The sequence below is a fragment of the Pteronotus mesoamericanus genome, unplaced genomic scaffold (genome assembly GCF_021234165.1).
Source record: "Pteronotus mesoamericanus isolate MK-2021 breed Mesoamerican mustached bat unplaced genomic scaffold, CSHL_Meso_final scaffold_167, whole genome shotgun sequence".
In the NCBI taxonomy this organism is placed as follows: domain Eukaryota; kingdom Metazoa; phylum Chordata; class Mammalia; order Chiroptera; family Mormoopidae; genus Pteronotus; species Pteronotus mesoamericanus.
The window spans coordinates 48,318,691-48,390,779 of NW_026555308.1; positions in this window are offsets into that span (position 1 = coordinate 48,318,691).

Below are 72,089 nucleotides of genomic sequence, written 5' to 3' on the forward strand. Positions count from 1 at the left end.
GTCCAGGTCTCCTATACAGGGCCTATCAGGCAGGGTAAAATCCTGATGGGATGTATAATTTTTAAAAGCTATTGAAGGTTGATCAAACTGATGTATTGAATTCTTGTTTCACTAATGTATTACCCCTCTTCACCATCAGGGATATTGGTTTATAACCTGATGTGACTGCTTCCTTCCAGTTTTTTATATTTCAAAGGATTTAATAATGAATACTTGAAAAGAGAAGTTGTCTGTTTGGGCAAAAGCAAAAGGATGTGATGCTTACTTGGTCTGGGTGGTTGGGGGGTCCTCATCCTAAGACTGATTATCTCCATTCTCCAACTCAGCCAGACATATAAGGTTTGTGCCGAGTTTTGTCATTTCCTCAATATATTTTACATGTTAGAGCGGCTGCTCTGGCAGTGTACCGCAACCAGTCTGCACCTATTCGTTGTAGCCAGCCATAAACCTCAATTTGCTAACTTCATGTTGGCCCTGATGGGAGTTTGTAACTACAGACTAGAAAGCACGTCAAATCACACTTTTGTAAAGAATAGGTTGATGGCCCTGACCAGTGTGGCTCAGTGGGTTGGGGGTTATTCCACAAACCGAAAGGTTGCTGGTTTGATTCCTGGTCAGGGCACATGCTTCAGTTGTGGGCTCGGTCCCCAGTTGGGGGCATGGGAGAGGCACCAGATCAATGTTTCTCTTGTGCTCATTAATGTTTCCCTTTCTTTCTCCTTCCCTTCCCCTCTTGCTAAAAATAAATAAATAAAATCTTTAAAAGAAAAAGGAAAAGATCGATGTCTTACCAAAATACAACTATTAGAATAAAGAACACTAAAGGTTAGTATACTTTATAGACATAGACACAAATATTTAAAAGTTTAATAAAATCCTACAATGTACACAAAGGACAATATATCATAGTTTATTGGCATCTAGACCCAAAATTTAAGATTTAAAAATCAAGTAATATAATTGACCATGCTTACAAACTAAAGAAAGAATAATCATATGATCATATAAATTAGAAATGTAGAAAAAAGTATTGGTAAAATCTAACATTCATTCTTGCTAAAGTCTCAGTGAACTAGAAAGTGAAGAAAATTTCCTCACACTAATAAAGGGCTTCTGAAAACTTTCTTCTAAGATTAGCAACAGTGAGAGAATGTCAGTTCTCACCAATTCTTTTCACCATCCTGGCAGAGTTTCAAGCCATTGTAATATGTGAAAGAAAAGAAATAAATGCAACTAGGTAAGAAAGGAAAAAATTGGAAAGGGACATGGAGAAGCTTTTAGGTGTTTAGGTGTAATGAATATTTTCACTACCTCGATTGTGGTGATCACTTTACATATCAAAACCTATCAAGATATACAATTTAAATATACTTTGTTTCTTGTATGTTAATTATATATCAATAAAACTGCTAAAAAACATTGAAATAATCAACTTACATCCACTAGCCTAACAAAAATTTAGAAAGCTAAATCAAACTTATTTTCTCATATAAAGTGTGTAATTTAATGGTTCCTTGTAAATTCACAGAGTTGTGCAATCTACAAACTTCTGTTTTGAACTGGGGACATGATAACTCTCTAGCACCGCTCTTTCCTGGAGTAAAAACTAATTAGTTATTCATGAAATAAAATGCACATACTCTCTTTCACGCAACAACTCTTATGCTGGATATATACCCCAAATAAATTCTCACATGAAACATAAGAGATAAGAGCAAAGATACTAATTGCAGTGTTGTTTGTTGTGACAGCAAGTCAGAATGTTGGTGACTCTAACTGTGCCCAGAACAATGTGGCTCATGCACACATTTGAATACCAAGTGGCAGCTAGAAGCTGGAGACTTGATGAGTATATTAACATAGTATGGGGTGAAATAAAGAAACACCAAAGCAATCAACCAGATAAATTTAGAAATAGAATATAAAATGAAACAAACTAAAAAAAATACTGCAAAATAGTATACAGGACCAATTATGTCAGTAAAAATTATATTCAACTAAAAGAATATATATTTTAATATGGTACATACCAACAGAAGGGTATACATCAAACACATTAATTTGTATGTTGCCTTATTGGGGTGGTTAGGGATCAGAGAGTGGTAAATGGAAAGAAAAGTGTGAGAGTAAATAAAATTTAAAAAACAAATTGATATAGGTCTTGAACAAATTAATGATTATGATACTCCATGCACTGTATAATTTACTCAATCATTTACATGTACATTATATATAATAATTAAAGCAAAATAAAATACTAACTGCTCCCCACATGTTCAGCACCTACTGGTATTACAGACCTGGTCAAAGTTATTGTAAATCAACCGATCATGTTTGGCCTTGTTTCACTGGTCCCATTTGATGGCATTTCTTAAAATTGTTTTGACATCCTAGATTTAGAAAGGCAGGTGGGTTCACAACTTGGCGCACTAAGTAGAGGAGTGTGAGTGGTTCCTAAGGGGTCTTAGAACAGCTCAACTGGCCCTCTGCTAGGGAAACACTCTGAGACTGGACAGTCTTGTATTAGTCCCACTAATGAGATTAACAGTCCTTTCTGGAATTTCTCAAGAAGTTTCTGTATCCAGTCCTATACACATTCTTTTAAGAAGGACCCAGATGCAAGAGAGCAAATCTTGGCATAAATAATGAATGCTTCAAACAGGACTTGTGCCTAGAGGAGATACAAATTAAGGAAGCTGGAGGCTACAGAACAAAAGGTCTTTCTGCAGTTTCCCCCTGTTGACTATCAGGACAGTGGGAAAATTAGAAAGAGCCAAGTAAGACTTCTAACTCAGTGGATTCGTGCCAAGTTCGTGAAAAGTCTGAAGAAACAGAGGGAAGAGAGCTCTTTGTCTTTTTTTCCATTGGCTAGACAAAAACTCTAGTTGAGTGTTGATTTTTCGCTGCTGTACTGCTGATATCTCAGTTAAATCTCAAGGGACAAAACTGAGCTGCACAGGAACCGTGATGGTCAGAAGAATTGGGAATTCAGAATTTCTGGCGGAGTGTTCTTCCTTTCAGCTCTTTCTGTACCTCCAAATGTCCTTGATAAAGAGGATAAAGGACCAAGCTTCTTTACAAAGGCTCTCCCTCTAGAAATTTTGTAAAAATGTAAAATCTTGCATATTGTCAGTGATGTCTACAAAAACAAAGAACATAGAATAGATGCCAAAGACATTAGAAATAAGAGTAGGATGATAGTGGAGGAGAATGATTGTAGAATTAAGGAAAAAAATCTGTCTTTGCCGAGTTTCTCTGAAAACTTAGCTAAAATATAATGTGGGGTGTGGGAAACTTATTAAAAGGGACATAAGCCAGTGTTGGGCATGTCTCATTCTGGTTTTTTAAATGATGAGCAAATATGCTATGAGAAATGCATGCACTAAATCTCTCTCCTTGTAAGCAACAGTACCAGGAAGATTTCAAAATGTGTGAAAGTTTTGAAAGCTGATTTGTTTACAGTTATCATTCAGCGAGGTCAGAGAGTACAGTGTGCTTAGGTATGAATAAGATGGTAACAAAAAATTACTCTTAGAAAATTAAGCAAATTCCTTCATAAATATTCTCTTAAAACATATCAGTGGTGTGCCATATAAAGTGGGATATTTGATAAGGATATGTGAGAAACCTAAAAACCTTAAACTTTATTATTTCCAGGTTGCTTATAGCTCATACTTTTGTTTTTGTAACATGAGCTGGCTACAATATACTGGATATATCTATTTTACTTACCAAGCCATTATTTTAGTAATAATAATTAAAGACATTAATTTGGTCAAATGTAAAAAAACCCCACTTATTTAAGAAATACTCTTATGCAAAAAAGACAGCGATGCTTGATCTGTTGTTCTGGTCATTATTTTTGAAAGTTTACATTACAGGTATTAAGAAAACAAATTGAATTGTATATCTTTAAGTTTTAGTCTACATCTTCAGTTGACAGATGAATATTTTAACTTTTTAATAGGACTGGGACACAACAGATACCTATTATAGAGAAGCAACTTGAAGATCTTAAACGTAATTATGACAAGAAAAATGTTTTTTATAATATTTCTTTAGAATTATTCAAACTTCTTTTGCCACTTTGCCCCAGAAATCGGTTGATAAATTCATCCAAAAAACACATTAATTTTTTTGGCTAGGTGACTGTGCCACTATTAAGAATCTCAACATAGTTTAGGTTAGATCTGCAACTAGTTCACTACTTTTTCTTTCTATTTTTATTTAATAGGTTTTCCATGTTTGGCGTATCCATGAAGTTTCTCTGTAGACGATAACCGTGATTACCCCTGACCACCTCTGTGTAGTGATTCTGGTAAGAGCATCTCTTGGGTCTGCTATAATAATAGAGCCAGTTCACTGTGAGCAATGTTTTGAAGATCTTGTTATTATTTATGTCATCATGGCAAATAATACTTTTTAAAAAACATATAGAACTGTCACTTGCTATGTAAGAGTTTTTACTCTTATAAAATATATATAATGCTCTGATACTATACTCTGTGCCTATATCTGTGTGTGTATATATGTGTGTGTGTATATATGTAGTCATACATATACACACATGTATGTAACTTCTCACTTAACATCTTCAATGGGTTCTGGGACTTTTAGGGAAATGTATCCTGAAACCAATTTTACCATAGGCTAATTTATATGAATAAGAGTTAAGTTCCTGTAGCCACTCATCAACGCTATAATGACATGATGTTGAATAATGAAACAACATTATTTGAAGACCAGCTGTATAGGTAGATATTTAGTCTTTATTCCTTTTCTCTTAAGGAAATTGGGCATATTCTAGTTATTTTATTTTCTGCTATGTTCTCACATTTTAAACAAGTCCTGCACTAGATAATATGTTGTATCGATGCATACAGAATTAGTTATTTAACTAATCATGACTATCTGCTAGCATTCTTCAAGAAGAGTTACAGTAATGGGAAAATTAAGTTTGATGTAATAAAACGAGGGGTACTAGCTTAGTTTTCCTGGCCTAACATTGCTGAGATATACATGCTAAGTCAGAAGAGGAGGAGGAGAAGAAGGAGGTGCAGAGGGAGGGAGAAGAAGAGGTGAATGAATAAGCAATGAAGGAGAGCTTTTCTATAAGGGATACCAAAGATCCCTAAGGTCCCTGGCTTTGTTTCAGATTTACCCACTTTCCTCTTTGAGGGAAAGCGTGATGTCATATTTGCCCAAATATATTCACATGCATACTTTGCCTAACCCATGGTATATAACTTTAGACAAATTTCTTAACTTCTACAAGCCTTTTCTTAGTTGCAAAATAAGGATATTAATAGGTCCTACCATCTAAACGCTGCTGTGAGAATTAAGAGAGAAAATTACTTAGCATAGTAATCATGAAGACTGTGTCAAAAAATGACTATAGATTGATAGATTTACTTGGGAGCCTTAACACAGATAGATCAGTAACTCATGCAAATCAGAACACATGTGCAAGATTAAAAAAGGGAGAAGAGAATTTCTAAAAGGCAGGAAGAACATGATGACAGAGTATCAGAGAGATCTAAAAAACACTTACTGAGCAATTATGCATATCATGAGCACCATAGTACAGCCAGGCCTACCCATTTAGAGTTAGAAGAAAATAATTGCAGCTCTCAAGAAAGTAGGCAGTCACCAGGGCAGTGATTTTGGCCCAGAATGAATGAAATGAACAAGTGGAAAATAGAATTGTATATTTTTGTTTTAAAATTACAAATATGATACTCTTAATAAAGCGAGACTGAATTCTAATCACTATACAACTAAGAATCCATTTCCTTTTCATGAAGTAGGATTAGTGTGAGCATTCCTATTTTACAAATGAAAAAACTGAGGTATAGAGAAATTCAGTGACTTGCCCTGAGTCATACTGCTGGGGACTGAAGGAGCTAGGGTTCCAAATCCAGCCATTGAGCATTAGAGCCCAGGGTCTTGGTGCCACTGCCTGTTGCTACTTCTTCTCTTGATCTATAAATACTACAACTGGACTCCAAAAACAATAGCAATTACATGGCGTTAATTCAAAATTTATTTTTGCCTCTCATGACTGAGTTTAGAGCTAGGAGACAGAGCTGATTACATGTTGAAGGCCAAATGTCCCTGATGAATGGAAAGTTTGTTTCAAGACTGTAAACAGTGCAGGACCAGCAAAATGTATTGTCAGGCCATTGAAGAATATCACTTTCTTACATAGGAAATTTTATAATGCAAATTTAAAAATAACTGTACGTACTATTTATATTCTATGTGCAAATACTGTTTTAAAAAATAAATGCTAATATTTTCTATCATAAATATTTTTACATGATCGCAGTTTATGAATAGCTTATCTCCTCTCATGAGCTGTGGACAGTTGCAACAAAGTCATAAATACCAAACCAGAATTAAATAAATTAAAATTTATAAAAAGGGCCAATTGCATAGCATCAGCATGAAATTGATTTCTATTATCATTCAAATAAAACTAATCATGTTTTCTGTATATTCATGATTCTGTAAACAAGCATATTAGAAGTCAATTTTTAAAACCCCAAATGCTTGCATTTCTATGAGTTCCATGGTTAACTAAACATATAAAAATATTGTCTGTTTTTTCTTACCCAGACTGTTGGAAATGTCTAAAAGAATGATTTCTAAAAACTGTCTAATAAGATTGTAGAAATAGAAATTTGATACCAAATGAATTAATGAATTTTTCATTCTTATTAATGTACCTAATTCCATTGTCTTAGTATAATAATGCTCTTTTGTAATCACTTTATTTAACATTGTTAATCTTTTTATTTTCATCATTCTGGTAGGTGTGGTATATTATCTCATATGGCCACTAAGTTGTTTTGAAAAATAAATATAACTTTACTAAAGCAAAGTTTGTGATAAATGAATGTACTAGTTATGATTCAAGCAGACTTTGTTCATGAAAGATTTATGTGCTCTTAAAAGGAACTAGACATTTTTCTAGACTCAGTATTAGAATGTTGAATGTTACCACCATTCTTGGAACTGAAATTATGAGGAAGAGAAGACAAAACATTAAATAAAGATGGGTGTTATAAATAACACAAGCCTTTTTTATGAGTGAATTATAGTCTATTAATAATGAGATATAATTTATTTTAGGCAAAACATTAAACAATTTTGACAATTTAAAGTTTGGCAAATATCACTTCTACTATACCCATTAATTGACCCAGGAAGAAAATCAGAATATTCCACTGAAACTTAAATCCTTGAATTTTTCTTTTGACCTCTTTAGGGCATTTAGACTAAGAATAACTCTGATGTATCATCTCTTGAAATTTTTATTTGAATTTCAGAGTTTACTGTAAAATATTGGCTGAGATATATATATATTTATTTTATTTTCTTTATAACTGTTCAATTCTATTAGCTTATTCCTCAGATCAAAAAAAAATATTAGCCAATATTTTGAGCCAATTACTATCAATTGCCTTTACCTACAATGTAAATATTTCAAATAAATATTTCTAATGATCAATATGCCAATGGCCCACCATTAAATTTATATATGAGTATATATTTGCTTACAGAGCGGGACATAAGTAGGTTTACAGTTGTTCATATGGAAAATAATGTTATAATTAATAAATAATAACACAAAGATAAACTGTTTTATGTACTCACAACTGTGTACTTTTTCACTACCCTGTATATGTGTGTATAATCTCTATTGAATTAACTACATGATAGTTTCTGAATCTTTAATGTTTCATTTATAAACATCACTTTCAATTTTATAATCTCTTTATTTTGCTAATTCATCTGATGTTACCACCACCTTAATTTAAAATTCTAATACACAACAAATGCAAAATAATATAAAAGGTCAATTATAAAACAAATTGAGGCTATATGACATATAGTTACAATTTAAAGTATGTTCCCCTCTTTGGTCCACTTTTGAATATTATAAGAATATACAGATAATTAATTTAAAAATATATTAATCTTTCCTTCATATTCTCACTAATATCAACTATATTTATTGTAAGATGTACTTAACTACATTAATACTTTCTATTTTCACTATTTAGGTACTCATTTTTTTTTCATTTAGTATACATTTTGATTATATATGGATTTCAAAAAGTAGTATATATATATAAAACAATATTTAAAATATGCATTTTAAATTTCATTAGTGCCATTTATCATGCAAATGTATCCTAAAATTAATTGATACATGTTAATGGACTGATTTTAAACAGGTCTTATGATTTATTTTAAAGTATTATTTTTCATATGCTTTCAAATAAGTTGCTGCTGAGTTTTAAAAGCAAAGCACTATCTTATTAAACAAAGTTTAGAAAATGTAGACATATAGCAAAACAAAGAAATTTTCATCATTTCCTCAAATGGTTACCATCACTATTAAGTATTGCTCTATTTACTTCAGTTATTCTTTACTTTTTAAAAGTTTACTAATAAAATATTTATTTACAATGAGGTTTTTATTCTTAAAGCACTGAACTTTTCTAGAACCTCCTGAGGTTGTAAACTCTTTCTGTTTTGGAGCTATAGCTTTGAAAAGTACCCTAAGGGTATGAGTTAATGAGATTTGAAACGACTCTTCCAAATTGTTTTATATGTAGTTCTAATCTACCTCAAAACACATTTTTATCTTACTTTTATATATGATTTGCATTTTTATTATGTAGCTTAATAACATCATCTAAAAAACTAATATTATTCCTTACTGTTTAAGCTGTTACAGTTGTTCTCACTTTTCTCTCTTTCTCCTCCCTCACCCAGCCCCTCCCACTCCGCCTCCTAAGTCAACCCCCCTATTGTTGTCTCTGTCCAGGGGTTGTGCATAACTGTTCTTTGGTTAATCCCTTCACCATCTTTCGTCCTGTCACCCCTCACCCCATCTTTCTGACAGCTGTCAGTTTGTTTCAGGTATCTAGGCTTCTGTTACTGTCTTCATTAGTTTATTGTGTTCATCAGATTCCACATATAAGGGAGGTCATGTGATATTTTTCTTTCAGTGCCTGGCTCAATTCACTTAGGATAATTTTCTCCAGGTCCATCCATACTGTTGCAAAATGTAAGCATTTCTTACTTAATGTAGTTGGTACATTTTTGTTATTTATGTTTTTGATATTTTTGTCTAATTTTTAATTTTTAAAATTTGGCTTGCAATTGATAAAGTCGTACTGTCATTGTTTTTGATGTGGACAATTACAGAAAAATGATTGAACATCTATTATATGCCTGACATAAATCTAAATGCTGAAAAAATTAATGAACTAGAAAAAAAATAGCATTCAATTCAGTTACATTAATTGTGGGTTTATGTGTTTGAGGGTAAAGAGGATAGACTAGGTGAGCTCTTTCACAAACATTTTCTGGTAAAAACAAAAACTAAAGCATGCATGTATGTGTTGTAAAGATCATTTCAAATACCAGGAAAAGGAGACCAGTTATTGTAGGGGAAGCATGAAGGGGACTCTGTAAAGAAATGGTGCAACAGAAGAAACAGAGAAGGGAAAAATACTGAAAGAAAATTATCAGGGCTTGAAACGAATGAAATATAATTTCTAATCTTGATAGGCAGATGGATTTGTTCAAAAGTTTAAGAGATTTTAAGCTATATTATGTTAAAACTAAATTATTATAGTACCATTGGAGCTCTGCACTATCAAACTGCTGGAACATTACTGTTCTGTTCTTCATGCCATCTTTTAATATTAACCCAGGAAAGAATGATTGTGAAGAGAGAGTGCAACCCAGGTAGGGTAGGATCTAGGTTAAATAATGTATGAAGAACACTTAAAAGGAGATGAATAGTCTTACACGGAACACAAGATTCTCTCAAAATCTGATATGTCTGTTTTTCCAAAGAAGAAGAACTTGTTATAATTATTATTGTCATTATAAAAGTTATTTTTCTGAAGACCACATGATTATATTTTTCTAGAAAATTTTGTATTCTTTTATGAAGAATGTGTGACTTTGAGTGAATAAAAGGAATCCCACATATTCTGAGTATGTCTAATGCAAGTAATCACAGAAAATCACACTGATTAATATTTATAGATCTTTCAATAACTTCTAGAAAATGATTTTTGAATGTTTAAAATTTCTGCAAAGAGACTCTATAAAGAGTAATAACTGCAAATAATGAGCTAAACATTCCTAAGCGATAATAATAAAAAAGAAGAAAGAAAAAGAACAACATCATTCCTGTTATTAAAGTAAAAAGTGATTTTTTTAAATGTAAAAATAGGTGATAGTCTGAACAAATGTTTGTTCTTCAGTAGTTTCAAGTTAAAGAGCTAAACCTAAACTGCATTTTTATCATTAGTTCAGAAATACTAAATCAAGATAAGGTAACAAAAGCCCTGGGAAAGTATTGATTTAGACCCTGAAAGTTAATTTAAAGATAAGATGGATAGAAAAATGAGCTTTTAAAAATAAAGTAAACCAGAAAAACTGTAGTTTGTCCTTTCTTTGTCCATTCTGAATTTAGAACTGTAGAAAGTTAAAATGTATGTATATATGTATGTATGTAAAATATCAAAATAAGTGGGATTTATTGATTTGAATTATATTCATAAAATATAAATGTAAACATACAGCATTTCATTCAATTCCATTAACCCATGCATGTAGGACACACAATATAGGCTCTTTGCTAAGTTAATTGTTTATTGGAAAGGAAAGTATTTTTACATTTAAAAAGTTTTTCCAAAGTTAGCCAAATTTTTATAAAAGGACTGTAAGAATATCCTTATATCACATCCAACTAAATTTTATCTTTATCAGCCTCTTTTAGTCAATACGTGAAAGATAAAAATCCCATAGAAAATTTTCCACTTATGGGTATCTTCAGAAATAAAGTTTATCAGATGATTGCAAAATTTACAATACAAATCAAAGTCTATGTAAATCAATATTGTATTTTTCTCTACTAACCATAATTATTTTCAACTGAGGAAAGAAGTGTCGGTTCAAGTACATATTTAATGTGTTTATAGTCATTCAGGGCCTACATAAATTATAGAACACATATGTGCCAAAGCTTTTAATAGAGATGCAGAGGAATTTGCTACCATTAGAAAACCAAGTTAATAATCGAAAAATGGATTAATTAATAAGATAAAATACGACAACATGACAGCATGCATATATGTGTATGTGTGTGTATATACATGCAGAATGTTGTGTATATATATTTAGCATATATATATTTAGTATAGTGTGTATGTGTATGTGTGTGTGTATGAGTTACGGCAGCAGCGAAGAGGGACACCTAACTCCGTCTGAGAAAGCAGATGCTTTAAAAAGCATCATAGAGGAAGTGTGGCTTTAGCTGAAGCTGGGAAGATAAATTGATGAAACAAAGAATGATGTTTTGGGAACAGAAGAAATGGCAAATGTGAACCCCGAGTAAAGCAGATATTTAGGGAAGAAGGGACCGTTTGAATAAAAGATGTAGATTTTGAAAAAGTAGTACATGGCTTCAAAATCAAAGACTCAGTGTTTGGGTGATCACTGAGGAAAGAGAGACACAATCTAGTTTGCATTAAAGAGACTTTGCTCTTCATAATTGTGTGGAGTATGTCCTTGAAGGGGATAGTACTAGAAATGGTGACTGCAATTAGGAGATATGTCTTTGACATAGTGTAGAAATGATAAAGACTATAATGAGGCAGAATCAATAGAGATTATAAAACTAGGTGCGTTTTTATATAATTAGAGGTTTAGCTTAAAATATTTAAGTGATGAAGTATAAGAGTATTGCAAATAGGATTCCCTGAGAAGCAGACTTTGAGATAGTTTAGTCTTCATGGTGTTTATCAAAGATAAGAATGATAAAATGCTTTAGAAAGCAAAAACAGGAAGTAGGGATTGACAGAGGGAGAAATTCAGCTCTGACATAATCCAGACTCAACAGACCACAACAAGGGTTGGAGCACTGAGGCTTGATCACTGGTCAGCTGTCAGGCGTTGGACTGAAATGAATGAGTTTTTATACTCACTCAGCAATTAATCATTGGATGGGGGTCCCTACTTCCAACAGCATGACTTCGGCTGAGGCAGCTCACTGAAACCAAGTTGATTCTTGAAAAGGCAAACAGCTGAAGCCTGTCGATTAACAGCCTTCCTAGTACCTGGGAAACAAGACCCTCTCTACAGAGATTTTGGAGACCATCTCAGTCCATCACACTGGGAAGAGGCTCCAAGTTGTATTTAACATTTACAGTTTGAGAAAGGATTCTGGAGTGATTCAACAGAAGAGGTTTGCAGAAAGAATGGCAGTGTTGGTGGGGAATTGTGTGGCTTACCTAGAGAATTGAGTTTCAGAACTATTGAATTTGACTGAATATTTTATGTAAATCTGTTTGTTAGAGTATAGTATAAATAATACTTTTGCCATGGGCCACATCTCTGCATATGCTAGATAGTTTAATTTTATTAAATAAAGCTCAGTTGTTGGTCAGTATAAATCAGTGTATTTAGTAGTACATGGCTCAAGGAAAATAACTAAAACTGAAATGTGTCTTGCTACTGGAAAAAACAAAGCTAACTACATGCCCTATTTAAGGAGGAGTCAATAATACCTACCTCATTAAAAAATAACAGGTTAGTTTGCATGAACAGTGAGAAATTATAAGAAGTCTTTTAAATAAATGTTAATCTAAAATAAAAATTACTGAAGTGCTCTATATTAAGAAATTAAATAAAATTACTCAACAAAGTTTTTTGTTGTTGTTGTTTTGTTTTCCCTAATAATATCTGTAGTTCACTGGGGGTTTTAATACTACAGCTATTTACAAAAACATCTTCAGGAGCTCCATGAAGAAATGCAGGAAGTAACCATTTTTTAGTGCTTTGTCATGACATTTCATGAGATGTGGCATGATACCTAGTAATAACTTCATTTCCCTCACAGGAAAAAAAAAAATGAGGCTACTGCACAGTAAGAATTTGCAGTAAATCTTACAAGAACTCAGTAGCTTGGCATTTATGGCCCATCGCTTCCTTTTGATTTAGCAGGTCTGCCCTTCAATATTTCTTTTCTCCAAATACTTGCCCAACACTGTTTTTAAAACAATTTATACTGGTGGCACATTTTACAGCCTTTGGTAGTTTGTGGCATATGTTACTGTGTCAGAATGGTCCCAATCTAGTATATTTAGAGAAACTTCTGGACATCTTTGGTAAAACTCAATTATTTTAAGAGTCTGTATCTCCAAGAGGGAAAGGCATGGTACTATCTAGTGTGATTCCATGTGGGGAGTTTTTTCTTTAAATGTTGCTATATATTTCACTTTTGGTTTGAAGGAAAACAATATTTGGAAGTGGCCTTGTTGATATTTTTATTCATAGAGCAGGCTCCAACTGTTAGCAGTGAGCAAGAAATACACCATTATTCGTTAAATGAGTCAGTTTTACCTCTGGATCTAAAGCAGACAAGGGGTGTTTGTTTATAGGCTTCCTTTGCTGAAAAAAAAATTATTTCAATCACTTTTCCATTGATAGCATGTATAAACTCAAGGGTTCTAGCTTCTTTTTAGAGTGTTGGTTTAACTCCCACCTGATAGAGCCCTCTTCTCCCATTCCATGACTGATCATTGGTTTCCAGTTTAAAATCCCCGATGTAGACACTTGTAATATATCACCTGATCCCAAAATTACTACTCTATTTTTCACGAATTGTTTTGTGTTCCATTTTCCAATTGAATTTATGTTTAATTCATTTATTTTTATAAACACTATTTTTTCAATTCTCCAAAAATTTTTAAGCACAGAATTTAAAAAATCACAATTTAGAAAAATTAGATAATTTATATAGACCTAGTATTGAAATATCAAAAACATTGATCATTCTTAAGGGTTTTTGTGAGCTTTGTAAATTATTTCATTTGTAGTGTGAGGATTTGTTAGAATACAGAATCTATCTGTGACTTCTGGTTATTTGTAACCAGACCCTTTGAACATCCAGAAAATATGTTTTGCTTTTCTTTAATTGACTGGAACATAAAAACATCACTCTTCTGGGCACATTTTACTTATTCTTTTCCAAATTTACAGCAGTAACTTTTTTAATTTTGCTGCAAATTTTGATACACACATTACCTTTTTCACTGTTTATTAATGGCCCATTTATTTATTTTTATCCAATAGCACAAAAATCAGTAGATTCGGTTTTCATTTTTATGAACAAATTGACCTTTGCTTCCTGAAGGGAACAGCTTGAGTAAAAAGCTGTCAGGTTGTAAAAGTGATCCATTCAAATTCTATAAACCATTTCTTAGAATACTATTGGAAACAAACACATACAGACACCATTTTCATGGATCACTGTTTTTGTAGCTACTGAAAATTTCCACCACTCCTGCCCACCATCACAACCATTGCTACTTTAACAGGCATTGCGTTGAATCTATAGATTGTTTTTGGTAGTATGGACATTTTAATGATGTTAATTCTTTCAGTCCATGAACACGCTATATACTTCCCTTTATTTGTATCTTCCTCAATTTCTTTCTTCCTTACTCTATAGTTTTCTGAGTACAGGTCTTTTACATCTTTGGTTAAATTTATTCCTAGGTACTTTATTTTCCTTGTTGCTATAGTAAATGGGAGTTTTTCTTAGTTTCTCTTTCCAATAATTCATTGTTGGTGTACAAGAACATCATCAATTTCTGAATATTGACTTTGTATCTCATTCCTTTGCCAAATTTGCTTATTACATACAAAATATATAAAGAACTCATATGACTCAACAACAGAAAGACAAACAACCCAATAAAAAAAAATAGGCAAAAGATTTGAACAGACACTTCTCCAAGGAGTACATACAGAGGGCCCATAGACATGAAAATAATGCTTAACGTCACTAGCCATCAGAGAGATGCAAATTAAAACCACATGAGATATTACTTCACACCTGTCATAATGAACATCATTAATAAATGAACAAACAAGTTCTGGCAAAGTTGTGGAGAAAAGGGAACCCTAGTGCACTGTTAATGGGAATGCAGACTGATGCAGCCACTGTGGAAAACAATATGGAATTCTCTCAGGAAATTAAAAATGAAAGTATCTTATGACCTAGCTAATCCCCTGCTGGGAAAATACCCTAGGAAAATGTCCTAAGAATCCTGAAACACCAATTCAAAAGAACCTACACACCTCTATGTTCATTGCAGCACTATTTACAATAGCCAAGTGCTGGAAACAGTCCAAGCACCAATCAGTAGATGAGTGAGTTAAAAAACTGTGGTATATTTATACAATTGTATATTATGCAGCAGAAAGAAAGAAGTCCTACATTTTGTGACAGCATGGATGGAACTGGAGAGCAGTTTGCTAAGTGAAACAAGCCAGTCAGTGAAACACAAATACCATATGACCTTACTTGTAACTGGAAACTAATGAACAAAACAAACTAACAAGAAAAATAGAACCAGAAACATGGAAATATCAAACAGACTGATAGGTGTAGAAGGAGAGGAAGAAGCGGGGAATGGTGGAAAGAAGGGGAAGGGGCTAGTCAACAAACACACATGAATGACTCCTGGGCATGAACAATGGTGAAAGGATTGACTGGGTGAGAGGGGTGTGCTAGGCGGAGGGGGGCAAAAGGGAAAAAATTGGGACAACTGTAACAGTAACCCATAAAAAAATAAAAATTAAAGAATTCTCTTCTTCAAACACCTGTAAAAAGAACTGCACATTTCATTATTAACCCAAGAAAAATGTCAAATATATGTGAATGAGATACTTAAAGATTCAATATTATTTTACATAGTGTAAAATTACAGAGGTCTACTCAATATGAATTTAAATATGCCTTTTATTGTCTTACAAATTAATCAGACTCTAGAAAATATATTTTTATTTTATATTTTTAAGTATATTATTTTAATAATATATTTAAAACACGTTAGTAATAATAATATATATAAAATATATTATTAAATATTATTTTAAATATATTTTAAATAAATATATATTTTATATTTTTATTGTGATGTTAAGTCTTCATGGCTATCTACCTCTCTAGCTTCATTGTTGTCACCCCACGTTTTATTTTACAACATTCTACACATATGCATCACTCCGCAGCAAGCTTTTTAGAATACATGATCTGTACTTGATATGCCTTTTCACCTGCCAAACACCTTTTTAACCATTCAAATTGTTTTTAAACTGAGAAAACTATCAGTGAATCTTCCACTCGGGGCCAGCTTTCCCTTTTGCCCTTATCCTTCCTCCGTGTTTGCATAGTCCCCTTTCCTCATCTCCCGTTGCACTTATCTCCTTGTATTATAAGTCTCTTTAAGGCATCTATGTCAGTTCTCCTACTCTACCTCATAAGAGCAAAGATTAGAAATCCCCAGAATTAAGCACAGTGTGGATAAATATTAAATAAATATCCATTAAGAAAAGGGGAGTTTTAGATATAATTTTAAAACATTCCCTCTAAAATTTTAGTACTGTGGGATTTATATGCAGAATTTGGGTTGCAAAACTTCTCTTTAGATTCTGTATTGTTTTAGCTCTTAAAGAAATTTCAACAACTTGTAAAGATTCATGGTCTTTCTATTATGGTTTTGATGGAATATCCTGACAATTATTTACATTCCCACCAAGCGATTACATACAGTAACTTAAAATCACCAGGATTTTATACCCCATATAATTATACCCAAGAATTCCTGAAAAAGATCTGTTGAAAATCAGATGTTCTGAAACTAATTTTTAAATTTTACTTTACAAACCCATAGAACAAACTCTTTGTTCTATGTATCTCTTTGTACACATGGCAATGACCTTCAGTATATTTAGATTTATAGCTGCTACAGTATTGTTCAGTGTACATAGAAAGTATGAAACAATTTAAAAAATATGTTCTGGATTGGAATCATTTAGCTTTTGTTCAAATTCAGAAGCAGATTAATAACCGTGTGGCCTTAAGAAAATCAGTTAATACTTTTAAAACCATTGCTTCATTAATAAATTTATGGTATACCTCTAAGTAGCCTTTGAAGGTTTAATAACCTGTGGATATAAAAATTTGTGTTACTTGATAGAAAAATAATGTCAGAATATTTTATAGATTTCACATTTGGATTTTTGTAACTTATGCTGTCATCTATATCTGATTTGTATAAATTCACTGATATATTATATGTAGGTATCTACTGAAGTGTAGTAGATCTATTGTACACACAAAATAATGACTTAACTCTTGTAAAGCTCATGAATATTTAGAATGTATGCAGTATACAACTTTGTTTTATATTACCAAGTATTGTATTACACATTCATTTGGGATTTAATTTTTTATTCAAAGTATTTTTAATACAATATAAGAAGTAAAATGCAATTACTCATTTTCATAAAGTATCCAGAGTGTTTTAATTCATTCAGTGTTATGTATACACTGTATATTTTTGACAGTTCTTTTTTGGAAATTTGTCATCCTGCTGATGCTCTGCTGTTAAACATATATTTCAAGGGTTGTTTTGTTTTCTTGGAGAATTTTTCCCTTTATAATTATGTATGATTATGTAATGCCCCCTTATAACTTTCCTTACTTTGACTTCTGCTCTGTTTTGATTTCATATGTTTACTCCCCTTTCTTTTGATTAGAATTAGCATGGACTATTTTTCTTTAACCATTTACTTTAGTCTTTATATTTAAAGTAGGTTTCTTGTAGACAATGTATAGTTAAGTCTGTTGTTTTATCCACTCTAACAATCCCTCTTTTAATTGGTGCATTTAGACCATTAACATTCAAAGTTATTATTTACATAGCTGGATTAGTATCTACTGTTACTGTTTTGTTGCCCTTCTTCTTTGTTACTAATTTGTCTTTCACTCTTTTTCTGCCTTTGTGGTTTTAATTGAACATTTTATATTTTCCTTTTTTTTTCTTTTTCCTTAGCATATCAGTTATACTTTTAAACCTTTTTTTTACTTTTTTTCTTCAGTGATTGCCTTAGGGTTGACAATATACATTTACAACTAATCCAATTCCACTTTCAAATAACACTTTTTTATGAGTGGTATGGGTACCTTACAATAATAAAATAATCTTAATTCTTTCCTTTTGTTCAGCATATCATTGCTCTCATACATTTCACTTATACATAAGCAAATGTGAGTACATAACAAATACAACTTTGCTGTTGTTTTTAACACGCCTGTATCTGTTTGGTGTATGAGGGCCAGTCTATCGATGGTGACTCTCTCAGGCAGGAATGCCTTGAGGCACTCAGCTGCCGCGTGTTACTCAGACCCAGCCCACAGAAATTCCCCCACGGGGGGCAACGTTGCAGCTGGACCAGCCCTTCTGGGGCCTATTATTAGGAAACTTTGAGGAACAAGATTTATTACTCAGTGTCCTGGAGGATTACACTGTGAGGTCGGGGTTGGTGGGGGAGGGACAGAGAGAAAGAACCTTAGGTCTGTCTTTATTAGGGTGTGAGCGAGGCTTACAGGGATTTTGGTGAATCATTCATTATTAGCCTATTTGCAGCCCAGCAGCAGGAATTAGGGCACTGAAAGTGGAGACCCTCCTGTGGTTCCTCCTGTGGTCAGTTATCTAGGTCATCTGTCCAGGGTTTGCTCAAAGGGGAATCTCATGGGTGTAGGAGGCTTAGTTCCTGATCTGTTTATTTTGTTAATAGCTGTGTCATAGAGCTAGCAATGTGTTTATTCAAAATGGATGTCTTTTGGAATGGATGCTGCAGTAATCAAAAGCTTAATGTCAGGTACTTACACAGCATTCTAGATCAGTTAAGAATAAGACAAATACTTTTATTTTTTAACCTTCATTTATCCCTCCTCCGATGTTCTTCCTTTTCTTATGTGGATCCAAGTTTCTGACATACAATATTTTTCTTTTCTCTAAACTTTTAAAGATTTCTTTCAAGGCAAGTCTACAAAAAAAAAAAAATCCCTCAATTGTATTTGAGAAGGTCTGTTTATATATCCTTCATTTTGCAAGGACAATTTTGCAGGTACCAGAACTGTAGATCAGCGTTTTATTTTTTGTCAACCCTTTAAATATCTCAGTCCACTCTTGTGTTGGTTGCATGGTTTCTGAATTGCAATTGGATGCCATCCTTAATTTTGCTCCTCTGTAGATGAAGTTTTTATCTTTTTTTTAAGGATCTTTTCATTTGTTTTTAATATTCTGTAGTTTAAATACAATATGCCTAGCTGTAGGTTTCATGACATCTATATTGATTGGTGTTTTCTGAACTTCCTGGATTTATGAGTTGGTATCAGACATTAATTTGGGGAAATTCTCAATCATTATTGTTTCAAGTAATTTATCTGTTCTTTTTTTCTTCTTCTGGTATTCCCATTACTTATATGTTACACCTTTTGTAGTTGTCCCAAGTTTTTGGATATTCTGCTCTGTTTATTTTTTTTAAATTTTTTTCTTAATCTTCAACCAAGGATATGCTTATTGATTATTTTTTTTTGAGAGAGAGAGAGAAAGAGAGAGAGACAGACATGTGAGAAACTTCAATTGGTTACCTGCCATATGTACTCTAACCGGGGATTGAACCTGTAATCTAGGTATGTGCCCTCACCTGGGAATCGAACTTGTAATGTTTTGATGTATGGGATGACGCTTCAACCAACTGAACCACCCAGCCAGAGCTGTTCTGTTTCTATTTTAGTCTTGTTTTTCAGTTTGCTTTCAAGTTTTGGAGGTTTATATTGAGATAGTCTCAAGCTTTATATACTATCTTCAGCCATGTACAGTCCACTAATTCCATCGAAGGCAGTCTTCATTTCTGTTACAATGGTTTTGAATTCTATAATGTCTTTTTGGTTATTTCTTAGTTTTCCCTCTCTCTGCTTACATTACTTATCTGTTCTTTCATGCTGTCTCCTTTATGCATAAGAACCCTTAGCATATTAGTCATTGTTCTTTTTAAATTCCTGGTTTGATAATTTTAACATCCCTCCCATATCTGAGTCTGGTTCTGACAATTGCTCATTTGTTTTTGCCTTTGGTAAGTCTTGTTTATTTATTTTATTGATAGGAATAATGTATTGGGTAAAAGGAATGGCTATAAATAGGCCTTTACTAATGTCTTAGTAAATTGTGGGCAGTGGGGCAGAGGACCAGGTCTTCCATGTAGTTGGTCCTTCCTTCACACATGCTTCTCAGTGCCTTCCCTCCTCCCTTGGGTGTGACAGGGTGGCTGGTGTGGGCTAGAGTGGGATATTTCCCTTCCTCCACCAGGAAGGCTGGAACCAGCTGGGTTTGATAGTTTCCTTTCCCCACGTGCATTAGACTCTGATGAAACCTCAGCAGGGAGTCTAGGCTCTGGTTAAGTTGCTCCTGAGGGCAGGCCTTATTAAGAACACATGTTCTGGCACGTATCAAGATGGCTCCCATTCCGGGAGCACAGGGAATTTTTCTCCAATACACTGTGAGAATGTGGTAGTGTTCAAGGAGATGAAACTCACAGAAGTGTGGGGACTCTCTATTGATTGTGTCCCCCTGCCCTGGAATTTTTATCTCACAGACTTGTCCACAGTCAGCCTCCAGCAACTTATCAATTACAGTTCAGAAGTCCCTACCCTGGCAGGACTCCTGTAGTGGTTTCTGTTCATGGCTTTCTTCTCCGGTAAGTTGTAATTTATTTGTCTGTCAGCCTCTCCAGTCTCAGGGGAATCAGTTTTCCCTGTGGCTTATTTCTCTTATGTATCTAAGAATAGTTGTTTTTTTAGTTTGGTCAGTTTATTGGTGAACAGAATGGCCACTTCCAAGTTTTTTGCATGTTGGACTAGAAACCCTATTTCTTTTTTTAATAGTTTAAGTACAGTGCCATTATCTAAAGGTACTCAGCAGTACTAAACCCTTAGATAGCTGAGCACGTGAAATGTCCCACATGTTTATTGTACAATATGAAATTTAGCATTAATGAAGTGTGAATTTGAAAAGGTATATTCAGGTTTGGATTAAACCGAACCCTGAAAAAACTGAGGCACTTTCCCCAGATCTCTGTGACTTAAGGTTGAAACTTTGGTGAATTAAATTCTCACCATTGCCTTGTGTTTTGAAGTTATGGTAGTGATTAATAGATGCTTAACATAATTTTTAAAATCTATATGATACATACAATGAGTCAAACGTGCATACCTTATAGGCAAAATGATTCCGCATTTATTTAGAAGGGGACCATGAGCAAGGGATTTAATCACTTTAATTTTGGTTTCTCCACTTTCAAAATGGAGTTACATAAGTTACAGTAGTTTGAAAGAGTTAAATTATTTATAATTTAGAAAGTGCCTAGTACTTAATACATGTTATTTTTCATTTCTTGTCTTACATTAATATAGTCCTTCTCCAAATTCCTGATATCAGAAATACTTCTATGCTTCTTAAAATTTAGATTCCTGGATCCTAAGAGTTACTAAATCAGACTCTTTAGTAAGTCTGCGGTAAGACCCAGCATACATGTGTTTCTTATAAAAGTCATTGAAGAAATACATTCTATTAGGTGTCAGCTGAGCACAATTTGGTCTTTCCAGTACAAAGAAGTAGAATATGCTAGCAATGAAAAAGCTTACTGCAAACTAGATTTGGTGAACAATCTGGGATTTATTCATTTTCTTTACATGTTGGTTACCATAAGGGGGTTCTCATAGTTTAAGTTTTATTAATTAAATTTTGTTTAAAGAAGACCTATGTAAAAGTTTAGGGTTATTTGATTTTTTTTCTGGAATTAAGTATGAGAAGTAGTTATACTTGTGTCTTCTGTGGAAAGTATTGCTCATCTACATCCTTCTCATACCATAAATTAAATCAGTGATTGATGTTATTTAAGCAATAGATAAAATACTTTTGTCATATAGGAACTGGATTGTTTTAAAAATAATTTGTGTATTTTTATTCTGATATTTCACCTGAAATGTTATCACTCATGCACACACATGTATTTAAACCCCAGCTCTGAAACTTGCAAATTATGTAACCGTGGACCAATTACTTAACCTTTTGGAGCATAACATTTAATAGGTCAGAAAAAGAAATCACCTGGCTGGGTAGCTCAGGTGGTTAGAGAGTCGTCCCCATATGCCAAAGTTGCAGGTTCAATCTAGTCAGGGCACATACAAGAATCAACCAATGAATGCCTAAATAAGTGGAGCAACATATCGATGTCTCTCTCTCTCTGTCTCTCTTTCTCCCCTTTCTGTCTCTCTCTAAAATCAATTTTAAAAAGAAAATTAAATCACAATAATTACATTAGAAATCTCCTTTGAGGATTAAACCATCTCCCATTCTTAAGTACCTGGTGCATCATAGATGTGGTTTCTGCTCCTAGATTTCAAGCTAATCCAAATGCCTGAGGATAGTTTTTACATAGAATTCTCCTGCAATCCAATGGAGAATGACTTAAAATTCATGACTTTAAACCTCGTGCACAGTTCTTTAATGCACAGGGTATCTTCTTTGGAATATTTAAGGACTCTAAACTCTGATTCAATTAGAATAACTTTCAACTTCTTCTCTATTATACACAAGCTATTGAACAGCTTTCTTCACAAATTTATTCATCCTATATCTATGAAAAATCCAAAGTAGGAGCTAAAAGTAATAAAATAAACTTCAAAACTAAATTACATAAAACTAAAGGAAAAAGTAAAATGGACAAAGCTGAAAATTCTCCTGTTGTTAAAAAAAAATTGTTACCTACCAAGGAATTTGATTTAAAGGAAGTAAATTCAGAGATGGTAAGCAGATTCGAAGATAGGAAAAGATGTCTTAAACAATTGAAATAGCAAAGACTATTCTTGTGTGTGTTATAAAGAAGAAAATTGGATCAATATTCTGATGAAAAATGTATAAATTATTGTAAACATTCAGTAATACATAAAATGTGAATATAGTATATATAAAGAATATTTTTAAAAGCATGTAAAAGTTAGGTAGAGCTGATGACTATTAAACATTAAATGTCATGAAAAGTTTAATATATTTTAGTTTTAACATATATGTGTATGTGTGTGTGCACATATATATCTTTTTCCAGACCTTTTCTTTAACATAACAAAATATAAAACGCAGAATTTGAATAAAAGTCCATCTTGGTATGTAATTAAAGTTCTTTAACTCATTATATTTCATGGTCAAAACTCTTCTATAGAATAGGAAAATCCGATACTGTTTATTAGATGCAGCATACTTTAATTTTCTTAAATAATTATTTATTTTTATCTGTGTAGGTGGCTCGACCTCTCCCGATTAGTGACAGTGGGGCCATGGGGATGCCTGGGCGCACATCACGCACGCTCATGCTGTCATTTCCTTAGAATAGACTGAGGAATTCATAGTTATCAGTGCAAAAGTTATTTGGATTTAAATTTAAATAAATATTGAAGATAACGTCAGTAAATTTAGTGACAGAAAGCTAGCCACAATACAAAGTAGTATATGTTTTATAATGACATATATATATATAGAATTTGTGCACAGTTGTCTTTCAAAAATGAAATGCATGGAAGAGGATCACCCAAATGTGCCTTGCCTTGTCTGGGTGGCGGAATTTCAGGGGGACTTCCCTTGCAGCATGTATTCGCTACCGTAAGCAGGTACTTTAAATTTGGAAAATCACATACAAAAGCACACTTGTAATTTGCAGGATCAGAAAAGAAATAAAAGGAAAGCAAAAAGAAACAAAAAAAAACAGTGAAATAAATTATGGAAAAAGTTTAAAATATCATTTCTACTCTATAATAAAAGATGCAAAAAAATTTCCAGTACTTTATAAGTTTGTATATTTTCACTAGTTTAACACATTTGTTTTAAAATATATATCAATAGGCCTATTTCCATTATTAATTTACATTTGTGCCACAATAGTGTGAGTCAATTTGGTTCTCTGACTTGAGTACTGTTAGGTTACCTACAGTCTGCTGTTTGGTTAGATGAAACAGTTTTTGTGTTTTTGGTTTTTTTCCCTCAAAACAGACCAAATATAACATTGTGGAAATATAACAGAATAAACTATGACTTTTGGCATAATATATAAGGATTCCTTTCTCAAAACAAATGCACAAAATGGATGTGAACAAATGTCAAATATAGGTGAATCTGAACAATATTGAACGAACAAAACTATAACATGAAGCATTCAGTCCTTTTTATAAAGTTAAAAACAATGTCAACTCATATACTTAAAAGATGCATTTTAAAATAAAGGCAAAATGAATACAGAATTTCTGACAAGGGTTTCTTTGTGTAGAGCAAAGCAGGGGAGTGCAATGGTGTGGAGGCACTGGGCACCCGATTTTGGCTATTGGTTATTTTCAGATTGTAGCTGTGGTTTTGTATTTTGAATTTTCATTATCAAATATCTTAAATAACCAACTAAAAGAGTGTGCCATCAATGGACAAATTAATAAGCATGTGATGAGTACCAAGTATTGTGAGTAATAAGAATCCAAAGGGAATAATTATATTTCATGATTTTAATTTATATTTTAATGATTATTATTGAGTTTGAGATCTTTTCAAATATTATTTTGTCTTTTTCATTGTCTTTTACGTTTTGTCTCTCCATTGTTCTATATCCGTATTTACTTTTTTTATTTTTAATAATAACAAATTGAATAGTTTTCATGAAGGGACATTTCCTATTGACACTCAAGTATAATCATTATCATTATCATTATTATTTTGGTCATTTTAGGAAACTTTATGTGATGGACACTTTTGTAATTTTAAAAACATTGACATGAACATGCTTTCTTCTTTACCAAGGAAACTTGTCTACTGTTTACCTTTAGAGGTGAGACCGCTTTAGTACTTCTTTAAAAGTTAAATATTTTTCTTTGTGACATCAAAAAATACTTAGATATTTGTTTCAATTTGCCTTTCACTTTGATTTATGCATAAGGACTAGACATTTTTGCCTCATTTAAAAGTTATTCCTGCATCCACAAAAGATTTGGAAAGTTCTAGAACATTGTATATGTCTATCTAATTAGGCATAAGATATCAGTGCAATTTACACTCATTTAGCTGCATGAGCAAATGTCAACAAAGAAGGTTGCATTCGGACTTTTTAAAACTATATCACAGTGTTTCTAATTTGTAACATAAGCAGTAATATATGTACCCATAGATTGAAATCTATGGAGAAAATAAGATAGGACATTTACTGAAATTAGAATATTTATCAAAAACAAATTGCATTTCTTTATGTGTTCACAGAGCTTAAATGTTAATGAAATTCTTCCGTTCAAATTATATCCACAAGGCAAATATTAGATAAGACAATGTTATCAAGGATAAAAAATGATTGAATTGCTGGTTTTACACTTAATAATCTGGAGCAGAGATGTAGGTCAATGGTGAAACAAGGGTATTTAGATATTCCTGTTGCTTAGATAAAGTGATAGTTCATTCAAAAAGAATTAATCAACTTGTGCACAGTAGGAAAATGATTTCTTTTTATTCCAAATGCCAACTGAACTGTAAAGGGTGACATTTTGAATAGGGAAAATAGGATAAAATGGGTTTAAAAAGACATACCGAATTGTACTCTTTCATTGCTCAGACCAAGCTCTCAGGGTCCTGACTTTTCTTATATTTGTAAGTGTCCTGGTTCAGCTTCATTCCAACTGTCTAAACAGTTTTTAGTAGAATTAAACATAAACATATTTTGGCACAGAGGTTATTGGTATAAAACTTCACTAAAGTGGAAACATGGAAACCTCCCTTACCACCAACCACCATCTTTTCTGCTGCCAAATCACTTTCTGCAAGTGTCTGATGGCTGTAATGCAAGATTGTAGTCTAGGGGAATGGAGACAAGTTTAAATAATGATGTTGGGTATTTTTACATGTGATATTTTAGAATTATGGTCTTCATTTTAAAATTCATATGAATGAAGATGAAAAAATTACTAAAATTTGAATCATCAAAGATATAGCACAGATGACAATAGAGAATTATCAAGGTATTGTAGATATTGTAGTTTATCCCATGTTAAACTCCTGAGACTTACAGTAGCTTTATTCATAGCCTGATATAAAGCATATTGGTTTTATTACAATTAAAATAAAATTTGCCTTGAATCATAATTTATTGTAATTTATTTTGAAAACAATGTTATTTAAAGCTATATCTGTTCTCTTAAAATACAAGCGTGGTCAAAAGTAGGTTTACAGTTCATATGGAAAATAGTACAAGAATAAACTTTCACATACTCACAACTGTAAACCTTCTTTTGCCCACTCCTGTATATGCTTTGGAACATAGTTATTAATGTTTGACTCCAAGTAACTTAAAACAGGATGCTGTTCTAGAGATAATAAATTATAATGATAGATTAAGAAAAGGCATATGGATTATTATGCTAAGTGAAATAAGCCAGGCAGTGAATGACAAATACCATGTGATCTCACCTATTAGTGGAACCTAATCAACAAAAAAAAAGAAGTGAGCAAAAAAGAAGCACACATGGAAATAAAGAACAAACTGATGGTGACCAGAGGGCAGAGGAGAGGGGAATAACATGGAGAAAAAAGGGGAAGGATCAAGTGAAGGATGTATAAAGGATCTATGGACAAAGACAGTGGGGGAAGATTGAAAGTGGAAGGTGCAGGGTGGCTAGGGCAGGGGAGAGTAATGGGTGGAAAATAGGGGCAACTGTAATTGAACATAATAAAAAAAGACACGGAATGACAGGAGAAAATATAGATAGCTACCAAGGTAATTTTCAGATTAAAATAGTAAAAATAAAAGTATTTGTTTATGTTGAAAACCCCTTTTGCCTTCTCAAGTGACATTGTGATCTATATTTGAATCTTTTAAATAGATGGCTTCTCGAAAGTTCCTCTGGTGCATTCAACCATATGACATCGCTATCACTCATTTTATTGACAACATTGTTATCGCAAAAATATTCATATAACTTAAGTAGAACCTCATGTAATTTGTAATTAAATTTTATATATATATTATTCAGGGTGCAACTAAAAAAATAAAAATTGACTATAAGTATTTTGAATTTAGGATAGGGTATTGATCGCACAAGTAATAGGGTTGCTGAGAAGTCAAACAGTGGACTGTGATCCACCCCCAGAAAATACTAGTGGGAAGCAGCAGAAAGCTCCTGCAGGAAAAAAGGAGAAAGCAATGTTACTGAAACTCAGGTCTGGAATCAACTGGTGGCAGCTAAAAATGCAATAGTCTGTCTGGCTAGAGATAGAGCCATAATGGAGATAGCATTGGAAGTAGAAAAAGAGTGTAGCTTCTCCTTACTTGTACCTTCCATTTTCCTGCCGGTGTTGCTATTGCCAGGAAAGCTTGAAACCACCTGGCCTGGGAGTGAAGGAAATATGCCTCAGCCATGTGCTGGAGTCTCAGACTCATGGAAGTTCTTATGCCTTCTAAACAGGCTTGAGTTTAACACTTTATGAAATATTTCCACTTTATAAAAGGTTTCTGCTGAACCTATGCAATATTATGCCCTGGTATGTTAGATAACATCCAATAATTCTGTTAAGCAGTTCAGTTCATACTGTTAAGATATTCCTCCATCAGGCATTAATCTTCCACTAGGGCTGAGGTGCTTTAAGATGCTGCTGAGCAGCTAAAGCTGTGGCCTTATCTTGAAGCCTGAGAGATCTTTAAAATAATTCTCTTCTGGAATTTTCAAATGGCATTTATTTATCAAAGCCATTTTAAGCATTATCAGACCTACTAGTGTCCTGCAATTTTGTATGCTGGCCTGGAATTAACACTTTAAAGCCTTCCTTTCCTTATTCTGGGCCCTTCTCATAACTAGAAACATGTTATACATTTCCTGGGAAATGGGTCAGAGCAAAATATGTAAATCTGAAGAGATTCAATAATCAGTGCCAAAACCTGTCCTTTATTTTAAAGGGGGCATTCTGACAATACCCAGAACACTGGTAAATTCACTGATGGGATAGGCACTTGAATTTTCACTGGATCTATCTGATATATTATGTGTCTGTCTGTCTTCCACTGTTTCTTGCTACTATGTATTCACCATGTCTCATCAGATTCTGTCATGTATACTATTGTATTCACTTCAAGTGTAAAGATCAAGGAACAATCCCATTACTGACTAATCCTTTACTGAAAGTCCTTACTGTATACTTGGATTATTTTAACTTTCTTTTTCTAGTCAAGAGTGATTTTAAAAAAGTTCTCAAGGAGAATATAGAAGTTGAAAAAGTTATAGCACTTTTAGTGGAAATAGTTATGGAGTTAATTTCTTAAAACAGGTCATTGAACTGTAAGATACCTTATCTTAAGGGAGGAAAATGTAACTGTCCCAATTAGGAGAAATGATTGGCTTAAAATGAGAGATCTTCTAGATGGATATTAGGAGGTCAAAAAACTGTTCATGAGACTGCCTTCTCAACACGGACATTGTAGAGTTATAGATTGTTATAGAGTTTAGACTTTGTCTCTTACCTAAAACCTGGATTTAAAGGGCTCATGTGATTAGGTCAACCTACCTAGATAATCTTTCTTTCGATTAGCCCAAAGTCACTGATTAGTACTCTCTTTTACTTAAGTAAAATCTATTTTGCCATATAATGAGCAACATCTTAACCATGGTTACAGATTTCACCCACACTTAAGGGGAGATTATTCTAGGGTGAGGGTCACTGCGGTCATTTTAGTATCATGGCTACCACAGCTTCATTCCCTTTTTGATACTTCTCTTAAGGTAATATTACAGGTATTTCTCTGGAATATCTATTGGAAAGGATCACTTTGTAATAAATTGTGGTCACCATTTCTCCTTGGTTGAACGCTAAATGCTGTGATAACCACCTGAATGTCAGAGTGACGCAGGTTTTGTGGCATATCAAGGTCAATTCTGCCAGTGATATGGATGGCACATTTTCAAATGTCAGTCATCACAAGGAAATTAGGAAGGGATTTCTCAGAACAAGATTGATTTATTTTCAAACTGCTCTATCCAGTCTCTCCTGATTGGCTGTTTCTGGTATTGTTTGGAAGAAGCCAGAAATGAAAAGAGGTTTTAAGAATTGCATAGAAGTAAGGTTATTCTTGAAAGAAGTGTAAGCCAGAGACAACAATATATACTTTTGACATTTTCCTGTCTCTTGTATATGACCACTTGACTACCTAAAATTAATGAAACCTCTCAAGTTACTAAAAACCAGGTTGATAGTTGCTTTCCTTTAAGATTACTTAGGATGTTAGAAATATACTCAAAATAAAAAGGAGAATTCTGACCCTGATATGAAAATATTTTCATGAATTTCCAAGTAATAGTTTCTTCTTATTAAAATAACTTCAGTGTCCTTAAACTAATCAGACTATCCTTTTCTCACCCTTAAGTCATGAGGGCCTTGAAAAAGATCTATAGCACCCAGTGCTATGTTTTACTGAGTGTAGAGTTAGACACTCAGTAAATATATCAGAGGACCTGGAAGAGTGCAGATAAAGGGAACTACGATTTTTGAGAAAAATTTGTAGTTGTCTTAGCTAGGTTCTCAATTATTGGTTGACCATCTTGCACATGAAGAAGTTAATAACAAGACAGCATGTTCTAGCCTCAACTGCCATAAAAGGAAGGAGGAGGACCTAGAAGGATTAAGAAGAAACTGTTTCCCCCATCATCATATAACTGGTTGCCCCCATGTTGTTCTAGAGTGGTGAGAAGTTGCAGTAGACTAACCTTTAAGTTGGGTAAAACAATCATAACATTAATGGTTCATATTATTGTAATTCACAACCCTGTCTTGAAAACAATAACTTGCTTATGACAGTGTGCACTTTTCCCACACATTTAAACATAAATAAACTCATAAGCCATATTGTTTGACTAAATACACATTATTTTTTTCCAAATAGATACTTAGAAGTGTTTTTCAAGGCATGCATCAATCATTTAAAATAAAATCTCACTATTCATTCACAAAGGCTATCAAATTTGCTCCCAAACTTTGCTTTGAATGGGTCCTTTTTACTCTTTTGGCTGGCAAAATCAAAAGTGGTGCAGGATTTTTCAATAGAGAAAAGACAGAGAGAATCAGATGCTTATTCATAAAATAACCAAGCAAAACAAGCTGGATAAGCAGTAATACACTGTGGAGCCAATTCCCAGTCAAGCAGGATTTAGACAAAGCAGCCAGGTATGGCAGAGCTCCAAATGAGGTGGTCCTTTTTTAAGCAAAGCCCAGAGCTTGTGAATTGAGTGAGTTATTTCTTCATATTTTAATTCAATAGAAAGAGAAAAAAACAGATTCCAGTTCCATCAGCAAATTAGAGCTGAACTGAATGGATTTACACAGGCAAAGTATAACAGAGCAAGCAAATGGAAACTTTGAGAGAGGGTGATAGAAAGCAAGAAGGCCAATTATTTTACATTTTAATTCCCCATTTAATTAAAATAAATTTCAAAGTATCCAAGGTAAACAAATAGACATTCTAAGATAAATTTGAAATTTGGCAGAAGCATAAAAGGCAGAAGTGAAAACTATAAAGCCAGCCAGGAACAACTTATTTTGTAAAATTATTTAAATTGCCTAAATTCTAGCTCCTGATACACTGCATAGCTAATATTGTATGTCTAAACTATGTCACAAGTATTTTAATTTTTCAAATTCTATTTTACTTCACAATTATTATAGAAAATTTGTGTTTAACAATTAAGTTTCTGGCCCTGGCCAGGTTGCTCAATTAGTTGGAGCATCATCTCATACACCAAAAAGGTTGCAGGTTTGATTGCTGGTCAGGGCACATACCTAGGTTGCAGGTTTGATTCCCTGGTCAGGATACACAGGCGAGGCAATCCGTTGATGTTTATCTCTCCTGTCTATGTTTCTCTCTCCTATCAATGTTTCTTTCTTCCCCTTTCCCTCTCCCTTTCTTCCTCCCTCTCTAGAATCAATAAAGATAACCTCAGGTGAAGATTAAAAACATTAGTTTCTTGCCAAATCAGGATTTGTGCATGCATGCATGTGTGTGTATGTTTGTATCTATGTGGTTTTTGTTTGTAAGTTTTTGAGAGTTTCTCTTTCTAGGTATAATTAAAATTTTAAATAGTTTTCTTTCCAAAGTTAACATTAGCGTATTTTTTAGAAGTTCATATCAATTTAGTGTAATTGCAACCCTGAGTTTTAAAATATCATAGATGTAAGGAGGTTGAATATATCCTTAGAACTGAGAGTTTTGACACAGCTCCCTTGGGAGGCATAGATAGACTCAGATCTCAGTTATCACCTAAAATATGCAGCACAAGAGAATGTTCACACTCACTGTGTGTGGCTCACATCCCAGAGCATTGGTCCTGATCAGTGGCCCGCAGGTTCATTTCTCTCTCACTCAGTACTTGCTTTCTTGCCAAAAGTTTGAGGCTTTGCCATAGCCTCTTGGCTCAGAAGAACATCATCACAAAAACCAGACCTAGTCATAAAGCCAGGAAAAAGTGAATTAACTTCGTCGTGTTTCATTATTGGCATACCGGGGAATAATAAATCATAAAACGAATGCCTGAATAATTGTTGGCATCACAATCAACAGGATGATTTAGAAAATAGTATCTTGGTGAAGTCAGTAGCAAAGCTGTTGAATTTGGAATTAATTTTACATGTTTGGTTTGTTTCTGACTCTCCTGTAAACGATGTGTCCTTGAAGGGATAACAAGAAAATATATAGTAATGTGCTTCGCATGCCACAAAGGGAGATAAGGCTAATTTACAGAAAATGACTAAAAAAACACTATTTTACAGAGAGTAGTCAGAGAATGCCTCACCAAGAAAATGAGTTTGGGCAGAGAGCTGATGAAACATGAAGCCAGGAGAAAATCATGTCTATATCTGGATGGAAACATTCCCAAAAAGACAAGAGCAAGTTCAAGGACCCTGACATGTAACACTTGGTAAAATCAAAGAACACTTAGCAGGTTGTTTGTGCTGAAGGTGTACACATGAGGAAAATGGTATAAGATTTGATTAAAGGTAGACAGTTAGTGCACAATAAATGTATATTAATATTTATATAACATTTAAATTACTGAATATTTCTTACTAGTACCATTATCTCAGTTTAATTTAAAAGATCCCAACACTGAGAAAATGTAAGCGCTAGGAAATCTAACTTTGACTGTCAGAATAAGTTTCCTTATATAAATTATATATATATTTCTTGAAGTCATTCATACAAAACTGAAAAATATTTAGAAGATTAGATAAGATTTTCCATCTATTTTCACATCAAAAAAAGTATGAATCTAACAATATCCTTTTATTCATCTTGTTACCTTTTATTATTTGTGAGGTAACACTTAGATCAAGATACTTTGGGCATTCCTTAACAAATTATCTTTTATGTGACTTAGAACAGATTATGAATTTCTGTAACTTCTTTAAATTACAAACATATTTTCACGATTTTATGTGATTATGGTAAAATTTGTTTCAGTGATAGATAACATTATTAAAAGACATAAATAGAGACTTCTTTAAGCCCTTATTTTTATTTTTCCTTTTCATTTTACAAATACTTATTTGGGTTTTTAATTTTAAAAATAGTTCCAAAGTTCCTGAATAATAACAAGAATAATAAAAAGAGCTCCCACTCACTCTTAACCCAGATAACCTAATGTAAACATTTTCTATATTTTCTTTACCGTTTTCTCCCTGTGTGTGTATGTGTTTTTATGTGTGTATAACATTGTGACCCATTTGAGAGTGAGGGCAGACATGATGTCATTTTACTCGAATATTTCAATACACGTTTCCTGTAACAATGACATATTAGACATAAACACAGTATTGTTATCAATTGTACACAACAATCTATTGTTTACAGAACAGGAGAGTTATTTTAAAGGCTGTCCATTAACTAGGGTTTCTCTGAGGGTTCCTCATTATTCAATTTATGTGATACATTTTTTAATAAGATATCACAAAAGTAATGCTATGTTTCTTTCAGCAAATATCAAAAGACACAATTTTGACTTGTTCCATTGTGGTGATGTTAATTTCAATCATTTGCTTAAGGTTATGTGTCTACGTTTTTCCAAATGTAGTTTACTATCGTTTCCCTTTGAATTAGAGGCAGATATTTTGAAAGTACAAAGATGTACTCTTTCTCATTAAACTTTCACTGACTTATTTTAGCATCTATTGATGACATTTATCTGAACCATATATTAGAAGTAAGGTTACAAAATGGTGATTCAAAAAGAATCTCAAATTCTCTGTTTATTACTTAGAATTCTGTACAAGAGTTTTTGCTTCCCCCTGTAAATTAATATTAATTTAGAATTAAGGATTCCTATTAAATTCAATAGGTTATTTATTTCAATGCTGAAATTATCACAGATTTGATCAGTGGACGCTCCTTTGAGCTGTCTCCTGTAGCGACGCACACACACAGACACACACACACACACAAATGCTGGATACAAAACAACTTTTACTTATTTTTCAATTACATATCATTCTTTGAGCATTTTCTTACATTTTAGTATATTACCTACATTTTCTTAGTTTTTTACACAAGATATTACAAACTTCTCCTTATATTCTGTCCTACTCCTAGGAAATAGCCTTCCTAAAAGTACCCTGTTTCCTTTTAGTGGAGAATACAAACTGAAAACCAAGATATTAGCCTTAGGTATATTCATAGTTACTAATGTTTCATTGTTTCTAAATCTTCTCATTGAGCAGACCTAGGTAAAAATATATACATAGACATACATATCTGTGATAGACATACATAAATGTGATACATACATACAAAAAACAAACTTTCCTAAATAGAACTTAATATTTGCATACACGTTTCTTTTGTATTTTAAGGATTTCATTAGGTGAATCTCTCTCTGAAATTTTATAAAAATGAAGAAGTATTATGCTCCTGTAACTTTAAAACATTCTTAATTTCCTTTTTTTATAGTGTAAGTTAATTACAACAGTAATACTTAAATATAACTCTTTTATTCTAAAATTCTTCTGAGTTTGGGTGAGTAGAAGTTGGTTCAAATAACCTAAATTATTGACTGCACATAAACACATCAAAGCCTTATTGAAATTTAGCTCCGTGCATCTGAACACATGTCTCAGAATCCATGGTCCTTGGAGATCATAGGGTTACCTTGAAAGAAATAAAAAGGCATTCTGGCTGTGAGGATTTTAGAAGGCTCTGTTGGCATTAAGAAAATTTATGAGTCTCCAGGCATTTTTAAAATTCTTTTGATATCATAATGTTTAATGATACATTGTGGGAGTTAAGGCTATGTATATCCCCAATCTTAGCTTCCTAGTGGACATAATGAAGAGAGCTTTGAAGGGAAGCAAGATTTCACTCTGATTGAATTTATAATTTAAGTACCAGCCTTAATCTCCTACCCAATATCATAAAATCCCATATTGCTTAAAATAATGTGGGATAAATAGTTTTGGAAAAATCAGCCTGCTGCTGTATCATACACTTTACCTTGGAAGGGTTTATTTAGCTCTGTATTTTAGACTAAAAATCTTAAGTTCAGAATTAATAAATCATACAGTTGCCCAAAATTATAATCTAATTAACATAAAAATGAGAGGCAAATTAAATACAAAGTGACAAACTGGTAACAGGTGCACAAGTAATCACTGGAGATCTATTAATGAATAAAAAACATCAGCTGAAATTGCTGTATCCTCAAGTTTTGGCTGAAAAGCAATGATATTATGCATCTATTTTTATTGTTGCTGTAACAAATTATCACAAATTTAGTGGCTTAAAGCATTATAAATTTGTGTTATAGTTTTGGAGGTCAGAATCTGAAATGGGTTTCACTGACTCAAAGCAAGATTTCAGCAGGATTACATCCCTTTTAGAGGCACAAGAAAATAATCCATTACCTTCCTTTCCAAGATTTTAGAAACTATCTGCATTCCTTAATTTATAGCCCCTCCCTCTACCTTCAAAGCTCTCTTGACTCTATCCCTTAGGCCCCTTTCTTCCATTTCCAAGAACCCATGTGATTACATTGAGTCTGCCTGGATAATCTAGAACGATCTTTCCATCTCGAAGTCAACTGATTAGTAACCTTAATTCCATCTGTAGCCTTAATCAATGAAACAAGAGTCTCAGCTTTAGGGATTTTTGTTTTCATTGATTCCTATAGATTTCTATTCCATGTTTAGCTTTGGGGATAACAAAGCAGTAGTGTTGATTTTCACTTCAATATGCTTATTGTTATGTTCCTAGGAGGATGTATTTCTCTGAATCTTAAGACCTCTAAATAAGGAAAAAGAAGTCAAAGTATTACACATTGGATATTAGATTTCATAATGAGAAATATAGTTTATCTTTCTATACCCTAGGTGTCACGTGGACCTGACCACTAGTTGTAGACAAAAGAGTGCTATATATTCAGCGCTGGTTCCGAGTATATAAAACACTATGTAGGAGAACTGTGTAAAGTGCTGTCTTCTAGCTGGCACAGCTATTGAATCTTCAATAGGTCATTTAGGCATTTTGTCACACCAGCTGTTTTGCATGTTGTTCGTATCAAAAAAAATCCGATGTGAGTCTTTTGCCTTACTCATTTTCTACAAAACAAGTCTTTCTATGAAATAAGTTCCTTAATATTAGGTGCATATTACTGAGGCTCAGTGATTGCTCAGGTATATATGTGACTATGTATATTAACCAATTTATGTTTTAACACTCCTTTATATTAATTTGTATAATGTTTGTGAGAAATAGCTAATTTTGTAATTTCATTATGGTACCTTATTCATATATCAGACTGAATCATGCAACTAAAGTGAGAGCACGTAAATGGAAGAATACATATTAGCCCTCATTTGTAATTCCAAGTCCAGTTCTCTTTGTGTGATATTAGAGTTGTTATCAGGAGATTAGATTAAATTGTAACAGTAATAACTTCAATTTATTAACACATTGTAGGCTAATGTCATTTTATATTTTAATTATGCATATGGGTAGTTATTCTCGAATTTTCAATATGTTTTAATATCAAATGAAACTCTAAGATATAATGCCACTAAAAATATTTTATTCTACTTGAGAAAGTGTTTTGAATTTCCTTCCATTTCAAAGAACTTATATTGTCATATTTTATTTTTTGTTAAATATGCTGAGAAGGTTTTTTCTTACCAATTAGCCTGGTTAAGCCAAAGGTGTGACATGTTACATAAAGAGAATATTTATATAAGATACAGTAACTAAAAATAAATAGAAATACCTTTTTACATAAAACACTAACATTTAAATATTCTGTAATATGACTGAAATTTTACAAATCTAATCAAGATGGGTTACAACGCACAATTATCTAGCTTGCATTTTCCATATAGAAAAATCAATATACAAAAGTGAAAAGTTAAACATTGTAAATAAAAGTAAGAGAAAAAACAGGTGTCTACAAATCAATTGATGTAGATAATTAAAATTTTTTTTCTTAAAATTTATGTCAGTTTTATACTCTGGATGAACACAAGGTAACATGTATTGAATTCTGGAACAGAAAAAAAAAGTAATGCAAAAACTGGTAGATCAGAATAAACTCTGTAGTTTAGTTAACACAATGATACTGATGTTCAATGTTTGGTTTTGAAAAATATACCATGTTTACACAAGATGTTAAATTTAGAGTAACCTATTAAACTCTTACTCTTAAGTTCAAATTCATTTCAAGTTAAAAAAATAATCTATCTCTTAATTTGTATATGATCAGTATAAGTGGGCCAAATTATTTATTTTTGTCTTAGTTCATCCAAATCATAACCATAACTTTCTATTTGCTTCCAGCTAGAAATAGTTAAATATTGTGTAAAAGAGAAAAATGCTAAATCTATTAAAACTGGGTGTCTTTTATCAGAAAAACATTAAGATGAGAGGTTAGTAAAATTTAGGTAAAATAGCCATGTGTGTTGTGATATATTTTATATGTACACTATTTATAGTGATCATATTGATTATAAAATTTTAAGTTCCATCTGATAAGGTCATCTAAGCACACGTTATAGAAAATGTCCACTAAATGCAGATATCCAAGATTATTTCCCACAGCTGTAAATTAAAAACATTCCTTATCTAGATGCACTTTTCATTTTATATGTGCTTTCCAATAGTGAGTATATTTGATTTGTCACCAGGGGTACTGCAAATTTAAAAAGAAAAGAGATAATTTGGATATATTTGGTTTACAGTAAGAACATAGTCAAATACACATAACTTACTGTTGAACACCAACAAGTTACAAATGTTAAGGATATAAAACCATTTTTATTATTACAATATAAAAACTACAGTGAGGTTATATTGATAAATTTCTAAGACAGGATCTTTCTTTTTTAAATGTTAATTTTTAATATTTACATAGAGCTAATATTGTATACATAGTCGAAAAAATTGCCATTAACTAGTGATAAGCAGCATTAAATATTTTTAGTTTTTATTTGTAAAACAACTGTCCAGGGTAAGCTATGTGAGCTTTAGTAATAGGATGGAGAGAGGCTTACTGGCCTATACAGATGTGCGACGCATGACTCTGAACTAACTGATATCAATAATAAGCCAAAACTATGAACTTAGTAACTATAAGCACAAGTTACCATTGCTTTGCTGAAGAAATACTGTGCCCTTGACCTTAGCTATACTTGAAAATTAGTGATGTTGGTCAAACAAGCACTCAGATAAAGGAACATACATGATGAGTACAAACACACTGTTGCTTCTGGAACATACTAGACAAAGTGCAGGCCTTACCAAGTGGGTGATAACCGTTTACTGATATCATCAGCTTGTTATAGAAAAAAGCAGTACACTAAGTACACCTTTTAGAGATGCTGCCTACCTATAGCCACAATTACTATTTTTTTTAATTTATTTTTTCAAATACACTTGTCTCTACCACTTTCCCTTGCCCCCTCTCACCTTCCCTCCCTCAGCTCTTCCCCTTTGGTTTTGTCCATGAGTCCTTGCTATATGTTCCTTGACTTTCCCCTTCCCTTCCTTTTCCCTGCCCCCCTCCCTCCTTCCCTCTTGTCTCTGTTGATTTCTTTTCCTTTCAGTGTTGCTGGTCTTATTTTCCTTGCATCTTTGTATTGTTGGTTGGGTTCCACTTATAGGTGAGATCATATGGTATTTGTCTTTCGCCCCCTGGCTTATTTCGCTTAGCATAATGCTCTCCAGTTCCATCCATGCTGTCACGAAGTTTAGTAGTTCTTTTTTTCTTTCTGCTGCGAAGTATTCCATTGTGTATATGTACCATTATTTTTTGATCCAATCATCTACTGATGGGCATTTAGGTTGCTTCCAACACTTGGCTATTGTAAATTGTGCTGCTATGAACATTGGGGTGCATAGGTTCTTTTCTATTGGCGTTTTGGGATTCGTAGGGTATAGTCCCAGCAGGGGACTCACTGGATCAAAAGGCAGTTCCATTTTCAGCTTTTTGAGGAAATTCCACACTGCTTTCCACAGTGGCTGCACCAGTCTGCATTCCCACCAACAGTGGACTAGGGTTCCCTTTTCTCCACAGCCTCGCCAGCACCTGTTGTTTGTGGATCTGTTTATGATGGCCATTCTGACCGGTGTGAGGTGGTAGTTCATTGTGGTTTTGACCTGCATTTCTCTGATGGCTAGTGATGCCGAGCATCCTTTCAAATGGCTCTGGGCCCTCTGTATCTCCTCCTTGGAAAAGCGTCTGCCCAGGTCCTCTGCCCATTTTTTGATTGGATCGTTTGTAAGACAGGATCTTAAAACGATGTCAGAATATAGTCTGAGCTCATGTGGTAAGCAAATGATTTTGTCTTTTATCTATAGGAAAATGATACTGGTAGAACATCATTGTACAAAAGTGTAGACATTCTTAAAGACACAGAGCAAAATCTTATACTTTCATAGAGTTCAAAAATCAATGCTCTAGCTATAGGATTTACATCCTTGACTGCTTTGTTAGTATCATTTAGAATAAGAATAAATTATAAATGAAAACCATCTAAATAAATATTTCACCATGCTCAGAGCAAGCCATATAGGAACTGTGATACTTAAGTGGAAATCAATAGAGAGGTAATTGGTGGAAAAACACATATACCTCCTGTGACTTCTTTAACATCACAACAAAAAGCTTCAAAGCTTAGCTGAAACTTTGTAAATGGAAAAAAGAAAACAACTCTTTAGAAGATGACAGCTTAAACTTGGTAATCGCATGTAACATGACAAAATAGGGACATATAAACATTTATATGTGCATTGAAACAAATAGTTGTGATATGTGAACCATTTCATACGTAAAGTACATATGATAAAGCACTTCACCGAGATGAGGGCCACAGAGCCCTTACTGAGGAGAGAGACACTAATTCAGGAACTGGTCCTTAAAACAGCTGTTTATTTATTTATTTTTGTTTTATTTATTTATTTTAGAGAGAGGTGAAGGAAGGGAGAAAGAGGGGGAGAGAAATATCATTGTATGGTTGCCTCTTGCACACCCTCCTCCACTGGGGACCTCGCCTGCAACCCAGACATGTGTTGCATCAAACCTGCGACCCTTTGGTTCTCAGGCCGACACTCAGTCCACTGAGTCACACCAGCCAGAGCAAAACAGCTGTGTATATGAAAAAGTTTTATGTGTAAAATAGAACCCCTGGCTTATCAGGAAGAATTTTGAAGCAGGGAAGATTTATTCTATTAATAATGATATTCCATAATACTACTTATTATTCTAATGTATATGGGAATCTGACAAGAAAAAAAATCCCATATATAACTCATATATATATGTATGAATTCATATATTGCTTTTATTATCCATTTTTGGTATTGTAATCCATTTCATGAGTAAAGATACTTTACACTTACTGATTAATACTCAAAGAGTATTAATCTGATTAAACTGATTATATTCAAAGAACTTTCAAATATAATTTCTCCTTTTATTTCCCACAAACTTATGGCAGTAGATAGGTTTTACTATTTTCCTCCTCTTTCTTGGCATTGTATAGAAGTCTCTGTTCTTACTTTGATTAGGATTAGCTTAACAAGTTCAGGATAATATAATTAGCTAACAATTCTAAAAAAACCCAAAAAAACAAAAACCAAAAACACCCTAAAAAATTACCTATAATTTGACCTCACTAGTGGTTTTTAAAAAGAAACACATATACCCAGCCTTTATAACACAAAGGGACACTATATCCCTACCAAAAGGATTCAATCACTACACTATATAAAAGTTGTAAAAAAAAATATAAAGTATGACATTATATTGTGGATATACTTTCTTTATAATTTGTTTATGCCTTAGAAAATAAGGAGGCTTTAAAAACATGAAGATGAATTATTTTGTTTTCTCTTTTTGAAACAATTTCCTTGAAGCATTGTAAAGAGACATTGAGAATTTCATAAAGATATTTCATTTATCTTAATGCTTTTTCTAATGTTTTAATTAAATGTAAAACAAATTACTGTAAAGACCTAGTTTTCCCATTTGTATATGAACATTTCTTCCTGAGTACTCTTTCAAAATTCCCCATATTTATTTTAAATATTTACTTACAGTGAAAAGTTTTAACTTTCTATTTTGATAGCTTCTGGAATAAAAGGGTAATCAGGCTTACAGATTTTAAACATCAAGTACTACTTCTTCTTATCTTTTATACACACACAGTAGAAGAGCTCTTATTGAAGCAAGAACATTTTCAAGGGGATTTCAGTCCATATATCAAACTCAAACCATTCCTTAACCTAAATTTTCCAGCTTCTTACATATTTAGCCCTTAGAAGGGCTCAATCTCGGAAGTAAAAATTTCCATGGAGTGCATGCAAAGTGGCCTTTTCTAGGACCCTTCTCACACTGCCCATGACTAACTATGTTCTCCCATGTTTAATGCAGTAAGTGTGCATAAAAAGTGCTTTATTTGATCATTGTGTCCCATAACTTTGATTTCCATCTAGCAGAAAAAATTGCAAAATGTAGCTGGACTATACAATTTATATAGATATTTTTTAAAATCTTCAAGAATTTATAAAAGCCTTACATAATCATAGTAAAAGTGGAAAAACTAGTAAGATTGAATATTTATTTTTCAATGTATTAATTTAGTCATGTCAGTAGAAAAATATGCTTTCTAAATATAAGTAATCAAAGGAAAAATAGGGTAAATTTAAATTTACTTCTACATGATGAACTAATTGTTTATATATTTTTCTTCTATATTCAGTATAAGGTTTTCCAGAAACAGTCAATATAATTTTTAAGTAGTATAACTCAAAACAACTGTAAAATCTGTATATATTATTTGAATATTATTTAAATTTCTATTGGGCAAATCCATTGATAAACTGCCATGTAGGAAATCACATTGTTGTTATAATGATTTTGTATGATTTAATTTCAGAATGTATTTAATGTAAAATCATGAAAATCTATCATTAAAATATGAAATGATAAGGATTATATTGGTTATTTTTCATCCCTGGCAATTTAGTCCCTGACACTGTGCCTGGCAAATTATAAGTGCTCTAACATATTATGGAATGAATATATTAATAGCTAGAACTATGAAGCTCCTAATATCTAAAATAATATATTTTAGTCATTACAATGAAGGATAGGAAAGAAATATATTTGCATCTCTGATAGGTTTTAACTGCTCATATAAACTCAGTTACTTTTTCATGTAGGAAATAGGTCTCAAAGGAAATAGTTGAAAAGGCAAGAAAATTAATGTTTATTTTATTAAATAATTTATATTTTCTTCAAATTGCTCAGAGTTCTAAATCATGGTCACCAAGAGTATTTGTAGGTAACAGAAAGGTTCTCAGTCTTCTCTGTCCCTCTGATTGAGAAGAACAAATATTGATTGAAATAAACACAAAGCAAACAAATCAAATTTTATTATTCAAAATTCAGACAGGGAAAAATAAGCTTTCATCTGAGTTTTTAATAAGTTAGTAGCATTTGTCTAAAGTGAATAAATAAACTTTAAAATAACATTAAGACATGGGAAATTTGTATTGAAAACAAAACAATAAAACTTAACAGTTATCATATTATTAACAATAACAGTAAAAAGACTAAATATGCTATCTCAAATATTGTGCTTCCTTCATTTTGGCTGTGATTTTCAACACCAGTTGAAAACATTGTATACTGGGTGCTTTCTTTTCATTAATAATATTTGAAAAAATATTGTTTAGTTATGATATAGTTTTGGTAATTTTTTTTCAAAGATTGAGATCCTTGAGATGTTAATTCAAGATGCCCTTGATAGTATAAATGTGGAAATCACTAAACTAGGCAGCAAAGCACATCTAATGGAGCATAGACCTCTTAGGTGCCTCCTTAAAGTTACCTGCTTTTATGTGCACTTTTCTCTTGACTATTAAATTGCATACTTACCTTGTTAAGAACCATGTCAGCAAATGTATTTACAAAATGAGTCACTCTATGGATTTTAAGGCTGAGTCTGATCAATGATTTATCTGTAAACAAGTCAAGGCTATCAGTAGTCTTACAACTTGGACATTTGTATTGGATCCTTCTATCACAGCCAGATGTACAGCCTACTAATGGGGGAAAGAGGGCATAAATTATGAGGTAATGTTAGTGTTTGTGAACTACTCAATTTAAAACTGTATGTTGAAATCATAAGACACTTATGGAGATCAGGTGCTGCTTCTGCAGATTTTGCTTAGTGGAACCACCACTGAATTTCATCACTCATTTTGCCTTCTGTAGTTATCACTGTGTTTGCTGTACAGTTTGTCTTTTTAATCTGCTTTTAAAATCCATCTACTTCCTTAAAGCTATTGAAGCTAAGGTGCTCTCTAAAGCCTGGATCTTCTTTTGATCTATGGCTCCATGTGCCAGGAACATTTGTTTACATGCCACACAGAACTTCTTTATGATATTAACAATGAGAACCTAATATCTACTGTAGCTGTCAAAAAGATGGAGTAGGGAATGGGGTGGGGGAGGGGGAGTTTGACAGGAACACAGTTTAGAAGGGAAACCATAGGAATAATCTTTATCTGTTTCCCCCTTGACTCCATGTACCTTCATCCATAAAAGCCAAGGCAACCATATCCTTTCCATTATTCTCAATTACTTAGCCTAATTTCCTTTCTCCCTGACACTTCCTCATATAAAATGTTTTACCTTAATCACAGCATAAACATCCTTCTTCTGCAAACTTTATATCTAGCTTCATTAATACTTCCTTTTGTCTTATTTAGGGAAAGACATATTTATATTTCTTTTTGAGACCAAACACTAAGTCCTTGGATTCGATACGATTAATTTACTAGATGACGAAAAGTTTCTTTGAAATTTTAACACAAATACAATTAGTCTAATAAATAGGCTACTGTCTTAGGTGGATCCATGAAGCAAAGCACACAAAAGAATGCTAAATTCTGTTACATTCCTTTTGAAAAATAAACCATCAGCAAGTTTTTATTTTTTAAAAAAATAACTTTTTTCAAAGAACAATAATATTTTCCTTTGAGACCAGATTTCCACAAAGGATTCCTTCTGTCTTGTCTCCCAGTATAAAGTTAGTGATTTTTTCATTTTTTTTCTCAAATACCTCTTTATTGAATTTGACATATTTGTGAGTATTTTTTAAATCTTTTGCAGTCTGTACATTATACATCTTTTTGGTGTATAATACGTATCTGATGAATGGATAAAATTTTTTATTGAATGTATATATGTTTAAATATAAATTTGAGTCATTTTAATAGACAACAGGTTTAGGTATTTGTAAATTATAATCTCATTTATTACATGCAGAATAAAAATAAATTACTCTAAATGATAATGGAAAAACACAAATTAGAATAAAAAATAAATTAGTTTCATTTTTTGTCTTATATTTTTTGCAAGATATCAAGAGAAATACAATATATTTAACAAAATACAGAGCTGCCATAATTATTTTCCTTAATTTTTCTCATATTTCTTATTTAGTATTTAATTCTCAAAATGACTTAAGAAATTAAAAACAATCAAATGCATTTTAATAAATATTTTCCATGACCCTTTGAAAGTGAAAAAGCATTAAATGGTTTGCTTAAAAATAATCTTGATCATATCATCTTTTTTCTTACATCTAATGCTGTCAAAGATGACTTAGCCTCAATTAACATTGCACTTTTGACTCAAATTATAAAACATTTCATTTCATCATCCTTAAATATGCCCCCTATATGGGAAGGAAAACAGGAAGCAATAATCATTAAACATGAAAAGTGGCATATTTCCCTGATAATAGCATAATGGCATAGGGAAATAGGTAGGAGCAAGCAAGCGGATGAATAGACAGCTTGCTTTTAACAGATCAACACTCTTCAACAGTTGCTAGCAAAACCAGGCACTCTGGCAGGACAATGTAATAGCCAATAGATGATTCCTAATCCCTTTTACAAACCAGAATAAAATTAATGAAATAAATTGAAATATGTGTGGAATTAAATAGGTAGATACTCAACTTTTGGACTAAGTCACATTTAGTAGTTAGGAAAACGGTATTTCCATGAGGCAAAAAGTTCATTAAATCACCTTCAGATGGGAAACTGAACCCTTGTACAAGATCTTGTCAATGAAATCAGCTCTTTGTTCTAGTGTAGGTAGAGTTTGTGGAGAAGGTCCCATCATGGGGAAGACTTCTTCGCTATTTGGCCTATTGGTGCTCACTTTTGTTTATGTTATATCTTGAGCTTACACAATGATAAAGAAAATATAAGTCAAACATTGAAGACAAACAAAATGTAACCCAATTACATTTTGATACTTGCTAGCTGAGATATCTAAAAGCTCTCAGCATTATGGTGAGGGTTATAATGCCTCTGTAAACAGGCCCCATTGTAAGTCAGATGGCATCTAGAATATTCAATAAATAATTGAATCAAGTCTTAAGTACTTGAGTCATTTCTTCTTGCTATCTACTATTCATTTTTAGAATATATTTCCCATAATATTAAGTTGAAAAGGACTGTCTATAACAAAGCAATTTATAAAACTTATTACCAGAGTGTTCTTCCCACTATGGATATTTTTTCCCCAATAACCTCTTTAATAGAAGATAAGGGTAAGAATGAAGAGCAATACACCTAAAAAGGAATAGGTCATCACAAAAAAAAAATGTGTGATGGATAGGGAAGAAAACTGAGTCACTTCAACTTATAGTCCTTTATATAAAACATGAGTAACCATTCTTTACAAACAAAAATAGCAACTTTAGTCAAAATTAATAAATCGTTGTGAGCTCCAGTATAACCTGCACATAGTGAATTAACAGTTCATTGAATTAATGATATCCATAGGATATTAATTAATGAAATGTCAGGTGTATATGTGCAAATAAGCAGTTGTCGACCCAAATTTTCAACATGTCCTATATGCCTAAAGTTAAAATTATATAAAATTTGTCATTTTTCCTTTTTAGTTATCCTGCCTCCTTATTGGACATTGGTACTGAATCCATTCAGATTCTTCTACACTAATTATAAGCATCTTCCCTTCAGATGAGCTAACTACAGCATTAACTTTGATTTTCACAACAAATAAGTTGGCTTATTTGAGTAATATGTTGAGTATACTTTTGTTTTGTTAAACATTTAATATGTAAAATGCATTTCCACAGCATAAGGCTGCATTTCTTATAATGGACTTGAATAGACTCTAAGACTCACCTTACTTAAGAAACCACGATGCACTCAAAGGATTTACCAGTAAGGAGCACTATAATATGTAAGGGCTCCAGTGGTGTAGCCAGTTGAGAAATTAAGTACTGTTGAATACTCTCTCATACTTCTTGTAAATTATAGAAAAACTAATGGGCAGAAGCCAGCCAGAGAGTCACTCAGTACCTTGCATTAGGCTTTAAGAGCTCATGTGGACCTGTAGGCCATTTTGGAACAGCAGCTCACACACAAGAATAATGTATTTGTAAAGTATTTGCCAGATGGCATGCATTGATAATATTATTTCTATTGACTTTAAGAGCTCTGAAGTAGGTTATCCATAATCTTTAGAAAATAACTTCATAGTTGATTTAGTGTATATATGTTTTTTTATTTTACTCTTTAAATATTTAAAAATATAATGTACATGTCCACAGATATTTTACCTGCCATCTAATGTAGAATTAACTGCTTTCTGCCTATTAGCTCCTTTAAAATTGCTATCCTGAATTAACTATTTATCGCTTTCTTGCTTTAAAAATATACAATATAAACTAATAAATTTATTATATATGATATATAAATACATGTTATATAGTTATGTTATGGTCTGTAATATATAATGCATATATATGTCATACATATATGTCATGCATATATAAAATATAATTTAATATATGAAAGTATGATAGGTACGGTATAGTATAGATTATATGGTGTATAAAATAATAGAAATATGCTTTTCTGTACACATATATTTTTGTATATATTTAATATATATTTATATAATATATGAAATATATGAAAGTATGTTTCTATATATCTACAAACATAAACATTCTATAGTTTCATTTGTTTTGAATTTATAAAGAGGCCATATTGGAAACAGTTTTCTGGAACTTGACATTTTGATACTAGCCACTTATATTTGACAAAATATTCATATATTTTTGGTATAAAGTTAATCTGTAGCTTTACCTGTTTTAGGCCATTACTTTCCATATTACCTCTTATTTTTCATCATCAATTTTGTCAAAGAGTAATTTATACTATACTTAACTAACTTTGATTTTATTGATCTGTATTTTTTTTACTGATATCTGATTTATTTTCTCATTTCCTCTTTTTTTTCTTCTGATTTATTCTGCTGTTACATTCTTAACTTCCTATGTTAGAAACTATATGTGTGTGTGTGTATGAGCACGTGCAGATATGTATATGTATGTATACATACATATATGTGTATATACATAAACACACCCATTTGTCTTTCATAATATAAACATTCAAAGTTATAGATTTCCTTCAAATCACCACTTTCTTTATGACAGGAATTTTAATACAATGATTTTATTATAATTCATTTCTAGATAGTTTGAAGTTTCATTTATATATTTTTAAATTTGTAAATTAAATAAGTTATTTTATTTTCCTAATATACATTTTCACATCAATTTTTTGTTATAAACTTCTGATTTACTTTTACTTTACATACTTGAAAAATGTGGTCTGTATTATGCCAATTCTTTGAAAAGCAGACTTGCTACATAAAAAGTTATGTAATAAATTTATATCAAATTTCTATGCTTGCTCTAAATTTTTACGTTAAGCTCATAAACTTCCTTGTTCAAATCATTATTATGGTTTTTCTCTTTTCCTTTTCTTCCTCTTCTCCCTCCCTTCCTCCTTCTCTCTCTGCTTCTCTAGTTGACCAATCAGTAACAGAGGTGTATGAAATAACCCACTATTATTTAGTATATTTGTTAATTATTCATTCTTGTTTTTATCAATTTTGCTTTTATATTTTATTAAGTTATATATATGGTGAATTTAACTTTATCATTATGTAACCTTTAATGTAGCCATACCAATTATTTGCTTCCAATATTTTTGTCTTCATCTTTTCTATGTTCTCAAATTGTATGCTATGTACACAGGGCATTTCTGGAAGTATTTTTTAAATGTACCCTGGGAATCTTTGTGCTTTAAAAATCTTTAATCTGTTTTATCTTGTTGAGCATGAATGCCTTCTCAGCACTTTTCCCAGATATTTCACTTCAATCTATTCTTGAGAGGATTAATAAAGTTAATGCTATTATATACATATAAAAATAGTAATATTATAATTACTATTTTAGTAATATAGTAATATTATATTTATTATTTTAGTAATATAGTAATATTACTAATTTAGTAATAGTATAATTACTATTAGTAATAGTAAAATAAATGCTATTATATACACACAAAAATAGTAATATACCTATAAAATATGTATGTAATAGCATTAACATATAAAATAATGTTATTTTATATATTAATTACTATTTAAACAACTATATTGATCACCTCTCAGATCTGTTGTCATCAACACCGCAGTCACCATTATCATCATCCACAACTTACATTGACTTCTATCGAGCTCACTAGAGTATGAGTGCGTAGTGCTGTTTATGCTATTAGAATATAAACCACATATATAGTATCATCCAACTCTGGATCTGGGATCTCTTACTCATATACTCTTTCCCATTCTGTACATTAAAAAAAGTTATATTCCCATAACCCTAATTCAGCTTTGGGAATTCAAATTAATACCAAACTTCATACTCTGCCTCAGTGAGATAAGTGGTTAGCATACTCTAAGTGCATTAAAAAAGTACATTGAAAAGTTAGTTAATTACTTATTTTACCTCTAGCCAATTTGGGTTGCTTCCTGTAAAGCATGAATTTATAAGTGAGGCAGCATGCCTAAAGCACCAGTGGAGGCTGTCCTGTTTTGAAATCCAAGCCATATCTAGCAGGAGGAAAGACTAAGCTGAGGCTAACTATGAATTTGGCAAAGCAGCAGCAGTCACTGATATTAACTAGAACGGGGTTTTTTTGGTCATTTTTGTCCTTGGAAAATTGTTCATGTTTTTGTCTGTTTTCACGCATGATTGGGGGAAGGTTTTGTTTTTGTCTTGATCCGTTGTGGTCACAGAATGGCCTGGTCTGATGATGATGTTTTACAGAATTGTTGATGTCCAGCACAAGGCCAGCAAGGCCTGGCTCTGAGTGCCAGGGCGGCAGAACGACCCAGCCCTGGGGATAGTCCCAGGCAGGCCTGTGACTGTCACAGTGCTTTTCTCTTTATGACCTATTCACTAAAAGGTCCTATATTCACCCCAGGACTACTGGTTGCTAACATAGAAAGTCTAATACGCGTTGATAAAAATTGGAAAAAAATGCTTAACGAATGCAACTTTTTTCTTTTATTTCATAGTATTTGTAGTCATATAGCAATGAGAGTAAACACTAATCAAATGTTTCAAAGCAAATAAGATGTCACAATTGTTTTATCTGTAACAAAAAATTACATTTGAAAAGACTAGATTATCATTTAACTGCAATGTTTATATATATTTCCAAAATATTAATCTCATTAATTCACATTTTGCCTGGAATATGTATATCACTGTCTTCCTATTAATCTTGAAATGAATTTAAAATCCCTTAATGTGGTTTAGAAGTCTCTGCATATATAAATATATATGACTAGAGAGGAAAAGTTACTGTGCCTCAGAACCATTATGGAAGCTATAGTCATAGTCCAAGTGACAGCTGATAATAGCTGAACTAATGGGACGGTGGCTAGCAAGGAAAGGAGACAGGTTAAAAAATACTTAAAATTGATAAACTAGGGATAAATTTAATGAAAGTTTAGTCCAAATATAGGTAAAAAGACTTTTTTTTCAGGTTTAATCAACTGGGCTTTAGTTCACTGTAGCTATGTAGGGAAAATTGGAAATATATCAGATTTAGAGGAAGGGCAAATAATAAATTAATTATTGCACAGAAGGGAATATGACTTGATTTTTAAATAATTAGTTTTATGGAGGGCCCTGGATACTTCTAGAGCTCATAAGGAAGTCCAAGGCTAGAGATGTAAATTTAACAATTGACTGTAAATGAAAATTAAACTCATTTTTGTGGATGCAGAATGCTGTATTTGTTACATTGTGTGTGTATTTGTTGTAATATTAGACTAAAAATTAAATCGATGTTCTCAAACCATTGTAGCATGATTTTGAATCCCTAAATCAAATGAAGAATATTGAATTTTACTCAACATGTTGAAATAAGGGCTCTGTGATTTGGGAAGTGCTGGGAAAAAGATTAAAGTTACCTTAGCATATTGTAGCCTTGTATATTTAACATACTGAATTAGATTCCATGAGTTTGATTTGAAAAGTTTTTCCCAGAGGCTAAAACAAATGAAAGACAATCTAAAAAAAAGAGTGCACATTCTGATAGCATCAACCCTTTTTGGACCTCCTTGGCCTTTATTTTAATTTTATTTTATTTTTGCTTGTTTCTAAAACAGTATTTACTCCATATTATTTTTTAATTAAAATATTTAATGTATTTTTTTCCATTACCATGTTCTCCCTTATACTTTGCCCCATCCCCCACAATCACCACACTTGTCCATGGCTTTATGATCTGTCTGCTTGGTCCCTGCAAACAAAGGCCCTCACTTTCTATTAAGTTTAGAATTCTCAATAAAAACTGAATATGCTTTCACTTGTGTGTTCTCACCAACTTCTAGATATGGGAAGCTTTGTCCCATTTACTGAAGTTGGTCTTATTTGGAGCGATCTCGTATGAGAATGTACAGAATATTTCTTGGTTGAAATACAGGAGGTTTTGTATATATATCTTGATCACTGCATGCCTTCTTGTTTTGATTTTGGCGACACATCTTGACTTACAAAAGATATATGCCCCTGGATATCAACTACCTGTGTGATTTCTGAGTTGTTTTATCCTTTAAATTGGAGACTTGGCTAGACTGAATCCAGAAGGTTCACTTTATAATTGAATTAGCACATACTTGAGTTTGCTTTGTCTGCCTATCAATGCCTCGATTTTCAACTCCACACTGGCCTACTTGAGTCTGACTTACTCATTTCCATGATCCAACAACTCATATATTTCTGATGTTACAACAACTATCTTTCCATTAAATATTGTTCTCTTTTTAAGTATTGGCACTTAATTCAGATCAATTATTATGGACATAGTAATTCAAGGTTGATTATTATGAAATAGGAACTCAAGAGAGCATTATGAGTTTTTAGAAGTACTGGTCTGAATAAGTCTGAGATTAGGATCCTTGTTTTTCACTTTTTCTTATATTATTTAGATAAGTTGATCAACCTTAGTTGGCCTTGGTTTTTAAAGTTGGGATAATAATAGAAATAACAGTAATAGTAACAATAGTACTGAGGAACATAGTCATAAAAAAATAATAAATTATAAAAACAAAATACTAAAAGCAACATGGCATTTATAATGCCCATACTGAAACTATACTATATTCTATGTAAAAAGTTCATTAATATAATTTTAATTAAACATAGTTTTCCAAATATCCTTATACTGATTCTAACACTAATTCATCATATTTCAAAAGACACATCACATTTGACCAAAATAAAACACTCTTAATATATGCTTTTTTTCTATTCTAACCCTGATTAACAACAGAAACTAATTTTTCACTGCTAATAATTGATCACTTAAAAATATGTATTTTATAGCCAAAATAACACATCAAACTATTACATTCTTCAGTAATCAAAAATCTTAACACTCTCACATTATATTTTCCTGGAAAAATGTAAGAAGCTGAGCATTTGATGCAAATTTCTTCAAACTAAACAAATGATGCTTGCACAAGGGCATCTGTTAGGCACTCAGTCCAACTATATAGTCCCTGTGGAATGTCTGATAGGCCTTAATCCTCTTGTTGAGCCCATAGATTTCTATTAAATCCTTTGGGTTATACTTGGACTCATTCTTCTCAAGGGCGGGCAGTGGACTTTGATTTTTGCCTGCTTAGCAAGATCGTAAGATTGTCAGAACCTCTGCTTTGCTTTTCAGTAGCTTTCTGCTTATTTGATTATGCACTTGACATACACTATTTTAAGAACTGGTTTATGCTTCAGTGGGAAAACCGGAGAACCTATCCTATTTCTCTGTGCCTATTCCCCCATCCCAATAATATTGGGCCCCCAATCCAGGGCTTTCACAGCCCTGAACTCCACTCTGTGACTCCAGCAACCTGCAACTGGCCAAAATGCCCATGGCCGCTTTGCTTCTTAGTCATGACACCTCACTTCAACTCTCAGCCTCTGGCACTGCACCCCATAATAGATGAATTCCTTGAAAACAGTGGCTTGCTTCTCTTAGGCTTCCTTTTCCCCAGATCTTATCCCTTGAGACCCTAGTTTCCATAAAGGCACACCGATGCTTTCATTCACAGTTGTTGGCATGTTACCCAGCCTTCCTGACTTGTTTTCAGTGGAGGGGTCAGTCATCAGAGACAACTCCACCTTACCAAGGGCAGCAGTATGGTTTTCTCATCCTAAATGTACTCTACATCTTCTTCCCCGCTCCCATTTTCTAAGCACACAATATGCAACAAGAGCTAAAAAATTATACAAGTATATAAGATATAACAACAATTAAAATATTTAGTAATTTGTGATTGTTTCTGGGGTGTTTGTGGCCTTAAAATACTAGATTTTCCCATTTCCAGTACTGATTTCCCAATGTTTTGAAATTGATAATGGTGATATCATGGCTGTGGTAAGCTAGCTAGTCCCAAACTTTCCTCCAGCATTCACTCTCTTTTAATTCATTTTATATACAAGTCTGCTTAAATAATATGATACAAACAGGAATGTGAAAGCATTTTTAAACAATTTTTTTACCCTGAAATTCATTCAAATTTAGTTAAAATCTATTTTTTCCCACCTTTTTCATTTTTTTCAGTAAGAAAACTCTTATTATGTCTTTCTGCACTAAAATTGTATAGAAAGGCTAAGATTCAAGCAATTTAAAATATCTGGTAGAATTCCCAGGCTCCTGAAAGAAGCATCTAAAGGGAACGCTGCTGTGGAAATGTTTTACTCCATACACACAAAAAATAGTCATGGTTATTTTAGTATCATTCTTGGCATATTCCACATGTGCCAATGGAATTTGCAAAAGTATATCCACTTTTACATAAAATGTGAATAGCAAAAAAAAAAACAAAACAAAATGAAAACCTATTGCTTTCAGATAATTGGTTCTGGAAATTGTTTAAATAGCAATTGCCAAATTTCCCTTCACATTTGAGAGTATTATTTTATGGAATAAAAGACAGAAATTGAATACCTATTTGAATTAAATGAGGTGGGCACTAAATTTAATTGTTTATTACAGGAAAAAATAGATTCAAATGTAGTCACATGTAAAAATGCTATTTCTGATATTCCATGGGACTATAGGTGAGAATATTCATAGAATGGAAATTACCCAGTATATTTAAAGTGCTTTGACTTTTCAGAATGTAGGCATGAATTTCTACATATAATATTCAAAATAGTTCACTTAGCCATGCCATATTTTTAAGTCAAATTTAATAATATAAAAGATATGTGGAATGTGACAATTGCTACCATAATTAATGTGTCACTATAAATCATAGGATCAACAGTCTATTATTACTTGTAAATGCAAAATACATTTTTTTAGATAAACAATACTTCCAGGAAATCAATTGACACCCTTATCCATAAAGTAAAAGTGTTTCCATGGCTTCAGAAAGGGAATGCACCTAGTTTTAAATTTTTTATCAGTGCAATATTTAAAATATTACAGCCTCATATTTTTTGTTAAAAGTATAGTGTCTAGACATGAAATCAACTTTCTTTTGCATTTCCCATTTATTCATCTTAAATAGCATTTATAGACAGAAACTGTGTGTAATATCTTACATTCTATTGTTCACTGTTATATGGTGAATTTTACATCATGTAAATTATATTTCAATAAAAGTTATACTCTTGTAACCAAGAGATTATAGTTGTTCCTGAAAGGAAACAATTTTTATCTCATTTTGAAGAAGAGGCTATATCAGTTTTATTTGAAATGTTCATCAGTGTGTTATTTTATGCTTTTAAATAAGTTTGTGTTTGTTTTTGTTTTTTGTGTTTGTTCATTTGTTAATTTCAGTTTTATATTCCACATATAAATGAAATCATATGGTTCTTACCCTTTTTTTCTTTGGGGGTGGTGGGGAGCTGGGCACCCAATGCAATATACGGATGATGTATCATGGAATTGTACACTTGAGCCTATTTAATCATTAACCAATGCCATCCCAATAAATTTAATTAAAAAATAAAATTAAGGAAAGAAGCCTTTTTGAAAATTCAGAAAAGTGAAAAAGCCATTTATTCATATAACTTTTAAAAACTTGGAAGTTTCAATTCTTTTATAACATTATACTAAAAAACAGGGATTCTAATAAAAAAAGTCATTTTTTGCCTTTATTATTCTTTATTCCCCCTTACTTCATGAGAAATAGAATGATGATGCATACAGCCTATATACTTGGCTTCATTTAAATGCATCAGATCTTTAAAATGTTCCTTTACGCTTCATGAAAATATTACATACAGTTTTAATTAGCTCTGGGTTCTTCCTGGTATGGGGTACTTTTAAAAAGACATAACATCTGTCTAAGATTTTAAAAGATTATTTTGGAATTCTGACGATTTAGGTGATTCTTGAGAGCATCATAGAAAAGATATAATGCAATGATTCCGGATATGATACCATGAAACAAAGGCACTATCACTCTAAATCAACTATCCAAATGAAACTGTGAATTAAAGATAAATGTGAAGAGGCAAAAAAAAAGACATCTCCAAATGCAATATGTGACAGGCTTCTGCCCATTTTCATTCCTGGCCTAATACCGTAAATTTCCTCTCACATTAGTAACAATGTGGGAATTAGTTCAGTAAAATCAAACATCAAGTCGGCAATCCCATTACTTCAAAATCATTTTTTGTTTAAATTGTTCTTTATTTTAATCTTAAACTCCCACCACTTTTAAAACATAAACATGCAGAATTACAAGTGATTTTATATGTCCAATAACAAAATTTAAAAGGCAAAAGATACTGAAGTAAAAGGTAATCTGTATTCTAGTAGTACCTTATTCTGCTGGTGTGTGTAATACAAATTAAATATATAATTCAAATAAATTTTACTGTGCATGTGCCATTGTAGTTACCAAGATCAATATATAGAAAGTTTCCCTAAGGTAACCATTATGCGCATCATATATTAGTTTCAGCAGTTACTGAATTTCATGCAAGTGAAGTCATATAGTATGTACATACTCTCATTCTTTTACTTTTCCCTCAATCTTATTATCTATGATATTTACACAGTTTATCCCAGAAGTTTTTTCTTTTTCACTGCTGTGTAGTCTTTCTTTACATGAATATACCACAGTTTGTTTACACTTTTTATCTTTGATGGTTATTTCCAGGGTGGTGTTATCACAGATAAAGCTGCTATGAAAATTCTTGCATATATCCTTAGTTGGAACTGACTTGTCATATGATATGGCTTAGTTTGGTGCTGCCAAAGGTATTTCAAAAGTGATTGTACCAAGTTGTATTTTCATCACCAATGTAACAGTGTTGCAGTTGATTCATATCGTAACACTTGTTACTCTCATTTCTATTAATTGTATTCTATTGTTTTGGGTGCAGTGATATCTTAGGAATTTAAATTTCATTTCCCTGATACATGAAGCACTTTTTCATGTTCTTATTGGCTAACTGAATATCCTTTTTATTTAATACTTGTTCAAACAATGTGATGCTTTTATTGTTTTTATTGTTATATTTTGCTTATTAGCTTATTACAAATATATTTCAGTCATAGTTATTGGGTATATGTTTATTAAATGTTCTGTCCCAGCCTTTGACTTAATTTTTACTCTCTCAAAGATATATTAGTTCAAAAATGATTTGAACTTAGAAGTAGCTGCATTGGCTTTGTGTAATAAAGAAAGAATTTCTAACTTAAAAAAGTGATTTAATATTAATTTTAATGACATATAATTGAACATTTTTTATGATTACTGCTTATTGTGTTTTGCTTAAAATAAAGACTTCATTAGTATGAAATCATGAACCTAATTTTCTATGTTTTACTCTAGAAGCTTTACTGTTTTACTTTTAGATCTATGTCTATGTCCCACAGGAAATTAGTTTTATTTGTCTGAAGGATGTGAGGTAGTATGTTCATTTTTTCCTGTATAGTGTTAGGCAGCCTCTAGATGGCGTTCAGTTATCTCTACCTACTGACAGTCATGCCCTCTGTAATTTTCTCCCCATGGGTGTGGATTACATGTAATATTACAGAAGAGATGGGATATCCCTTCCAAGTCTGTTGTTATAAAATCACTGGCTTCTGTTTTTAATTCTTTCTCTTTTTGAATCACTCACTCTATGAGGAAAGCCAGCTGCCATATTATCTCAGCCCTCCAGAGAGGCTTTTTGTAATTTTGGAAGCCAATCAGAAGCTTATCAACTGCTTGAGCTTGGAAGCTGAAACCCCCTCAGTAAACCTTGAAGTGACTCCAACTGTAGCTGAGCCTTATTGATTTCACCCTAATGAAAAATCCTCCCAGAACCACCCAGTTAGAACATTACCAAATTACTGATACACGAAGAATGTGGGATAAATAGCTGCTATTTACACATATAGATATCTAATTGATTCAGAATCACTTACTAAAATGATATTTACCACCACTACGTTTCAATGGCATATTTATCATTTATCAGGTGACCATATAGGCAATGGTCAGTTCTCCAATTATCTATTTGGTACTGTTGGTCTAATTGTATAGCATTCCACTACTTTCATACTTACTGTCTTTGTTACTATAGCTTTATAAAAACTCTTAATATCTGATATATAATTCTTCCAATATTATTTTCTATTTTAATGTTATTTTGATAATTTCAGTCCCTTGTAATTTCCATGTTAGTTTTTTTAAATGAGCTTGTCAATTTTCACAAAATTCTGCTATGATTTTGACTGAGATTATATTTGGTTTTGGATTGATTTAGAAGAAGTGATATTTTTCCAGTGTTGAATATTCCAAGAGATGGAGGCTAGAAAATTACCTTAAATTTTAAAGTATTTTTCCAAATTTCAATTAGCAGTTATTTTAAAATTTTAATTGTTGAGATCCTATACATCTTTAATTAGATTTTCTTGTTATTATTTATTTTATACTTTTATAATATTTTTTATATTTTTCAATTTTGGTAGTATATGGATATATAAATTATAGTTTATATTGAGATTTCTGCCATCATTCCCTGGTTGAAATACTTATTCTAATAATTTCTGTATATTTTTGGATTTTTCTACATACACAGAAATTTTCTCTTCCAGTAATATCATTTATGATTAGTAGCAGTTCTATTTTTTTCCTACCATCTTTAACTTTTATTTCTTACAGTGTATCTCACAATGTTACTAATATATGTGCATAAAAATGTATACATAAGATACAATGTTGGATACTGAATATTGAGTAATTCTAAATCAGTCCCACACACCTCTTGTTTGAAAGGTTGGAAAACCAAAGATGTTATTTCATAGACTTCAGTGCTGCTGGGGCTTGGTAGCCCCATATGGGATCTGCCATACATGGTGATAACAACACCAACAGTGGCAATATCATAACTCGATTTCTTATCCCTAAGACAAAGCTTTGGGTATCTATATTCTAACTTCACATTTACGTGTAGAGATGACAGCAGTGGCTTACTCAATGGGTTATTGAATTTGGCATCTTTTTAATCCTGGTCTCACTAGCAGTTGCTGCCATGTTGATTTCATTATTTTGGAACCAGGTCAATAATTTCAGTTGATAATTTTCCTAACACTTTCAGTTCTTTGGCTTGTACTTATTTATTGTAATTATTATTATTATTTCTGCTTAAAATTGCTGTAATAGTTAATTTTCTTTACTCATCTCACACTTTTATTCAAGTCCCTCAAATAAATTAATCAAAAATTAGTTACTTGGCATGATTATGTGTGAAGTTAGTGATGACCCACTAATTATCATAATTCAAATTATCCTCACAATTTTAAGCCTATTGGGACAAAATTGTCCTAAAGTTTAACTTTTGGTGCATTTGCATTCTGTAGTAGACTATTATTGGAACAAGGAATACAGAAACTATAATGAGGGCACTATAGATTGAGTTGTTCCCTTAAAATTCATATTTTTAAATTTTAACCCACATGATGGCTTTAAAAGTGAGTCCATTGGGAGGTAATTAGGTCGTGGTGATGGAGCCTCCATCAGTGGGATTATTGCCGTTTTAAAAGGCCCCTCTCCCATTCCACTATGTGGGAGATCCCTGTGGCGTTCACACCAGGTGTGGTTACAGGGAAAAGACATCCATCTAGAGAGTGGGTCCTCAGCAGACACAATCCTCTGGAGCTGTGATACTGGATTTCCCATCCCCAGGACTGTGAGGAATGAGTAAATATTGTTTATAAGGCACCCAGTTGCTTCTGTTTTATTAGAGCAGCCAAACAGGGTAAAACATGGGATAGCTATCTCTGACTACAATGCAGAATTTAAATAAAGAAAATAAAAAACATTTTGGGCTTTAAATTATCAAGGAAAGCCACAGTCAGAGAATTCATGAATTTAATCCTAACCTAAAAAAAATCTAATAAATTTTATACCACAAGACCAAAGAAATAATAAACAATTTCTAAGTCAGTGAGTTGCTGAAACACATTATAGAAGATTGTATTTTCCAAAAATGACTACAAAATATCTTTCATTCCCTATGCTCTTTTGAAATGTGACATTGACTATTCCATCAAGAAGAGGAGTTTATTTCTTTCAAGTAGGCCCTGAGACTTCTTTGTCCAATAGTATACGGCAGCAATGATCTTAGGCCAGGTCTAAGTGTCTATAAACAAGGATTACTTTGCATTACTGTCAGTTACTACAACTTACAGAGTCATACAAAAGCTCAAAAACAATAAAAAGTAGAATTAAATAACATGGAATTGTGTCCCCTTGATATTGCAAAGTTTTTTATTGAAGTGCAAGTAAGAAGCCCAGGCTACTCTAGTGACATTTTGGAGGAAGGAAGGAAGAATGGTGGGGGGGGGGGGCGGGTAAGAGGGGAAAAAGTGGGGGAGCGGGAGAGAGAGAGGAAAAAAGAGGAGGAGGAGGAAAGGAAGGTAGGGAAGGAAGGAAGAAAGCCATATGGAAAAGCAAAGAGACCAGGTATTAAAGTGTAGGAACCAAGGTGGATATCTAGCCCAGTGCAGCCTCCGTTGATTCTAACATCAGTTGCTGTACAACTAGCACTGCATGTGACAACCAGTGAGAACAATGAAGCTGAGCCCTGTGAAGCCACAGAACCATTGATACAATTTTTTTTCTAAGCTGTTTTTTTGGTGGCTTGTCACACGGTAATATCCAGAAAAATGGACGTTGTGATATGGAATGGGTATAGCCAAACAAAAACCTAAACTATGTGGCATTGGTTTTAGAACAGTAAGTAGCCAGAAAGACACAAGGGACTGATGACAAAAGCTAGAGAAATGCTGAGGGAATTGTTATTAGAGCCTGGATGATGGAAAGCAGCCTGTGTTATGGAGTAGTAGAAAGTATAGTAAAACTGTCACCTGTTGCAACTTGGAAAGTAGAAAATCTGCTTAGTGAATTGGTCAATCTGGTTAAGGATATTTCCAGGAAGAATGTTAAAAATGACAACTGACATTTTATCTGTATTTGATAAGAAATGTACAGAGAGATGATTTAGATAAGGAACTGCTCAGTTTTGTTGTGTTCTTTTTTTTTTTTTTACCAGAATTTATAGGAAACATAAGGTATCCTGGATGTGCTTCCATTCACAATGTTCTTAATGTAACGGATGTCTAAGGATCAAACTCAGAGAACTTCTAGTAAATTGTGGCCTGAGAAAACTTTAGATTAAGGATGTTGCTCTAAAATTATTTAATACATTGTAAAAACTTAAGGTGACATTTCTTGTTATGTCAGCTAGACAAAGATGACTATGAAGATCTTAAGAACATGCTTTCTAGACTTTTCTCTTCCAGGCAAATGGCTTCTAAGAATCATTTGGCTGTTGTACAACAGCAATTTCACACTCAGCCCACAAATCTCATTGAGACAGACCCCACTGGTCTGAGAGGAGTTTGTCTGGAGGAAATGTGTAGGGATGACTGTGGTTTAATGGTAAGAATACCTATAAGATTTACAGGATCGTCATAGAGGTTTTAAGAGAATTGAATCAGCAAAAGCACCATTGGCTTGGACACAAGCATGCAGAGCCAGGTATAAATTAAAAAGTCTCTAGGGCTACCAACCTTCAAATGTCAAGAAGAAGGTTTGGAAAGCTACTTAAATGCAAATAGGAACCATTTATCAAAAAGAAGGCTCACTCAGAGCGCACAGTTAAAATCCAAGGAAAATCAGTTTCCAAGAGGAGGAATGATCCTAATCAAGGAACTTGTGAAATGTGTGTGGGCAGATTCAGGAGCTTTTACGGGACAGAGACTAGTGTTTGATTCCATGTTCCCTATTGGTACCTCACAAATACAGGGTGGGGCAAACATAGGTTTACAGTTGTTCACATGGAAAAATAATACAATAATTAATAAATAATACAGAAATAAACTGTGTTTTTGCATATTCACAACTATAAACCTACGTTTGCCCCACCCTGTATATGTTGGGTGATTATGGGAGTGGATAATTTGGCTCTTTGGTTGGCAGGCCTTCAAATATAAAGAACCATTCCCATCTACTCATATCCTCAGCTCATTGGCATTCTTGCCATCTAATTTACTTGCAAATACTATCCATACTATTTCTTTTCTACTGTCTTTTTTTCAAACTAAGAAAATTTATGAAAGTTATAAAAGTTGTAAAAAGCTATCCATGTCCACATACTTACTAATAAGAATATTCTATGTTATTTAAAATAAGAATTTCATGGAATTTCTGGATATTGAATTTGATTTTTTTAGATACCTTTCTCTCTTTTAAAAATTATTTATTCATTAGTGTAGAACCACAACTTAACACTTGAAACTTTTTTCACACTTTATGAATTATAAGTTGTATTAGAAACGTTAATTTAAATATTTATGTCCTTTCCAACATCACATCAAAAAAGAAAAATCTTACCCATACACTTGATTTAAACTTTGACCTGAGGCCACATTATGTGGGAAATAACCCTGGATTTCATCTTTACCCTGAGGCTATTTCTTATTTTGAGAATGTTTCTTCACTGGAAATATTCAGTGTATCATAACTGTAGGTTTCTAAAACATTATCTTTTCTTCTTTTTTTTAGTTATTTGTTTGTTTATATGTTTCCTTCAAGTCTAGAAAACATACATAGCTAAATATGGCCTCTATTATTTGTTAGTCACAAGCCCCAAGACTTCAGATTTCATTTTCTTCCCTAACATGTACATCAGGAGTTCTATTTTAGGTTTACCCTTTTAAAGGCTTATCATAGTATATGTAATGAAATTTATAAATTTTTAAATAAAGTAGACCTAATTGTTAGGTCTAATTGTTAACAAAATGATTGTTAGGAACATTACTTTGGGGAATATAATTAAGAACTCCAATCTATTGCTACATTAGAATAATTAAAATACAAATTATTTCTTTTTGGAATTTTTGTTAAGATTAATAATGTAGTGTTCATAGAGCGGCCAACAGAATTTATGGCACAGAAGAGGATTCAACAAATGAATTTCCTTTTCCATTCTCCTATTTCATTTTTAAAGTTTTGATTATGAAAGTCTTATTGTGTATGCTATCTGGCTGAGAGATACATTGCACATTCCCACAATATTCTAATCATTCAGAGATTTTCATAGTCCCTTCACACACAATACAACCCACCATTTCTTGCTATTGATAGTACATTGGTTTGTCAATTGTCGCACTGGTTTCTGAGCTAATCAGAAGTTAAAAAATAAGTTTATTGTATTCTACACAAAAGTTTTAATTTAGTATGTATAACATAAGGCTAAAGTTCTGCATTTTAAAAATATTCCGCAAGTGACTCTGACACATAATCAAGCTCTGGATTGAAAAACTAGTATATTTCTGTGTTCTCTAGTCTGGATAATAGCATCACACTAGAAAAAGCATTAATAAGAGGTAAAAAGAAAGCAGTTGTGGTTCATAAATTAATAATAAGATACCATCAGCAAAATTAATACATGTAATATCTGAGGCATAACTATTTTTCTTAGACTAATAGTCTAGTATTATTTTAAGATAGATACATCAAGAAACTTGAAGGCCTAAATATTTATTAAAAATTACATAATGTTTTATATTCCAAGTCTTCATTTTCCCTAATCTGATTTTTTCCTACTATATCTGTACAAAATTTACGTTCTTCCCTTTATTTCCTTAGATACTAGAGTAGCTTGGCAATCTAAGATCTTTAGTAATTTCTGATGAAACATATTGTGCTAAAGGAATTATACTGCTAGTGGAGAGAATATATGAAGTGGATTTCCACCTTTAACCTCAGTTTTTAAGATTAACCTTTTAAAAATGACTTCCCAAGGTCTTTCAGTGTTTTTACAGTTTTATTTGTGTATTCCAAAAATAACGTTTTAGTTCAGGTAAGGTTTCAATTAACACAGACTATAGTCTTTCCTACCGAGTACTTATTTTTTTAAAAAATATGAACACAATTGTAACCTTAGTCTTTTAAACTATGAATGTCTTGGTGGTCAGTGTTTTGTGCAAAAAGAGTGTATGATTGTACTGCTGTTATCGTTCCTCTGAGTAGTATACATTGTGTTCAGTGGCAAATGCTGTTACGCTGTTCCCAGGACTGCAGAGTTTGGATTCAGAAACTGGAGCATGGAGATGACCTTAAATCAAAATAAGTGGCTATTTTGCCACACTGTCAAGTCAAGCAGCTTCTCCTAGCTGTTTTGTCAATAAATTATATTGCAAAATGCTTTTAATTTTCTAATCAAAAATTTAAAAGATGAATAAATTAGGAATGTATAGAGAAATTACTGGAATTATTGGAATAAGTCTACAAACCCACAATACTTAAAGGTCCCAGTTGCTCCGCTCCAGTACATTCCATTTTTATAAAAAAGATTGGTCAGACAGATATTATATATAAATAAATTGCCACTATTTTTTATTTGTAAGATATAGTAAGAAAATTTTATAACTTATAATGGAGGTCAAATATGTAAACATAAAACAAATCAGGATTCAGTAATATATCTAGAGAGGCACTTGGTGGCTTTAACTGGGCATTATGGAAAGCTTTGAGGAGAATACAGTATTTGTGGAAGTAATAGCAGGTAGAATTAGGTCAGTTGTAATAATATATGAAAGGTAGGTCTGTGGGCTTCAAAAGACAATAACCACCATCTTGTTTAGTTCCCTTTAGTTTTTTTTATGTCAGTGACTGTTATGTAATTAATGATCTATAATGTGCACTGTGTGAAGATGATCTTTATTCTTGCAATGATAAACAAAAATAAAGGGTATACTAAAACTGTGATAAAATACTGCAGTCACATTTTAGGAAAATACCTTAAAAATATCACTCTCTAGTATTTAATTAATGCTACCTTTTGGAATCAGATTAATATTTAAATAAACTTACTGTGTGCAATTGCCAGTACATAAGATAAAGGTATTTCCTGTAATCTGAGAGAGACATTTAAATTAGAGTGGACTCTCTCAGAGACTCACTGCTTCTTTCATACAAGATGGAAATCTTTCACATATGTGCTCCTTAGTACTAATTACTTTTATTTCAAAAATATTAACAAATACCATAATTTAACACAATGTACTCTCAGTATGCAGTTATTGGAGAAGGCAAGAAGAAATGAATTTTTGGATCATGGATTAGTTCCACATCTAGGTATCAACACTTTTTGCGATTTTAAGACTACCATTTGGCATGTAGGTGGGCAATTCTGGTGCAGATTTAACATTTTCTCCCTGACTTAGTGGAGGCTTTGAACTTCCTTCAGAAGCAATGTTATAGGAATATTTAATTTCATAATTATTTCATTAATGATGAAGCAAAATACTGTGCATTTCACAGCTATCAGGTGGAGCAACCTGTGACCACAAATAGGAGTAATCAGGAAGATATGGAATACAGGCCTTCACAGACTGGCTTCAAGGCATCCTTAATAGTCCTGTGGACTTCAGCCACATTCGTTAGCAATTAGATTACAAATCTAAATGTGACAGATGGCAAATTGTTCTTCAAACAGTAAATACAAAAATAGTTTTAAAAATCAGTGAACAATAACAACATAGAAGCCTTGGCTGGCTAGCTTATTTGGTTATAGCACCATCCCAATATGCCAAGGTTGTAGGTTTGAGCCCCAGTCAGGGCACATGCAAGAATCAACCAATGAGCGCATAAATCAGTGAAAGAGCAGAATGATGTTTCTCTCTCTCCCTCTCTCACACACACACACATATTTCCTCTCTCTCTCTCTCAAAAATCAATTCAAAAAAATAATAACAGTAGAAGAAACAGTCTTTAGAAAAGTTTTCCAGGCTAAGTGACCTAGTTTATGACATTGAAAGTCCCATGTTATCCAGACCAGAATAACCAAAATCATACAAAAGAATTGTCATATTGAACACTACTGTGTCGTAGGGACTCTGTTTTTTAATATAATGTTTCAGTTAATTAATTCACACAAGTTGATACTATCTTTAATTTACAAATTTGCTTTGCTGATATGAAAACTAGTAAATTGATTAATGTCATATGACTAGAATGTTGTCAATGTTCAATTTCATAGGCAATATACTATTCTTAATAACAGTACATTAGAAAAACATTACATCTAGAAAATTATTTTAAAAATGGTTTGGAGAGGAATAAATTACAGTCACTAGGCCCACTCTTATTTTATCTAGCTGTTTTTCACAAAACAACATAATTTAAGATATGTATGCTTTATTAAAATCAGTTGTTTTCTACAAATGTAACTCTGAAATGAAAAGAGTGAATTTAAAATATTGAGTCTGTTTTATTCTGGTGCAATATTATTACAAATATTAAAGGAAATCATTCCCATTTTGTAAATATCTCCATGGGATTTTTTATACATCATGGAGCACATCCAAATGCATTCTAGCCTTTATAGAGATATATCAGTCTTGAAAGGCTAATGCTTATTATTTTTCACTAGGGAGCTAAGCAGAGGACATAACTGCTTGGGAAGTTAAGGAAGCGTCTAGAAAAATAAGTTAGCATAAGTGTTCAATTCAACACCATTCACCACTGAAAATAATAATTTGGAGGTGAAGTCAGAAAAGTGAACTTTTTAGAACAATGTCCCAAGAATATGACTCCTACTACAAAAGGATTATTTCCTTTACGTTATTGGTAAAATCTAGGTAAAGAGATGGAAAGAAAGGCAGGGAGGATAGATGTTACTTCTGTGCACTGGTGCATAAAACTGTGGCCAGAAAGAGATTCCATGGCTGTCCAAGGAAGGTCTTGAGTAGAGGGGGACAGTGAATTAGCACTCCACCTCCCAACTGTGGAGACTTTGAGGAAGACCTTTTTGTACCTCCATCAGACTCCTGTACTGAGAAGCACACTTCTGTGAGGCTTCTCTTCTTGTATAAACAAACGAATCTTACATAGCTCATGGATCACCTTTGCAATGTCATATTTTGTTCTTGGTTTAAACTTCTCTGAATCATTGCTTTTTGGGGGTTGGGGGTGGGGTGGAGAGGTGGTTCTTACTTCTGGCTTGGATTTTTCTTTTGTACTTTTTCATGAGTTCACATTAAATAGCATTTACCAGTTATGTTATCAAAGGGTGTTCTCCCTATATTTGGTAAATGCTGGATATTTGCTCTGTAATGATCAGTGTACTTGCAATGTCTCTTCTCCTAATTTAGGAAATCTATTTTATGTGGTATGTGTATATGTGTGTGTAAGAGTTTTCCCTGTTACATTACCATGAAACTGATATTCTTTTATTATGATCACACTAAATTTATTTTCACGTTAGTCAGAGAAACCAAAATACTTTTGCTGAAACATAATCTGGTATTAAAACAGAGACAATGCCATGGTGATTTAATTTTTAACCATTTGATGTTTAATATAATTGAGAGAGTCATAATTTCAGTTTAAAAGAACATTTGCTATTATATCACTTGGAAATTGGTGATTGTTATTATCACTTAATATTTTGTTCTTGTAAGATTCTAAATTTGCATTCATGATCACATTATCATCAACAGAAAATAAAGCAAAACTTCATATTGATCACAAGTATTGAAAGGTATGTGTAGCATGAATGTAGAAATAGAACATGAAGAAATGCTGAGATACATTAATGAAGATGTCTTTGAAACCAAAATAGAAAAGAGAACTCATTAAAAATACATATTTTTATCTCTTTGGTGCATATTTATTTTCTTTATTTTTGCTAATCTTAATGTTATTTCCTATATATTACAATTGAAAAAATAAAGTAGCAACTTAATTAGGAGGAGAAAAGTAATTAAGTAAAAAAGTAAGACTATCATTTAGACATAACACAATAATCATCAAAATTCCCGTGTAACAGAATAAACTTTCAAAATCTGTTGTGACTGGCACATTAAAAGACATGACTTCTCTGATTAATTAAGTCTATTATCAGAGGAGATTACTCAGTTGTTCACTTAATTGAGTGTGAAGAAAATTCTGCATAGTTCTTAATAGGTAAACACAGTTTTTAATCTATGCTCTACATTTGGAACTGCTACAGGTTCATCTCAACATATTAAAACCTGTAAAAAGGATTATCAAGGAAACATTTTAACCAAACAGAAGATGTAGCAAATTTAAAGTTATATTGCATTGATATATTATATACTATATTAATACTAATATAGTAATTTTAATTATACTTTACCTTCATTTAAATAACACAGCTATCTAAAATTACTGTAATTTCAAATATGTATGTATATTTTCATTGCAAGCTGTGAAATTTATTGTGAGTATGTCAACTGCATCACTGAGGAATGACAATGAAGATTAACCGATTTGCTGCTCACTTAGATATTGTATTATAGTAGTCAGAGGTAAAGTTGAAACATAAATCCCAGCCTCTTACTCTAAATCCTATGTTCTTCCATTATGAAATGACATTGTGTAATAAAATCTAAAACCTTGAGAGGGTCCTATGAGATCACCTTTGTTAGACCTGTGCCTTCATGCAAATCTAACTATTCATAACTGATAACTTAAGGAAGATATCTGTGACCTTCCTTATGCTTCATCTCCCAGTAGAAATCTCCTTTCCTTCAGTTTCAATTCATTTACTTATCTTTGACTCTCAGTAGCTCTGAAGAACAATGAGAGAAGGTGTGTGAGCAAGCACAAATATTCCTGAGTGTATATTTTCTAATCAGCTTCATTCCCTTTGTTCATTTCTCTAGGTCTACTTTAAAGGACAGTCAAAATGTTGAAAATATGGATATGTTGTTTTTCTGATCATTGAATATTATGCTTTTCCTTTTTAAAATTATTTAATTCTTAGAGCAATTTTTGTTAAATGTAATCAAATATAATCTGTGCTTGTAGATTGTTTTATACGTGGGTCTTTCTTATCATGCATAAGCATTATTAGTTCCTTTTTCATAAGACTATCACTTATATTTTCTGTGATAAATTACATTGTTTTATGGGATGTTATTATTCTGGCTTACCTTCTCAGATATTCTGCATATTTATTATGGCAGTGTAATAATAAAAAATACTAAATGAAATTACTTACCATTTGCAAAAACATGGATGAACCTAGAGGACATTATGCTAAGTGAAATAAGTCAAACAGAGAAAAAGAAGTATCATATGGTCTCACTTATATGTGCAATCTTAAAAAAAAAATCCCAAAACAAAACTGAAACAGACTCAGAGAGAACAAGATAATGGTTGCCAAAGGGGAGAGGGTGAAACATGGGTGAAAAATAAATTTTATGACTCCTCAGGAAAAATTGTATTGGGTCACTGATTAATACCTGTTTATTTAAATATGAAAATAAAGATGAGATATTCTAAGTGATTTTTCAATTACCAAATATATTAAGGATTTTATTTTGTTGGCTTTTCTGGTGAATATATTTAATGAAAAAATTGTAAGATTTTGCTGAAATTTGAAACATATTTTTCTTTATATTATTAATACAATGATACATAATATATAGGCATAATAATGACAGGATTTGAGAGATTTACTCTTTCTTTATTCACATAAATTTTCAGGTGATCAAAATTACATGAGAGGTTATGAGACTGAAAATATAGTGAGATGTCTGAAGGCCTGATTGACTTCTGAAAAGAGATAGTATTTAGAAAACTCTCTCTTCTATGTTTTAAAACTTCTAAAATTTTTCTGTTTTAAATAGAGAAGAGACACTATTTAAAGGGATAAATCTTAAGAATCATTAAAACAAACACATCTTCAATTGATGAAACCCAACATACTCCAACCATGTTTTAAAATACAATAACACCATACTTCTAGATATCATAGTGAAAATTCGTAGTATTTAAGATTAAGAGAAGCTCTTAATGGCAGCTCAGCAGAAATGACAGCTTCAAAAATATCTTTCAAGATAGAGGAAAAATATTTTAATTATCTATTTTTATATATCTTGTCTGTTGTTTAACATTGTTACTGCACTTCTCATGTATGTCTTTATTTCTTCAAGATTGTAAGTGTTCTTACTTCATATCCCACAATTACTAACCTAAATATTTGTTGAGTTGTTGGTTCTGATTATGAAATTTATTTTTTTTCTACTGATTGTTGTTCACAACTATTTGTTTCTATACAAATTTGTGTTTGTGTCTGTATGAGAAAGAGAGATGTGGAAAAGAGAGAGGTTAGAGATGTATGTTTTCCGGCATTTATAGGAATGTAATGAGGCCTGGATTGAAGTCATTTTACATGGGTAATTTGCATTTATTTCCATAAATATTGTACTTACAGAAGGAAGATCAGTTTGACTAATTCCTTTGCTTGTAGTGATGAAGGGAAGGTTTTAACATCACAAAAGTCCTATGAACTCTGGCCAGGTACCCATTGAAGGCTGGCTTTCGATTATAGATTCTGAGGAGGCCCTTTGGTATTCTCATCACCCAAAATGGCACATTCCCTCACCTGTCTCCCCTTTTGGTGGCTTTTCTTGTAGTTTACATATTGCTGGACTCAGTTTTCTTGGGGTGTGGTGGTCCAGCTTTATGCAGATTCTCTTGGTTCTAACTTCCCATTTTGATTGGTTCCCAGTTTGGCTTCCTTTTCCCTGCGTCCTGTTAGAAAAAAAATAAATTAGTCAACTGGGATTTAATACATGTTCCTGGGCAGCTGCCAACTATACTTGCTCAATTTCTTTCCTATTTATGTATATTTTTTGGCCTCTGGATAGAACTTTTGTTGAAGAACAACAAAAACTTGACACCATATTGCCAAAAACTACAATTTCCATGTAATTTTACATTTAAATTACACTAGATGACACATTCATCTAGAATTTGGTATGCAAAACAATACAGTTGTTATGGCATCTACTTCAATGTTTATGTTCATTAAAAGCTGAAGTTATTTTGATTTATTCCTGCTTTATAAACTTCCTACAAAAGAATATACCTTGTATTTTATTTTTCACATCCCAAGATAAAACACATATCATTATTCTAAGAGTGAGTTAACATTTAAATGCGGTTGGAGTTTTTTGGTAAATCATTCAGATGCATAATTTACCTTCAAGTAAAGTCCACTTCACTAGATATGACTATTTATAACCAGCCACTTTAGGAACTTCAATTGGCTCAGAGATATTTGATTAAAATAATCTATGATCCTTTGACAATGTATAACACAACTTCGTCGAAATACTTTTTAAAAAAATTAATGGCAGACTTGTACAAACATAAAGATACAATTAAGTGATTTTCATGGAAAAAATGTCTTTATTTGTTAAAAATTTGCTTTTGAGTAAAACTAAGAATTTTTCAGTTCTTATCATATACATTTCTGATATTCCTAAGGTATTTCTCATCACTCTTTCCCTCAAATACCTGGCAAATATAATATCACTTAAGTTTGTCTTTTTTTTTTACTGCAAACATGAGTAATTATTGAAATTTCAAATAACAGGAATTCAGGCACCTTAAAAATAAAGACTACCCAAACGTCCATTGAATGACACATTTCTATGCTTTGTCTATTGTGAATAATGGTGTAATAAACATAGGGGTACCTATTTGTTTGTGAAGGAATGTTTTCAATTTTGGGGGGTAGTACTCAAGAGGGAATACTGGATCATATAGTATCTCTAACTTTTTTGAGGAGGCTTCATATAGTTTTCCATAATGGCTGTGCCAATTTACATTCCCACCTGCAGTGAATGAGGACAACTTTTTCTCCACATCCTCTCCAGCACTTGCTATTTCTTGTTTGATTGAAAATAGCTATTTTAACAGGTATGAGGAAGTATCTCATTGTGGTTTTGATTTGTATTTCCCTTATAGTTAGTGAAGTTGAGCATCTTTTTCTGTTGAGCATCTATATTTATTGGCCATTTGTATGTCTTTTTTGGGGAAAGTGTTCAGGACTTCTGTCCATTTTTTATTTGGATTGTTTGTGTGTTTGTGTGGAGAATTTTTGTTGTTGTTGTCATTAGGTTGTATGAAATACACACAGCCCTCCCCGCCCCCACCTTGTTGGATACTAACTCCTTGTTGGAGCTGTTGTGTATATCTTCCCCCATTTGGTTTGTTGCCTTTTTGTTCTGTTGATGGATTCTTTTGCTGTATAGACACTTTTAAGTGTGATATAGTCCCATTAATTAATTTTTTTATTTAACTTCCCTTGCTCTGAGTGTCTTTTGATGGATGATCAGATAAATAAGATGTGGTCCCTGGCCCAGTGGCTCACTTATTCAGAGTGTCGTCCCGGGCACTGCAGGGTTGAGTGTTTGATTGCCAGTCGGCGCGCCTGCGTGGGTTGTGGGCTGGATCCCCGGTTAAGGTGCATAGGGTCGGGGCATATTTTCAGCAACTTATCAACGTTTCTCTCTCACATCGATGCTTTTCTCTCTCTAAACTCAATAAACATTTTTTAATTCCTTAAAAATTTTAAAAACGTGTGGTAAATATATACAATGGAATACTACTCATCCATAAAAAAGCATGATATGTTGCTATTTTTGACAACATTGATGGGCCTTGAAAATATCATGCTAAGTGAAATAAGTCAGATAAAAAAAAGACAAAAATCATATAATTTCCCTCATGTGGAATATGAAACAGAAAGCAACAAACAAAACCAACCCATAGACCCAGACAACAGAATGGTGGTCACTAGAGGAGAAGGGGACTCCGGAGAGGATGCAAAAACTTCAAGTGGGTCAAATAGATGGTGCCAGAAGAAGACCAGATTTTGGGGAATCTTTTCATTTATAAAATTGTTAAATAGAATTGAAAAGTACCCATTCATGTTCCTGAAAATAATTATAATCTGTATTTTAATGTGTCTGAATTCCTATCATTTAGAATTTTATTAATCATTCTTGAATTCAGTATAAAATGAAAAAAAGTAAATAGAATTAAGTTACTCAGTAATTTCAGTACACAGAGGTGGGAAAGGCCTTTGGGATGTGGGAAATATATGTGGAATATGTCCTGATAATTATACAGCACAGGAAGATTTTAATTATATGCAACTCACTATACTCATTGAAATTTAAGCATGAAGAAATCAAACTTCAGTTTTCAATTTACTTAGTTTCTTTCCTTAGATCATTTTAAAAGAAACATTTTAGTGAAAAAAAGGAACAGAGTTATGACTATAGTCATTTACTTTTTGTTCACATAATGTACATCTTTTTAAACTGTTTTCTAAAACTGCAAAAATAAAGGCTGTTTTCTATTACTTGCTTAGATTAGTTTTTTTTAGTTCTACAATCTTGCATAATTTTATCTTTTAAGGAATGTAAAAGTTCAAATGATTAAAAAATACTTCTCATGGAAGAAATTTTATATTCATTTAGGCAATGAAATAGCTAATTTAATTACATGAGACCTTTTCTTCTTTCTTTATCTATCTTTAGCTTGTACATTAGCATAAAAACTCCCAAAATCATCTCTATAATTTTCCATGTACAAATCCTTTTTTTTATGTGAGTATATTTACCTAGTTTTTAAAAACTAAATGGCCAGGTAGTCTAATGTCAGTAGGTCTGGGTTTGCTTTATATTTCAAAAGTGGCTCATTTTCACAGTGTTAGATTACAGTTCTAAATAGGGGCTTAACTATGCAGTGGCAACAGTTAGCATTTAAAGTGAACCTTCTTACATTAGTAGAGGAAAAACCAAGTAATGTAATCTCCAAACTAAAAACT